We start from the raw sequence: 68,158 nt of genomic DNA, 5'->3' as shown, positions 1-68,158 counted from the left end.
CGCTACTCCTCTTCCCTAGCTACTGTATTTCTCTCTCTCTCTCTCTCCCTCTATCTAGATACTATCTACCTACTCTCTCTCTCCCTACCAACCTACTGTATTTCTCTCTATCCCTCTACCTACCTATCTACTCACTCTCTCCCTACCTACTGTATTTCTCTCTCTCCCGACTCACTGTATTCCTCTCCCCTTTCTATCCCTCTACCTATCTATCTACTCACTCTCTCCCTACCTACTGTATTTCTCTCGCCTCCGTCTACCTACTCACTCTCCCCCCTGTATTTCTCTCTATCCCGCTACCTACCTATCTACTCTCTCCCTATCTACTGTATTTCTCTCTCTCTCCTCGCCCTACTCTCTCTCTCCCTTACTCACTGTAGTCCTCTCTTTCTATCCCCTCTACCTACCTATCTACTCACTCTCTCCCTATCTACTGTATTTCTCTCTCGCTCCATCTACCTATCTACTCCTTCCCTCCCTCCTACTGTATTTCTCTCTATTCCTCTACCTACCTATCTACTCACTCTCTCCCTATCTACTGTATTTCTCTCTCTCCCTACTCTCTCTCCCTACTCACTGTATTCCTCTCTCTTTCTATCCCTCTACCTATCTACCTACATACTCTCTCTCTCCCTACCTACCTACTGTATTTCTCTCTATCCCTCTACCTACCTATCTACTCACTCTCTCCCTATCTACTGTATTTCTCTCTCTCCTCCCCTACTCTCTCTCTCCCGACTCACTGTATTCCTCTCTTTCTACCCCTCTACCTACCTATCTACTCACTCTCTTCCTACGTATTGTATTTTTCTCTTGCTCCGTCTACCTACCTACCTACTCACTCTCTCCCTACCTACTGTATTTCTCTCTATCCCTCTACCTACCTATCTACTCACTCTCTCCCTATCTACTCTATTTCTCTCTCTCTCTCCTCTCCCTACTCTCTCTCTCCCTACTCACTGTATTCCTCTCTCTTTCTATCCCTCTACCTATCTACCTACCTACTCTCTCTCCCTACCTACCTACCTACTGTATTTCTCTCTATCCCTCTACCTATCTACTCACTCTCTCCCTATATACTGTATTTTTCTCTCTCCTCTCCCTACTCTCTCTCCCTACTCACTGTATTCCTCTCTCTTTCTATCCCTCTACCTACCTATCTACTCATTCTCTCCCTACCTACTGTATTTCTCTCTCGCTCCATCTACCTACCTACATACTCCCTCCCTCCCTACTGTTTCTCTCTATCCCTCTACCTACCTATCTACTCACTCTCTCCCTATCTACTGTATTTCTCTCTCTCTCTCTCTCCCTCTATCTAGATACCTATCTACCTACTCTCTCTCTCCCTACCAACCTACTGTATTTCTCTCTATCCCTCTACCTACCTATCTACTCACTCTCTCCCTATCTACTGTATTTTTCTCTCTCCCGACTCACTGTATTCCTCTCCCTTTCTATCCCTCTACCTATCTATCTACTCACTCTCTCCCTACCTACTGTATTTCTCTCGCACTCCGTCTACCTACTCCCTCCCTCCCTCCTGTATTTCTCTCTATCCCGCTACCTACCTATCTACTAACTCCCTATCTACTGTATTTCTCTCTCTCTCCTCGCCCTACTCTCTCTCTCCCTACTCACTGTATTCCTCTCTTTCTATCCCTCTACCTACCTATCTACTCACTGTCTCCCTATCTACTGTATTTCTCTCTCGCTCCATCTACCTACCTATCTACTCCTTCCCTCCCTCCCTACTGTATTTCTCTCTCTCTATCCCTCTACCTACCTATCTACTCAGTCTCTCCCTATCTACTGTATTTCTCTCTCTCCCTACTCTCTCTCTCCCTACTCACTGTATTCCTCTTTCTATCCCTCTACCTATCTACCTACATACTCTCTCTATCCCTACCTACCTACTGTATTTCTATCCTTCTACCTACCTATCTACTCACTCTCTCCCTATCTACTGTATTTCTCTCTCTCCTCCCCTACTCTCTCTCTCCCGACTCACTGTATTCCTCTCTTTCTACCCCTCTACCTACCTATCTACTCACTCTCTTCCTACGTATTGTATTTTTCTCTCGCTCCGTCTACCTACCTACCTACTCACTCTCTCCCTACCTACTGTATTTCTCTCTATCCCTCTACCTACCTATCTACTCACTCTCTCCCTATCTACTCTATTTCTCTCTCTCTCCTCTCCCTACTCTCTCTCTCCCTACTCACTGTATTCCTCTCTCTTTCTATCCCTCTACCTATCTACCTACCTACTCTCTCTCCCTACCTCCCTACCTACTGTATTTCTCTCTATCCCTCTACCTATCTACTCACTCTCTCCCTATATACTGTATTTTTCTCTCTCCTCTCCCTACTCTCTCTCCCTACTCACTATATTCCTCTCTCTTTCTATCCCTCTACCTACCTATCTACTCATTCTCTCCCTACCTACTGTATTTCTCTCTATTCCTCTACCTACCTATCTACTCACTCTCTCTCACTCTCTCCCTACCTATCTACTCACTCTCTCTATCCCTCCACCTACCTATTTACTCACTCTCTACTGTATTTCTCTCTCTCCTCTCCCTACTCTCTCTCTCCCTACTCACTGTATTCCTCTCTCTTTCTATCCCTCTACCTATCTACCTACATACTCTCTCTTTCACTACCTACTGTATTTCTCTCTATCCTTCTACCTACCTATCTACTCACTCTCTTCCTACCTACTGTATTTCTCTCTCCTCTCCCTACTCTCTCTCTCCCTACTCACTGTATTCCTCTCTCTTTCTATCCCTCTACCTCTCTACCTACATACTCTCTCTCTCCCTACCTACCTACTGTATTTCTCTCTATCCTTCTACCTAGCTATCTACTCACTCTCTCCCTACCTACTGTATTTCTCTCTCGCACCATCTACCTACTACTCTCTCTCCCTACCTACATACTGTATTTCTCTCTCTATCTCTCTACCTATCTACCTACATACTTACTCTCCCTCCTACTGTATTTCTCTCTCTCCTCTCCCTACTCACTGTATTTCCCCCTCTCTCCCTCTCTCTCCCTCCCTCCCTATCTATTGTATTTCTCTCTATCCCTCTACACACTCCCTCCCTACCTACTGTATTTCCCTCTCTCTACCTACATACTCTCTCTTTCACTACCTACTGTATTTCTCTCTCTCTATTCCTCTATCTACCTACCTACTCTCTCTCCCTACTTACCTACTGTATTTCTCTCTCTCTATGCCTCTATCTACCTACTCACTCTCTCTCTCTACCTATCTACTGTATTTCTCTCTCCCTCTATCTACCTACTCACTCTCTCCCTCTATCTACCTACATACTCTCTCTCCCTACCTACTGTATTTCTCTCTCTCTATTCCTCTATCTACCTACCGACCTACTCACTCTCTCCCTCTATCTACCTACATACTCTCTCTCCCTACCTACTGTATTTCTCTCTCTCTATGCCTCTATCTACCTACTCACTCTCCCTACCTACCTACTGTATTTCTCTATCCCACTCCCTACCTACCTACTCACTCTCTCTCCCTACCTATCTACTGTATTTCTCTGTCTCCCTCTATCTACCTACATACTCTCTCTCTCCCTACCTACTATATTTCTCTCTCTCTATTCCTCTATCTACCTACCTACCTACTCACTCTCTCCCTACCTACTGTATTTTTCTCTCTATTTATCTACCTACCTACCTACTCACTCTCTCCCTACCTACTGTATTTCTCTCTCTCTATCCCTCTCCCTACCTACCTATTCACACTCTCTCCCTACCTATCTACTGTATTTCTCTCTCTCTTCTCTCTATCCCTCTATCTACCTACCTACCTACTCACTCTCTCCCTACCTACTGTATTTCTCTCTCTTTAGCCCTCTGCCTACCTATCTACTCACTCTCTCCCTACCTACTGTATTTCTCTCTCTCTATCCCTCTATCTACCTACCTACCTACTCACTCTCCCTACCTACCTACTGTATTTCTCTCTTTCTCTATCCCTCTCCCTACCTACCTACTTTTTTTTTAAAAAAAGCCTCTTCAAAATCTTGGTGCAACTTATATTCCAAAAATACGGTATTATAATTAATAATTAATATGAATCGGTTCCCCAAGATCCAGTGGAGATTATGGTTAGTTGCATGAAAGTATGAACACCGGGGATCCCTAAATAATCAATTCCTTCTGTTCTCATGGAAGGGCCAACTAACATTTTTCCTCCCTTCCATGGAGACAGATGGAAAGATTTTAACCAAGTTTACTAAGTGTGAAAAGTAAAAAAGAAATTCTCAGACATGTAAGAGATTCCAAAGAAAGACTTTGCGAGCAAAACTCTTGTCACGCAGCCAAATGGAGTGGGGGAAAAAACAAAACTTCCCACGGTTTATGAGAACAATTTTGGAAAAAGGACAAAAATAAATAAATTCCCCAACCTTTTATTGTTCCCTTGCATTAAAAAAAAAGATGATGTGGAGAGAGCACAAAACGTCCCTTTGCTTTCATCCTTTTCTCTTTCTCTCAGTGTATGCATTGGGTGTGGTTTCAGACTGCAAGTAGTTGTTGAGTTAGGATGTAATGGAGTCTGCCCATTGTGGGAGATGTGAGGGTTGTAAAAAGTTTGTTTGTTTGTTTGCTTATTTATTTATTTATCTTTCTTTCTTTCCCTCCTTCCTTCCTTTCTTCTTTTCCTTTCCTTCCTTCTTTCCTATCCTTCCTTTATCTCCCTCCCTCCCTCCCTCCATATCACTGGCAAGCAACTCCATTTTCTGATTTCATTTGTGAGAGTTGTTAAGAGAACACCATGGTCATTAAGTGAACCCATGGTTTGCTCTCGGGCCAATTTTGCCAAAACTCAGAAAATAGCAGCCAGATAGTTTTTTTTTACAAAAAGGCAATAGTCACATGGCCATGGGATGCTGCAAACAGCCCAGGTATCAAGCATCTGAAATGTGACCACATGAGCATGATATGTTTATGTGTGCACAATTGTTGGAACTTCAAATCTGGGATGTAAGTAACTCTCCCCCCTCCTCCCCACGCAGGTTGGTCATTAAGTGAACCACTTGTTCACAATGGGCCAGTTTTGCCCAAAAACGCAAATAAAATGTCACTCTTCTGCAAAAACATCTTAAAATTTGGTGACATGACTGTGATAAACTAGAAATGGCCATAAACATAGAATCAGTTGCCAAGCACCTGACCAATGGTCATGTAAGAAGAGGAAAAGAATAGAATAACAGATTTGGAAAGGACCTTGGAGGTCTTCTAGTCCAACCTCCTGCCTAGACAGTAAACTCTATACCATTTCAGACAAATGGCTGTCCAATCTCTTCTTTAAAACCTCCAGTGTTGGAGCCTTCACAACTTCTGGAGGCAATTTCTGTTCCACTGATTAATTGTTTCAAATGTCAGGAAATTTCTCCTTAGTTTTAGGTTGCTTCTCTCCTTGATTAGTTTCCACCCATTGCTTCTTGTCCTGCCCTCAGGGGCCTTGGAAAATAGTTTGACTCCCTCTTCTTTGTGGCAACCCCTGAGATATTGGAAGGCTGCTATCATATCTCCCCTGGTCCTTCTTTCTATTAAACTAGACATCCCCAGTTCCTGCAACCGTTCTTCATATGTTTTAGCCTCCAGTCCCCTAATCCTCTTTCTTGCTCTTCTCTGCACTCTTTCCAGAGTCTCCACATCTTTTCTACATCGTGGTGACCAAAACTGAATGCAGAATTCCAAGTGTGGCCTTACCAAGGCCTTGTAAAGTGGTATTAACACTTCACTTGAATGGCCACTGGGACTTCAGACGTAAGTGACCTCCCAGGTAAGTCTATCAGAACTTGACAGGTAGGTAAGCAATTGGTTTTAAGTCAAGGACTGCCTGGATTGGTAGCATAAAGCCAGATGTTGGATTTTTCTATTTTTGTTTTTCTTTTGGTTCAGGTTTCAACAGATTCAGTGAGAAGCAGAGAGCAGGAATCAGTTCAGCTCAGTCACCCAAAATGCGAAGGAAGGGATACAGGCAGTCCTCAACGTTTGGCCACAACGGAGCCCAAAATTTCTGCTGCTAAGTGAGACAGTGGTTTTGACACATTTTACGACCCTTCTTACCACAGTTGTTAAGTGAACCACAGCATTTGTGAAGTTAGCCACACAATTGCTAAGGGAAGCCGGCTTCCCCATTGAAGGGAACGACCAGGGAATTTGCCTCGCCTTGTCAGAAGGTGGCAAAAGGGGATCTGGTGACACCCTTCCCCCTGGGATGCTGCAGCGATCATAATAAATATGAATCAGTTGCCAAGTGTTTGAATTTTGATCACGGGACCATGGGGACACTCCAACCGTCGTAAATATGAGTCAGTTGCCACTGCAACGGTTGCAAGTGTGAAAAACTCTTTCTAGCAATGTGGTAACTTTAAACAGTCACTAAATGAACTGTTATAAGTCGAGGGCTACTTGTAATTCCCTTTTTATGCCATTGTTCTGAGGCTTCCCAAGAGCATGAAGCAAAAACCCCTTTTATTAATTGACTGTGAATTCTGCTCCTTCCCATCCAGCAAAGTCTTTCAAGGGAGGATTTACGGTCCCAGACCTTATCTGGCTTGGAGAGCTGCCAGGCCGATCTCTGCAGAATTTGGCAAGGAGTCTCAGAGAGTCAGGAACCGATGAAGGGAACTAATTGTCTCCTGCAAACTCCACTCCCCTTTCGCTCCTCTTTTATGTCCTCTGGGAGGGGCCATTCACCATCCACCTGTGGCCTTACTCCCAAGTCGACCCCTGTTCTTTAGCTGTTCCTTTCGTCTGGCCGCTCTGCACATGCACACATTGGGAACAGGCTCCAGCTGTTCCTCTGCCTCACTGCTGTCTTGACTCCGAAGGCAGCTGAGAACTGCCAGACGGCCTCGGCTCCATATCTGCCTCCGACACAGAGCCTTCCCCAGACTCCAGGACTGGCCCATCTTCCTCCCCAACCTCCCCACTGTCCGAATCTGCTGCCAGCCCTGTTGACCGCTGGCGGGCCACAACAGCCACCCTGAACTACTTCTTGTTGGGCGACAGGACGGACCCTATATATTTACCCTTGATGCCATCAAGAAAGAGCATCAGTAATTAGGGTTCCCCCCTGTAACTTCTGTTCTGGGGCGACAGTATCTGCACCCTAAGAATAAAGATCATCCTTGACTTACAACCATTCATTTAGTGACCGCCTGAAGTTATGACGGCACGCACACAAACATGGGATTTATGCTTTCTCCTCTCACTTATGAGCCCTCCAACATAGGACCAAAATTCAGGTACTGGGAAACTGGTATGTATTTATGTTGGTTCAAACGTCCTTGGGGTCAAGTGACTCCCTTCTGCGACCGTCCCAGCCAGCTTCCAACAAAGAAAGTCAAGGGGGGGGGGGGAGTCTGATTTGCTTAAAGACCGTGTGATTCACTTAATAACTGCAGAGATTCCCATAACCATTGTGGCACAAGAGAGTATAAAATCGGCCCCAACTTGCTTAACAAGTGTTTGCTTAGCCACAGAAATTCTACTCTCAATTGCGGCAGTAAGTCGAGGACCACCTATTATCTATATAAACTTCCAATTATGGGGAAAATGCTAAAAGTTTAGAGGTTTAATACGCCTTGAAATTGAAAAACGGTCCACATTTTTTCCACTAGCAGAGTTAAGGTCTTAATCATGAGACCGTATACCTGCACGCTGCAGAGAAATTTAATTGTGACATGGGCGTCTTCCAATATGGAAGGTTACATATCTGGTGCTTACTAAGGATAAATCTTAAGGCATGCTGGCTGAGGGATTATGGGAGCTGAATCCTTCCCCTCTAGAAGCAGGTTGTTCTAAGCTTCCCAAGAGCACGAAGCAAACCCTTGGTCCTGACAAAAAATATTTTTATTAATTGACTGTGAATTCTGCTCCTTCCCATCCAGCAAAGTCTTTCAAGGGAGGATTTACGGTCACAGACCTTATCTAGCTTGGAAAGCTGCCAGGCTGAGATCTGCAGAACTTGGCCAGGAGTCTCGGAGAGTCACGAACCAATTAAGCGAACTAATTGTCTCCTGCAAACTCCACTCCCCTTTCGCTCCTCTTTTATTTCCTCTGGGAGGGGCCATTCACCATCCACCTGTAGCCTTACTCCCAAGTCAACCCCTGCTCCTTAGCTGTTTCCTTCATCTGGCAACTCTGCGCATGCGTACACTGGGAACAGGCTCCAGCTGTTCATCTGCTTCACTGATGTCTGACTCCAAAGGCAGCTGAGAATTGTCAGACGGCCCTGGCCCCATCTCTGCCTCCGACACAGAGCCCTCATCAGAGCCTTCCCCAGACTCCAGGACTGGCCCATCTTCCTCCCCAACCCTCCTCACTGTCCAAATCTGCTGCCAGCTCTGCTGGTGGGCCACAACACATGCCGGCTAGGGGATTCTGGGAGCTGAAGGCCATCACTCTTAAAGCTTGCTGATTGGGGAATTATGGGAGGGCAAGTCCTCCCCTCTTAAGGTACACCGGCTGGGAAATTCTGGGAGTTGAAGTCCTCCCCTCTTAAGGCATGCTGGCTGGGGGATTATGGGAGTTGAAGCCCACTCCTCTAGAAGGATGCCGGCTGGGGGATTATGGGAGTTAAAGTCCTCCCCTCTTAAAGCATGCCGGATATGGGATTAGAGGAAGTCAACAGACCTTAAATTTCCTGAGATTGAGAAGCAGTGCTTAAGGCATCTGCCTAGAAACTGGGAGTTCTAGACTTGCCTTATCCACAAAACCAATGAGGGATGATCTTGGGCCAGTTCACTCACCTCAGCCCTAGGAAGCAGACAATAGCCAACCCCTTGTCAAATGCCCTCTACCTCCACCTCCACGGAAACTGTCCACCACTGACTCACAAGTCGCAGCCACAAAATAAACCCAACACAAACAGCATGAAACTAGCCTGAAGATAATGACTAAAGGATGCTCAGCTGATCTACATTTAACTAGGAGCTTGTGGGTAATGGAAGCAAATATTTATAGAGGACCTACTGGCTCTTGGGCTTCGGGATGGTGGGACGGCTGGTGGTGAAGAATTTCCAACCTGGATGATGTTCAAGGCAAGACATCATGTTTGGTTTTGCCAATTTGGAGAGGTGGGCAGCACTGGAACCATTACTCACCCTCCCGTAAAGACGTTGGGCGCTTTCCTGCAGGGCTAACTTCGTCCGTCTTTATGCAAGACTTACCTGTCAATCATTCGTCCCCAGTTCCGGCTCTTGGTGCGAGCCCACGGAAACAAAGGCAATGACGGTTCGTTAGCGCAACGGTGTCCGTTTTCAGCACGGGGAGAGCCATGCACCTTTTCCCATCATGGGCGGGGGGAAAGGGTGCATAAAACCCGTGCTGAAAACGTACAGGGGTTTCATTTCGGGTCTGTGTGTGTGTGTGTTGTGCCGGTTTGCAAGGTGGATTCTATGTCGGATGGACCCTGGCTTGGGGTCGAGGCCTTCCCGCCAGCGAAGCCCTCGACACGCCAAGGCCAGGGCGACAGGTGTGTGCAAAGAAGTGCGCGTGGTGTGTAAAATAAAACGAATAGCTCACACGATCCGGCTCTCCTGCCAGGAATAAGGGAGTGGTTCCCCGAGCGTCGTTGCCGGACGCCCCCAAATTTACGTCAGCCTCAAAGAGTTTAGCCACCTCTGTGCTTTTCATTTTTCCGACCTGAATTCAGCCTATCCCTCATACATCACGCAGCTTGCCAGCCATCTCGCTGGGATATTTTGTCTCTTCCACGGGTTTTTCCATTCTTCGGGAGGACGGAGTTGAAAATGGGAGTTGTGGGCCAGCTGGGGACGTTAAGGAGCTCCGTGCTGCCCTGAGAAGCTGCATGGAAATGGTTGCAATTACTACGAGGGGCTCAGGGTGAAGAGGTCGAGGGGGGTTTGGGGTGGAGGACGCAGCTTTCAAGTCCCACCCGCCCACACGAGGAGGCTTCCGAGGGACGGCTTGGAAGGGTATGACTGGCACGTTGCTTCCAAGACCCTCGGACTCAACACCCTCTGGTCCCCGAAACTTGGAAATTTCTTTCTTTTTTTTTTTTTTTTTGCTTTTCTCCTTGAAAACGTTTCGCTTCTCACCCAAGAAGATTCTTCGGTTCTTTGATAAGAAGCAAAAGGTTTGCAAGAAAAAAGAAAGCGAGAAAGTCCAGTTGTCTTTTGGGAAGAAAAGCACCTTTGGGGACAACCCAGGACCTCCTGGACGATGATGGAGAGACGCTCCATACACAACTCCACCCGTTTTTGTTTTTTTCCATTGCCGTTGTGGCTTTGAACAGTCACTAAATGAACGGTCGCAAATTGAGGACTACCTATATCCTAGCTTTTCATCTGGGCTGGAAGGGACCTTGGAGGTCTTCTAGTCCGACCTCTTGGCCAAAGCGGGAGTCCTTATACCAGCAATTCATTTTCCCCAGGAAAAACTGTGACTGTTGTGTAGGGCTGTGAAGGTGCGTAAGTGCGCACGCACAAACGTAAACAAAAACAACAAAAAAAACGAAAAGGCATTGCCCTTTATTTAAAAACTACCTACGCAGGCCGGACAAGGACAGTGAAATGCCCAGGTCTGCCTCGTGTCATTCAGGATGAGTGGCTGTCCAATGTTTTAGAACATGGAATCAAGGACTGGAAGGGACCTTGGAGGTCATCTAGTCCAACCCTCCTGCTCGAGCAGGAGACCCTATCTTATTGCAGACAAACGCCCATCCATTCTCCACAATTTCTGGAGGCGAGCTGATTTAATTGATTAATAGTTCTCGCTGTTGGGAAATTGCTCTAATTCTAGGTTGGATTTCTCTTGAACGATCTCACATCAAACTCTTGGAAACGTCAGACAGAAGCAGCTAACTCTTAATGCCATGGCAACGGGTAGGAGAAACCTGAGATCAGCCTACCCGTGGGAACATTAGAGATTTCGGATACATGGCTGGCAATGCATGGAGATCCTGCACTGGAGATCTCGTTCATCCATATATCCAAAATCAGCCCTTAAAAACCTTTCTGAGTGCAGCTACGTGATCACCAAAAGAGCTAGGTGGATTTAGCTTTCATGCCTGAAATGGTAACCTTGGGTAGAGAATGATTCCAGAGCTGGCCAAAATTAGAACCAAGAGCCAGAGGTAGCCCGAAAAGGAAACAAAAAAAAAAGGGATCTTAGCAAATATATATATATGTATTTTTCTCTCCTTGACTTCATGCCGAACTTAAATTCTGTCAATTCTCAAGCTTCAACATCATTAAACTGCTTTTAGAAATTTATTTTTCAGATCTAGCTCCCCCTCCCCCAATCTTCCTGGCCTAGCTCTCAGGGCGTAGACTGACGCATCAAAATCTGGGACACGAACTAAACACGCATGGGCGACTGTTAGGCGCACACAAAGCCCTTCTAGTTCGACAAACGGTACTTTAAGCAGCGAGGTTTTCTCCCTAAGGCACTTAATGTCAGAAAGCAGCCTGTCACAAACTCACAATAATTTCTACTTCAATCAGAGCTACAGGGGAGCCCTGAATACAGAATAACCAATAAGGAATAGTGAATTACACCAAGATGTCACCCCCTCTTCACTTACTACATAGAGCAGCGCTGCTCAACCTTTAAGAGGGCTTTAACTGCCAGAATTCCCAATAATTCGACTCATCTTAAAGCATAGCTGCCTGGGGGATTCTTGGAATTAAAAGTCCTCCTCTCTTAAAGCATAGCTGGCTGGGGGATTCTGGGGTTTGAAGTCCAACCCTTCTTAAACTTGTCAAAGGTTTAGAATTACTGCTGTGGAGATTTGTAACTTCTGAAAAATAATAATTGAAAGACAGGATCCAATCTCCCTACGTATTTCTCTTCTTCTATAGGACGGTTTTTCCCTTTGTTGGTCTTTCAAGAACTCCGTTTCTTTCCTGTGCTGTTACTAACAACTCAGTAACAATAACATCGCCTGGGGAAGCCGAACCTTTCTAAACTATTTGCTATTCTTGAAAATGCAGAATAGGTTTCTAATGCCTTTCAAATGCTTTGCAGGAGACCGTGTTCAATGTCCCAGGGAGAAGAATTTGATCACATGAGTGATAAAATTCACTTTGCAGGTAGTCCTCGACTTACGACCATAAAGGAGCCCAACACTTCTGTCGCAAAGCCTGGCCATCGTTAAGTGAGCTTTTGCCCCATTTTACGACCTTTCTGGCCATGGCTGCTGAGTGAATCACTGCGGTTGTTAAATTAGTCACATGGCTGTTAAGTGAATCTGGCTTCCTGCTTGTCAGAAGGTTGCAAAAAGGGATTACATGACCCTCCCCAGGACACTGCGACCGTCATAAATATGAGGCAGTGGCCAACCTTCTGAATTTTGATCGGGCAGCCCTGGGGAGGCTGCAAAGGTAAGCATGGAAAACGGCCCTGAGTCACTTTTTTTCAGTGCCGTTGTAGCTTTGAACTGTCGCTAAATGAATGGCCGTAAGTCGAGGAATGCCTGCACTGGTCAGAAAATCCACAGCTGCTTTGGCATTTTTAAAAAAAAACCCACTTTGTAGTAGAAGGGCTTCCATTCTGTTGGAAATCAACCCGCTAGAAGTCCAGTTTACTCAAATTTGAATTATTAATTTCACTAATTAAGCTGTTATCAATTAATTATACTATGCAGGGCCCCCTATCGAGAGAGGGTCTGACTTTTCATTTCTGCTCTATGGCTGAGCCAAATGGGAGCTTTCTGTGGTATAAAATCACACAGCAAAAAAAATAAAACGGGTCAAAATGGGAAGTAGACATGCTGGCCATCATTAAACCTCCAAGCACATCTAAGACTTAAGTTTATCCCATTCTGTTACTCCTTCCTTCCTTCCTTCCTTCCTTCTCCTCTCGAAAGGGAACTTGCACGTGAGAACGTGACCAAACAAACGAACAAACAAATAGGCTTTAAAAAAAAATCTTTCAAGCCCACACGACCAACTTTAACCAAAGAATCCAACTTACTTTGAGTTCTTTCCAGCCATCCAGAAGTTTAGTAGCCAAGTCGCTGAGATCCATCAACTTGTCAGTCGGTTCTTGGCTCCTCTCGCTCTCCACATCGGAGACGCCCTCCTCTTCGTCTTGGGAAGGGGTTTCGGCAGCCACGGGGTCCTCCAGCTTGGGGGTGTGGGTCTCCTTGCTCTCCCCCTCGGGCTCCGCCTCCTGGTCGGCCGCAGCGGGAGCCTTGGCGGTGTCCAGCGAGGCCTCCGTGGTGGCTTCCTTGCTGGCTTCCTGCTCCGAGGGCTGCTCGTCCGCCGCTTCGGCCGGCAGGTCGTCGGGAGGGTCGAGGTCCTCCTTGTTCTCCTTCAGCTCCATCTCGCTGGCCGTGTCCGAGAGGGCGCTGTCCATGCTGTTCTCGCTGATGATCTTCAGCCTCCGGAAGGCCACCTTCTTCGGGGTGTCCATCTCGGCCTCCAGGACAGGCTTGCAGGATGGGTCGGGCGTGTTGAGGGGCGTGTGAGCGCGGGACGTGTTCTCGCTGGAATAGCCGTCTCCTTCGCTCAGCTGTGGGATGGCGGATTTGGTCCGGGCCCAACGCTGGATGATGGGAAGGATTTTGCTCTCTTCCAGCATGTTCTTGTTGGGGATGGGCAGGAGCTCCAACGTCTTGATGATCTGTCAGCGGACACAACACGAGGGCGGTCAGTTCTCCATTAACCGGGCTTGGGTTATGGATCAATTGTAGTTCAGGTTTCAACAGTGGGGTGCTTGGTGGTCTCTCAGCCTGGTGGCACTGATGCGGTCATCTAGTTTGGTAAGGAAATGTCTGCAAGGAAACGACCCAGCTGAGAGAGCACCAAGGACCCCACAGTCCTTCCTTTCTTCCCTCCCTCCCTCCTTTCGTTCCTTCCCTTCTTCTTTCTGCCTTTCCTTTTCCTTCCTTCCTTCCTTCTAGGACTGATGCTGTTCCCTAGTTTGGTCCTGACCACCTAGCTCAGAGAGCACTTCCACTATTCTAGATATTGGCCACCCACTCTAGAAGGTTCATCAGAAGACCAAACACCTGCTCCTTCCAACAGAGGAACAAGAGACATGTCTACATCAGCAAAGGGGGTTTAGAACATGCCAGAGAACGTTAAAGGAGTGGCAGTGCATCATAGGTTGTGTTCTCCCTTCCGGCTGCCCAGAAAAGCAAATCTCACCACTCACGTTTTCTGGCAACCGGGAGCTCTCTAATTACAAAATCCAACACCGATCTTCTAGAGGAAAGATCTCCAACCTTGGCAACTAAGATTTGTGAACTTCAACTCCCAGAACTCCCCTTAAGTATGCTGCTTGCTTGGGGAATTCTGTGAATTGAAGCTGCCCTGTCAACTCTGAATTGAAGCTGGCTGAAGCTATCTTGTGCTGCTTCACAGTTGCCACAGACTACAGGGGGAGGGTGAAGGGAAAATAGCTAGAGCTCCTCAAGGACAAAATAAAGACCAGGTCATCCCAACAGGTGGCAGGAGGAGGAGCAAAAGGGATGGGGGAGCCCACCAACTGCTTTGATTGAACAATGTGACCTGTGAAACCTGGGGAAGGAAATCTTTGCTCTGTTAATTACATGGGAGCCACGGGGAAACATTCAGAGTTGATTTTCACTGGCTGTGTCGATATGTGCCCCATAAACATGTTCTGACGAATGTTCCTGCCATGTGGTTCTGATTTCTTTGGATGTGTTACTCAGAACCCTCCTCTTAAAAGCATGCTGACTTGAGGATTCTGGGAGTTGGGGGGGGCATCCCTCTCAAAGCATAGCTAGCTAGGAAATTCTGGGAGTTGAAGCCCCTCTTAAAGCACGCTCCCTGGGGAATTCTGGGACTTGAAGTCCACCTATTTTAAAGCCTTCTGGCTGGGGAATTCTGGGAGTGGACCCCTCTTAAAGGATAATGGCTGGGGGATTCTGGGAATTGGCCCTCCCCTTTTAAAGAACGCTGTCTGGGGAATGCTGGGAGTTGTTGTGCACCTATTTTAATGCCTTCTGGCTGGAGAATTCTGAGACTTGTGGGCCACTCAAGGTTGAAAACGAAGCATATAATTGATTCCCAATTCCCAAAATCTGGAAATAATCTGCTTTAGTGCCAGTTATTCCCATATAATTTGTGATGTTGTTTGAAATTAATGTATGGAAGCCAAACCAGGAAATGCCTTCTGCAGTTTGTATGCATATAAAACCTTAAATGAAGGCCTCCCATTTGAGAATAATTCTCAGCTTGAAGCTACTCAAGAGTCAAATCCAACTGTTTTTCTGCTTTCAAACTGGCAATGTGCCCTCAGAGGGAGATTTAAAAATGGCATCCAGTTTATGAAAAGGGTTCTGCAGTGTTTCCCCCCCCACCACCACCGCCCTTCCTTAAAAACGTTGTTGACCAACTTCCTTTGCTGATCAGCAGCATAATTGTGAGCAAAGAAAACAATGCTCAGATGGAACAAGGTGATGATGCCACGGGGGGAAATAGGAAAGGGATTCGTGCCCAAGCTGAGGAAAGCTTCTTCTCTCCACTGGGTCTCTTCAGTTAGCACTGATGTTGTTACTCAGCTCGGTCATGATGAAGGCATTTTTCCCCCCCCTTTTCCTCCTCCTCTGCATAACACTCCCCCCTCCCATCTAGCACTGATGATGTTCCCTAGTTTGGTTATGAAACGTCTGCAAGAAAATTACTCAGCTCAGAGAGCATCAAAGACCCCATAGTCCTTTCCTTTCTCCTCCTCCTTCCCTCTGCAAACCCCCTTCCCTTTTAACACTGATGACGCTCCCTAGTTGGCTCACGAAACGTCTGTAAGGAAACCTAGCTCAGAGAGCACCACAGGATCCCACGGTCCTCGTCCTCCTCCTCTTCCACCCTTTCTCCTTCTCCTCTCCACTTGCAAACTCCCTTCTAGCCAGAGGTGGCATTCAGCTGGCAGTGGAAATTTTGGGCCCACCCCGCCCAGCCTCTATCCCGTCCTATTTAGGCACGTTTTCAAGCTGTGTGCATGCATGCAAGCCGCGTGCACGATCGAAGCACATGCGCAGAAGGACGAGCGCATGCATGGCCGGGGCACGTGTGAGCATTGCAAGCGCTCGCATTGGAGCACCGGTAGGGAAAAGTGAGTGAGTCCCACCCCTGCTTTTAGCCCCCAGTCGTGTTCCCGAGTTGGGCCATGCGTATAAGGAAGCCCCCACAAGCTCAGAGACTACTCAGGTCTCTCCTCTTCGGCTCATTGGTTCATCTCAACGGGTGCCCTTCCAGGCGCAACCACGTCAACTCCAGCCACGGACCTCCAGCTGCAGCTTCAAACTGTTGGCTGTGTTTCCTCTGCTGTCCCCAAGTTCCGCCATCCAGATCCAGAGGAGGGACAGGCCGTGGCACTCCAGGAAGGACTTCAGGCAGGCCTGAGAATGGGTGTTCTTCAAAGGGAAATAAATAAAAGGGAAGGGAAGGAGAAGTTGACCAAACCATTTCGGAACCTCGAGTTAAAAAAGAAAAGATGAGATCACGTGGATCAGCCAGGTTAGATTTATCACTTGTAAGGCCCAGCCAGATGTGGATGTGTGTATTTATCTCTCTCTCCTGACCCAGTTTCTCAACCGATCTGTAGCACTGATGTTGGTCCCTCGGTGGATTGATCTTCTCAGAGAGGGTAAGGGCAGGGTGGCCCTCTCATGTTCTCGTTCTGTACTACACAATGTATGTGTGATGGAGCCTAGGTGGACTACAGGACAACTTACAAGAGTTCGTTTAGTGACTGTTCAAAGTTACAACGGCACTGAAAAGTGTGACTTAGGACCATTTGACTTACAACTGTTGGGGCAATCCCCAGCCACGTAATCAAAGTTCAGAAACCTGGCCACTGGTTCGTACTGACGACTGCAGTGTCCTGAGCACACGTGATCCCCTTTTGGGACCTTCTGACTAGCAAAGTCAATGGGGAAGATGGATTCACTTAACAACCATGTTCTATAATTGCAGTGAGTCTCTAAAAAATGCTAATTAATGACCTTAATTAGTTACATTGATCCTTCCAGTGGCAGGCCATGTTTAGTGTATTCCTTTCAATGTATATTCCCCACTGTGTGCTTGTTTACTCTCTTATAATCCCTTTCTCTCCAATGAATGCAAATACAGGGAGTCCTCAACTTACAAGCGCTTGTTTAGTGATTGTTGAAAGTTACAAGTTGCAAAAAGTGACTTATGATATAACCTTTCACACTTATGACTGTGGCAGCATCCCCATAGCCGTGTGATCAAGATTCAGACGCTTGATGACTGACTCATAGTTATGACGGTTGCAATCTCCCAGGGGGGGGGTCACATGATCTCCTTTTGTGATCTTCTGACAAGCAAAGTCAACAGGGAAGGCGGATTCACTTAACAACCATGTTCCTAATGTAACAACTGTAGGCATTCACTTAACCACTATGGCAAGAAAAGCTGTAACATGGGACAAAACTCACTTAACAAATGCCTCGCTTAATTACAGAAATTTTGGGCTCAATTTTAGTTGTAAATCAAGAACCATGTATATAAAATCCAATCAAATTGGTTCTACTTGGAGTACAGAATCAAATCCAAATAGAAACTCGGCTTGTCCTCCAGAAACAGTTTTTGAAGTTGCCAACCAAGCTATGTTCTCCTGGGACATATATTGCAGGGGTCTCCAAATGGGGCAACTTTAAGATATGGCCGATTGTGGAATTCTGACCGTTGAAGTCCACATGTCTTAAAGTTGCCCCATTTGGAGAGCCCTGTTCTATCAGACATTACCACCAAAAGAAACCTATGTTTGATTTAGATGGAGGAATGTCCAGCTTAGCCCAAGATGTAACTTAGCTTGAATGCAATGTGTGTTTGGGCAGTTCAAGGGTGAAGTGGAAACCAACCACTTCTTCACATAGACTATTGCTGTTAAGTGAACACGGTAACCATGATTTGTTCGCCCAAGTTCAAGAACCAGTGTGCTATATAGAAACTGGACGGAGGAGAGTTTCAATTCACTTCTGAAGAGGGCAATGCATTGGATGAAGGTCAAAAGAGAGTCAGATCAGGAGGAATTTAGGTATTCTTAGTCAGTGACCTGCTTGACTGGAGGGGAATTTTAACCTTCAGGATCAGGTGTGGTGGCTGCCCTTCAATCCTACATTGCCAGGGCTCCGGCATGGTGCAAGAACCTTTTATTAGCTTATTTTATTTCATTTAGAACCCCATAAGAAAAAAGATTTAATGACCAAGTTATTAAAATATATACTGTATTTTTCAGAGTATAAGACGCACCAAGATTTTGAAGAGGCAAATTTTAAGAAAGTTTTTGCACTCTGCAGACCTCCCAAAAAACAGCCTGTTTTTTTGTGAAAATGAGCCCATTCCCCCCCCCCCCCAAAAAAAAAGGGCATGAATAGCCTTTAGGAGGCTTGTAGAGTGTTCTGGAGGGCGGAGGGACCCGAAAACAAGCAAAAATTGGCCTGTTTTTCGCTCATTTCTGCACTCCCCAGCTCCCAGGAGCACTCTGGAAGTCTCCTAAAGGCTCTGCACAGCCATTTTGGTGAAGGGGGTGTGTGTGTTTCTGGAGGCCAAAAATGCTGTATTCAGTATATAAGGCACACCCAGACTTTCACCCTTTTTTTTAAAGGGAAAAAGGTGTGTCTTATACTCCAAAAACTACGGTAGTCTAGTTCTCTGCTTTGGGTAGAGACGGGTTGTGGCTACAGTTATGACCATCACTCCATCTGTCATGTGTTTGCCATTAGAGCTAATTAGCAGGCATTGTCTTCTGCCTGACTTTTCTCCTCTTCACAATCCAGGGTGGGAATGTTACCTAAAGAATGTATTTTCCTGAGCTGTTTTATAGTTGCAGTGAGTCTCTAAAAATGCTATCCAGGTAGTTGACAAGGTCAGTTCCCTGACTTTAATTAGTTACATTGATCCTTCCAGTGTCTGGCCGTGTTTAGCGTATTCCTTTCAATGTGTATTCCCTGCTGTGTGCGTGCTTACTCTCTTATAATCCCTTTCTCTCCAATGAATGCAAATACAGAGAGTCCTCAGCTTACAAGCGTTCGTTTAGCGACTGTTCAAAGTCACAACGGTTGTGAAAAAACGGAGCTTATGATCATCTTTCACACTTAGGTCTGTTGCAGCATCCCAATAGCCAAGTGACCAAAACTCAGACGCTTTGACAACTGATTCCTATTAATGGCTGTTATCGCGCCACATGATCCGCTTTTGAGACCTTCTGACAAGCAAAGTCAATGGGGTAGCATTTAACAACTGTGTTACTAACTTAACGGCAGTGATTTGCTTAACAATTGTAACAAGAAAGGTCGTAAAATAGGGCTAAAACTCACTTAAATGTCTCACTTAGCAACAGAAATGTTGGGCTCAACCGTGGTCTTAAGTCAAGGACTACCTCTACACATTTCAATCATCTTCTTGCTTTTAAGGTGTTAAGAGGGCTGTTAAGATTTGTCCTTCTACCCCACTTTTGTGAAAACTCTGAAAACGCTCCCTGCCACTTGAGCCTTTAGGGTCACGACCTTCCATCGCTGCAGATGACAGGGAAGTTGAAGAAAAAACTGTAATTTTTAGCAATAGCAATAGCAGTTAGACTTATATACCGCTTCATAGGGCTTTCAGCCCTCTCTAAGCGGTTTACAGAATCAGTCTCTTGCCCCCAACAATCCGGGTCCTCATTTCACCCACCTCGGAAGGATGGAAGGCTGAGTCAACCTTGAGCCGGTGAGATTTGAACCGCCGAACTGCAGCTTAGCAGTCAGCTGAAGTGGCTGCAGTGCTGCACTCTAACCACTGCGCCACCTTGGCTCTCTTTCAAAACCTCTTTTGATTTTCACTTATCGATCGCTTCCTTTAATGACCAAGCTGCTGAAACCAAGGGCAATCCTTTAACGAGGACTTCCTGCAAGTTCTTCAGAAACCAACGGGACCATCTCCGACGTTAAGCAACACAGAACTACGGGCATTGCTTGCTCACTCACTGACGGCAACTGGGATTGGTCACTAAAGGGAAGCATGCTGTTAAGTGAAACGCGACGTTGCTGCAAACGAATTACAATAACAGTAACGGTGCTCATGATGCAGACATCGCATGATTGCAATTTGAAAATTCCTGCTAGATCGCCGAGGGGTCGTATTACTTGTCGGAATCTGGCAGGGGAGATCGCAAAACAATGGTCGCGGGGTGAGGGGACGATGTGACCATCGTAAATGTGTGCTAACCGGCCAAATGGCAACCGCGTGACTGCAGAGACACTCTGACGGCAGCAAGTCCAAAGACCAGGCACGAAACTCATTCTGCAGTGATGTCATAATTTCGAACGGTCGTTGAATGATGAAGTTGGTAAGCAAACACTACCAACACAGATAAATGTCTTTATTTCTTCTAAGAACGAAAGACCAGCTAGAAATGTGATTAAGGGCTGCTTGGATGATATTATAGAACATGGGATAATAGGGCTGGAAGGGATCCTGGAGGTCTTCTAGTCGGACCCCACCCACCCACCACCCACCCCGTTCAAGCAGGGAACCCTGTCTACCTGGGATCTGAGCTTTTGAGTAAGTTTCAGTTTTATCCAAGAAAAGGATCGTTTGGTAAATAACCCATCATTATTATTGTGTATTATGTAAAAGGCCAGTTTAAAAAATAACTAGTTGGGCTTGGCATATAAATATATATTTAATTCCGTTGAGGTCTCTGAAGGCTGAAGTCTGTTTAATGTAAACAGGTAGGTCCTCATTTAGTGAGTGCAACTCATGTGAAATTGTCACTAATTGAAAATTGCAGCAACCTAGGCGCGACCATTGTACTTATGACTTGACTACGGGATTTCTGTATTCAATTTTTTTTTATTTTTCATAAAGTGGACATTTTTAACAACCTTTTAAACATTCCACTTCAAAGAGCTCTTCGATTCCAACATACTTTTGCCATAAAAAATACACTGTAATAATTTACTACCTTTCAAAAACTTTGCATATCTTTATGACAATCTAAGACACCATTTTTAAAGCTGTTGAAACTGTAGCTGTATGTTTGTACAGGACTATCCTACATAGAAAACAAAAAAGGGTTAAACTGAATCCCAATGTACGAAAAGTTGGTTTATTACACAAGTACAAAACTGGCCATTGTAATGTTGCTTTATAAAAATAAAACATTTGATATCTGATTTTTGCAGTTAGAGGATCGGCAAAGATCAAACCGTTCAGAAATAAACCGCAAAATTAGTGTTTTTTGAATGAAGGCAAATTAAGTCTTTTTTTGTGCGTTTTTGAAAATTCCGGATACACGGGCACAGCTGAGGGTTGACAATTGTCTGGGTGTTTTATTCCAAGCCCCGGAAAGAAACTAACTTTCTTAAAGAATTCACTAATTTTAGTTGGCATTCTGTTTTCTCTTTTTGTCTTCGTATATTTCGTGGTAACCCTGCAGGATTTCGTGGATTCTCTCACGTACCCTTTCGAAGCGTTCTCCATCCGGATCCATCATTTTTAACTCTGATAAGATTTTGTCAACCTCCGTGAAAACACGAGCCAATCTTCCCATGGTGAATTTTTTTGCCTTAATGTCTACCCGTTCTTCTTCCCCTTCTCCTTCTTTCTCTTCCTCCACAACCTCCTGGGCTGACAATTCTTCTCCCAGCTCGATTAAATCTTCACTGGAAAGCTCTCCCTCCATAGACGCTATCCACTTTCCCACGGCTTCAGCATCTACCTGTAAACCGAGGGTTTGCGAGAGAGTCAAAATGTTCTGGGTTGTTTTGTCCAAATCTTTGTCAGGGTCGAATCCTTCGAAGTTCTTGACGAGGTCTGCGAAACATTTTAAGCACTTTTCCCAAATGCCTCGCATACACGTCGCACCGACACCCTGCCACGCAGCGATGACTTTTTCCAGGCAATGGCGGATATCGTACTGTCTCCAAAACTGGTTAAAGTTCACCTTGCCCTTTTCTGTTGCAGCTACCGCTTCGGTCAAGACCTCCCGTAAATAATAAGCCTTGAATACGGCGATGGCCCCCTGATCCATGGGATGCAGGAGAGGGCTGGTGTTTCTGGGCAGGTAAACAACCTTCACATCTGCCTGGAGATCGTCCAGATGCGAGGGATGTCCCGGTGCACTGTCGAAGATCAAGAGAATCTTAAAAGGAATCCTCGCTTGCGAGCAGTAGTCCTTGACCTGGGGTACGAAATAAGTCATCAACCAGTACTTGAAGAGCGCATGGGTCATCCAAATATTCCGATTGGATTGATAATGCACAGGAAGGGTGTCCTTTTGGAACGCACACGGATCCTCCGATTTGTGGATCAGAAAAGGCTTCAGCTTGAACCCGGCGACATTTCCACCCATCAGCAAGGTGATTCGGTCGGGAAAGGTTTCTCGGCGCAGGTAGATGCCCTCTGGCAATTTTTTCCAGGATAACCTGGTTGAATTCACGCTGAATATCTGTTCAGGGAGATATTCCCCTTCCTGTAAGACATTATCAAGCTCATCGCGGAACCTTAGGGCACCTTCTTGGTCAAGGCCTGTGGTTTTCCCCTTGGTGGGTATGTTTCGGTAATTAAATCTTCGCTGAAACCGCAGAAACCAACCACGGCTGGCATCAAAGGTTTTGCCACACGCCTCCCCAGCTCTCTCCTTCAGCAGGGAGAAAATGCTGCGCGTCTTCTCCTGAATGCGAAGGAAGCTGATAGGGTCTCTCTTGCGGACCTGATCCTCAATCCAAAGCACCATCAGTTGTTCTGTCTGGTGGATGAGGCCCGCTCGGTGTCTTGTTATGGTGGTGTCTGCTCCTGTGGATCCTTTGATCACCGCTCGGATCTTCTTTCTATCCTTCAAAATCGTCCAGACGGTGGTGCGGGCTAGGCCTTCTTCTCGGGCAATAACATTCGCCTTCTTCCCGGCTTCGTGCGCTTTGATGATCTTCAACTTCAAGTTGAGATCAATGGACCTCCTCTGCTTTTTGATGTTCCCTTTCGCTGAAGTGGGGGACTCTGGGTTTGTGGACACTTTGTTTTGGGGTGTGACCGGGTGGACGACGGATTTCCGTCGACTTGTTATCATTTTTCTTGTGCCTGGCAATTCCTTGGAGGCTTCTTTGATCCTTCTTGAATCCTTCAAAATCGTAAAGATGGTGGTATGTCCCAGGCCTTCTTCTCGGGCGATAGCAGACACTTTCTTCCCACCCTCGTACGCTTCGATGATCTTTAGCTTCCGATCAAGATTGATGGATGTCCTACGCTTCTTGCCACTTCCAGCACCTGAACTGGGGGTGGTAGGCTTTGTAGACACGCTGGTTGAGATTTGGGTTTGCGAGCAACTTGGTCTGGGGGGAGATGGGATGGGATTTGGGTCTGCAGAGACATTGGTGTGGGCGGCGGGTGGGTGGACAGGGCCCTTTCGTGGTTTTGTGATAACTGTTCTTGTCCCTGGTAATTCTTTCATAGCTTCTTTGATCCTTTTCTGATCTTTCAAAATCGTGATGACGGTGGTACGGGCCAGACCTTCTTCTTGAGCGATAACTTGCGCCTTCGCCCCGGCTTCGTATGCTTTGATGATCTTCATCTTCAGATCAAGACTGATAGTTTTCCTAGACTTCTTGCTATGCTCTCCCGTTGAAGTGGGGGTCTTCCGCTTTGCGGGAGTCTTGATGTGGGGTGTGAGCGGACGCAGGAGGCGTTTCCGTGCTTTTGTGATAATTTTTCTCGTCCCTGGTAATACCTTGAGGGCTTCTCGGATCCTTTTCTTATCCTTCAAGATGGTGAAGATGGTGGAATAGGACAGACCTTCCTCTTTCGCTATGATCTTCATTTTCTTCCTGGTACGGTATGCTTTGATGATCTTCATCTTCAGATCAAGACTGATGGACCTCCTTCGCCTCTTGTTCCCTCCTTCCACTGAAAGGAGGGTCTTGTGCTTTGAAGACACCTTGATAAGGGATCCAGATGTTTGAGGGAGGTCCTTTGCCTCTCCTGTCCTTGGTGAACCACTCATGGCTTCCCGGACCCTTTCCTTATTCTTCAAATTGGGACTGGCCAGATCTTCTTCTGCTGCTATCGGACCCACCTTCTTCTCGGCATTGTGGACAATGTCGGTCATCACTGTCTCACTGAGATCGATTCTAGTCTCTTTGATGCTATTTTCATTTGAAGCGGGGCCCTCTGGCTTCGAAGATGTCTTGGTATTGGGTGCAATTGTGTGGGTGAGACCTTCCTGCTGTCTTCCTGTCCTTGTCTTCATCCCTGGTGTTCTTTTATTCTCCTTCCTCATCCTCTTCGTGTTCTTCAAATTGGCCAGGGTGCTGGAACAGGCCAACCCTCCTCCTCCCTTTCCTTCTATCGCGTCCGTCTTCTTCCCGGCATCATGGGCACCGAGGTCTTTCATCTTCGAACTGAGGTCAAGGCTTTGCTCCCCGCTAGTTCCTTCATCTGAAGTGAGGTTCTTGGCCTTTGAAGACATCTTGGTATGGGGTATAAAGGCGCGTAAATAGTAAATAAGCAAGTGAAAATTTAAGAGCAGGTTATACGCGAAAGCGGTTTAACTAACTGCAATGACTAACTCAGGACTGGAATGGTACAGGGTTGGACTAGAAGACCTCCAAGACCCCCTCCACCTCTGTTATTCAGAAATCTTATAGGGTTCTCCTGCTTGAGCAGGGGGAGGGGGGGATTAGAAGGCCTCCAGGGTCCCTTCCAATTCTGTTAATCATCCTCATAGAGAGTGAGATACTACAGAGGCCGTAAAAGCATTGGTCGCAAAGCTACTTTATTTTACGGGGAGTCCTCAACTTACGACCAAATTGGGACCAGAAATTCTGTTGCTAATAGTTGTTTTAAGGGAGTTGCATCCTATATTATGACCTTTTTTTTGCCATGCTGTTAGGCAAATCACTGCAGTGGTTAAACTGGCCACGTGACCATCAATTCTGGATCCCCCCACGGATTGTGCTCGTCGGACACCAGCTGGGAAGGCCACACATGGCGATCACGTGATCCCAGGATGCTGTGACTGCCGTAAGGTACATGCCAAGTGCCCGAATTTTAATCGTGGTGATTGTGGGGATGCTGCAACAAGAGTCATAACCGAGAGGACCCGTTTTGTTTTGTTTTGTTCAGGTCACTTTTTTCAGTGCTGTTGTAACTCCGAAACAAATGGTTGGAAGCCGAGAACCACCCATATGGTCAACGTGTTTGCGATAGGTGGCTATCTGAGGCATTTGCTAAACAGGGAGAGCCTTAGAAGAGGTTGAAATTATTATTATTATTATTATTATTTTTCCTACCGTAATTGAGAAGGGAAGGAAGAGGAGCTGCTAAAATAATGTTGCATCAGCTTGTGAGGAAATCAACGACGGGAACCCTTCCTGTATTTAGGCAACAGCACCGATGTGCTTAGCCCAATTCAGCAACGACTATCCAAAGGCAGAATTTACATTCTGGCACAAAATCCAGGAGATTTGATCTAAGAAGGGAGCCAAAAGCCCTACGACGAATCCTTGGATGCTTTCCCGAAAAATTATCGGAAGTACAGGTAGTCCTCGGCTTACGACCACAATTGAGTCCAAAATTTATGTGGCTAAGTGAGACATTGGTTAAGTGCGTTTTGCTCAATTTTATGGTTTTTTTCTTGCCACAGTTGTTAACAACTTAACAACTGCAGTGATTCATTTAAGTGAATCTGGCTTGCCCATAGCCTTTGCTTGACAGAAGGTCGCAAGAGGGGATCGCGTGACCTGGGACACACAAGAGGATCACATGACCTGGGATACGCAAAATGGGATCACGTGACCTGGGACACGTCATAAATACGAGCCAGTTGCCAAGCATCTAGATTTTCATCACATGACCAAGGGGATGCTGCAATGGTTGTCGTAAGTGTGAAAAAATGGTCATGTCACTTTTTTTTTACTGCTGCTGTTAACTTTGAATGATCACTAAACGAATTGTTGTAAGTCGAGGACTGCCTGTAATTATGCAAGGGCCAACTGTTTCATACTTCTTCATGAAAGAATTCCCCATTCAGTCAGATAGAATTCTAGATTCAGTGTTTCTCAACTTTGATCCCCTTGAAGAAATCCCAGAATTCCCCAACCAGAAAACTGAGATGGAGCCCACCCCTCTTATAAAGCTGGGGGATTCTGGGAGTGGAAGTCCTCCCCTCTTAAAGCATCCTGGCTGGGGGATTCTGGGAGTTGAAGTCCTCCCCTCTTAAAGCATCCTGGATGGGGGATTCTGGGAGTTGAAGTCCTCCCCTCTTAAAGCATAGCTGACTGGGGGATTCTGGGAGTTGAAGTCCTCCCCTCTTAAAGCATCCTGGCTGGGGGATTCTGGGAGTGGAAGTCCTCCCCTCTTAAAGCATCCTGGATGGGGAATTCTGGGAGTGGAAGTCCTCCCCTCTTAAAACCTGCTGGCTGGGGGATTCTGGGAGTTGGAGTCCCCCCCTCTTAAAGCATCCTGGCTGGGGGATTCTGGGAATGGGAGTCCTCCCCTCTTAAAGCATGACTGGCTGGGGGATTCTGGGAGTGGAAGTCCTCCCCTCTTAAAGCATGCTGAATGGGGGATTCTGGGAGTTGGAGTCCCCCCCTCTTAAAGCATGCTGGATGGGGGATTCTGGGAGTGGAAGTCCTCCCCTCTTAAAAGCATTCTGGCTGGGGGATTCTGGGAGTGGAAGTCCTCCCCTCTTAAAACCTGCTGGATGGGGGATTCTGGGAATGGGAGTCCTCCCCTCTTAAAGCATGCTGGATGTGGGATTCTGGGAGTGGGAGTCCGCCCCTCTTAAAGCATTGCTGGCTGGGGGATTCTGGGAGTGGAAGTCCTCCATACTTAAAGGATCCTGGCTCCTGGATTCTGGGAGTGGCAGTCCTCCCCTCTTAAAGCATGATGAGTGGGGGATTCTGGGAGTGGAAATCCTCCCCTCTTAAAGCATGCTGGCTGGGGGATTCTGGGAGTGGAAGTTCAACCCTCTTAAAGCATCCTGGCTGGGGGATTCTGGGAGTTGAAGTCCTTCCCTCTTAAAGTATCCTGGCTGGGGGATTCTGGGAGTGGAAGTCCTTCCCTCTTAAAGCATTGCTGGCTGGGGGATTCTGGGAGTGGAAGTTCAACCCTCTTAAAGCATTGCTGGCTGGGGGATTCTGGGAGTGGAAGTTCAACCCTCTTAAAGCATCCTGGCTGGGGGATTCTGGGAGTTGAAGTCCTTCCCTCTTAAAGTATCCTGGCTGGGGGATTCTGGGAGTGGAAGTCCTTCCCTCTTAAAGCATTGCTGGCTGGGGGATTCTGGGAGTGGAAGTTCAACCCTCTTAAAGCATGCTGGCTGGGGGATTCTGGGAGTGGAAGTTCAACCCTCTTAAAGCATTGCTGGCTGGGGGATTCTGGGAGTGGAAGTTCAACCCTCTTAAAGCATGCTGGCTGGGGGATTCTGGGAGTGGAAGTCCTCCCCTCTTAAAGCATGATGAGTGGGGGATTCTGGGAGTGGAAGTCCTCCCCTCTTAAAGCATGATGAGTGGGGGATTCTGGGAGTGGAAGTCCTCCCCTCTTAAAGCATTTCCACCCATCTTCAAAAAGTCACGGTTGAGAAACCCTGTTCTAAACAACACAGGTAAAAATTGATTGACTGGTTTGAAAGAATGACAATAGCATCTAATTCACTTTTACTGAAAATCTCTTCCCCATTTTAAATAAAGAATGAGAATCCCAAACACCAATAACTCCCAACCCACAGGCCATTAAAAATCTTATTTTTCCTTGCCTCCAAATTTCCAATGAGCACCTCTTGATTAATCAAGTCACCCAGCAAAAGACTCACCTGGATGAGTTTGAGACACGTGAGCTTTTGTTCCGGTGTCTCAATTCGCACCATCAGGCGGGACAAACTGAGGACTTGATTCTTATCGGAGAGCCCTTCACCGTTCTCTAGGAGCGCTTCTAATTCTCCATCCACCTACGAAAAGCCAAAAGAGAGATTCTAGACAAGGTGCACAACCACAGAATACTTGCAGCTCAGGGCTGAGTTAGGGGGAGGAGGGGGTGTCCTTGGTGCTTTCTGGTTTTCATGCAGACATTTCATTTTCCTGCAGACGTTTCATTACCCAACTAAGTGACACAATCAGTGTTAGAAGGGAGAGGGCGGCGTTGAAGCCCACCCCTCTGAAAGCAATACTGGCCAGGGGATTCTAAGAGTCAAAATCCATCCATCTGAAAGCATCTCGCTTGGGAAATTGAAGTCCTCCCCTCTTAAAGCATGCTGACTGGGGAATTCTGGGAGTTCAACTGTACCCATCTTAAAGCATGCCAGTTAGGGGATTCTGGGTGTCGAAGTCTACCCTTCTTAAAGAATGCCGGCTGGGGAGTTGGGAGTTTGGGCTCTGTTCAAGTGACCAAGTTTGAGAACCATGGGTCTAAAGCTGCACAACATTGCTGTTTGCAGTAGTGGGCAGAGAGATGCAGATCTACACTTACACGAGGAAGTGCACGGGAGAAAGCATCACAGTGAACTAACAGGGCTACACTATTCCAATGTAACCATTAGGCTTTAGGGCTCTTGTGCAAATAAAGGGCAGCAGCACAAAATGACTCCAAAGCCACCCAATAGGACTGAGACCTTAAGTGTTACAACAAACACCCCAGTCCTCTCTTGGGCCAGAGAGGGTGACGATGCCCTTTGCAGCTTTGGGGGGATTGCGGGAGATCCAGGGGCTTCCAAAGCGATCGCCCAAGCGGCCCGTTCTTTTAAAAGAGCCACCCTGCCCCACCCATAGCTTAAATGCTTACCGGATCTTTTTTACGCGACCGCTCCTTTTTCATTTTGCCTCCGGCGGCACGAATGCTGACCCTGTTCTCTCCGCCCAGGTAGCCCCGACAGTTGGTGGAGCCACAGAAACATTTCTGTGCTTCTTTGCTGTTGGAAACACACATCACAGCAAGTGAGGGACTGAAGGAGGCTTCATCTCTTCTTTATTTCTCTCTCTATCCATCCATCCATCCATCATGGATACAATTCTACCTATCTATATCCATCCATCCAACATGTATACGTGTCTGTCCACCTACCCACAAATCAATCTTTCTCTCTCTCCCTCCCTCCCTACTTCCATCCACAATTGTTAAATGAATCCCTGCAGTTGTTAAGTTAGTCACACAATTGTGAAGTGAATCTGGCTTCCCCATTGACTTTGTATTTATGACAACCGTCATAAAACCACGTGGCCATGGGGATGCTGCAATGGTCATAAATGTTCATAAAAAGTCCACGTCACTTTTTTCAGCGGTGTTCTAAATTTGAAAGGTCAATAACCAAATAGTTATGAGTCGAGGAGTCCCCGTTCTTACTCTAAAAATTAAACCTATGTCTGTTTTTGTAGATATTAAAACAAGCCTTAGCTAACAAAAAATTAAAAGAAGTGTCTTATGAAGCAATCATTTGAAAGAAAAGTGTTCACAACAGCTTGTCATATAAATATCAAAGAACTAATGCTAATCAATCCTGAATTAAATCATTTTCAGTATCATTTAGACAACACCATGTGCCACGCAAGTTTCTTATAAGTCACCCTAGCTACATCATCTACTCAAATTTTAAGAAGGCAACTTGACCTCCATTTCCTTCCTCCTTCTCTTATCCCTCCCTCCCTTCCACCTTCCTTCATTTCTTCCTCCCATCTCCCCTCCCTTCTTCCCTCCTTTCCTTGTCTCTCTCCTCTTTCTCTTCTTCCTTCCTTTCCTCCGTCCAGTCTCCCTCTTCTTCCTTCCTTCCTTCCTGCCATCCATCCAACTCCTTCTCCCTCCCCTACTTCACTTCCTTCTCCTCTCTCCTCTCCTCACTCCCTCCTCACTCTCAATTGAAAAGAGATTTGACAAGAAGATGGAAAGATCAGATCCTCCAAACTAATTAGCTGCACTGCACCAATTTCTTCTCTGCAAGAATACTGGAATAATTTCACAATGATGACCTGGAACTACAGCTCTTCCTGATCCGAGAGAGAGAAAGAGAAAAACAGCAAAGGAATGTGATAAAACAAGAAAGTAACACCTACCCGTATCGCTGGAACTGGTAGTCGAAGGTTAGCTCCGAGCCAGAAGTTACTAGCTTGGTGGTGAAAAAGCCCACTCTCAACTGGCCATTCACCGTCCACTATAACAGAAGGGGGATAGGGACAAAAGAGGACAATAGGATTAAATTGCAACTCTATAACTGCAGCATCTTAATTTTTAAGTGTGTTAGACATCATAGATGCTTTGAAATAGCAAACCATGTTGATTGGTTTCAGACTGCCAAAAGATATATGTTTTTATGAATATATATACAGCTAAGGAACTTTCACACCCCAAAAAGGGGGAGCATTGGAAGTTAAAATCCAGGTTGCAAGTTGCCCCCAGGTTGGTCATCTGCTTTCATTTAAAAATACTTCTCTTGAAAACGTCGGTCTGTAGGTGGGGAGAAAAGCAAAGTTGTGCCCACATCACTTGTTCCACGACTCACCTTCTGTGTCTCACAATTTGGTTCGCAGCTGTGGTTCATGAAACGAGAGCAGTTCCCTTTTTGCGTGGCGTCGATGATCTGAAAAGGGAAAGGAAATCGCTACAGAGCCAATGCTCGTTTTAACGAACGGCCAGTTCAAAGTTACGATGGAGGAGACGAAGAAGATGGCTGATTTGTGGCCTTTCCTGCTGGTTTCCTTCAAGCAAAGTCAGTGGGGAAGCCAACGGGAAATCACAAGCCTCAGTCACGAGATGTCCTCGCTCGAGAACCATGCAGGTTTTGTTTAACAACGGCAACTGGAAGTCCTGGAACTCCTGCCACGAGTCATCACATTTTTATGACCAGCGTCGCTTGGTGAGGAGTATCTCCAAATTATTGTGGTTAAACAAGGGCTGCCTGTACCTCTTTAAAAAAAGGGGAGGGGGATAAAAAATGAACAAAACATACAAAAACACACACAGGTATGTGAGCTACTACGCCGATGCCATTGTAAAAAAAAAAACAACAGCAGCAGCAGCTGCTACTGTCCAGAAGTTCTCTATAAATGCAGGCCTCGATTTACGACCATAATAGAATTTCCAATTGCTAAGCAAGGTTGCTTGATTTTATGACCTTTCTAAAGGCCACGGCTGTTAACCACCGCAGTGAAGTGTATCACTTAGTCCTTAAGACGCTTGTCCCGGATTTAAATCTCGGAAAAACATTTGGAAAGGTCGCAAATGGCGATCACGTGACCCACAGACACTGCAAGTCATAGATAACACGCCGGGTGCCAAGTGCCATGGGGGCAACGGTCGTAAATATGAGCCAGTTGCCAAGCAATCAAATTTTGATCGCGTGACAGTGTGTGAATGTGGAGGCGGTTTTTGGGAGCTGTTGTAACTTTGAACAGTTGCTAAGGTGTGGTAAAGCGAGGGGCAACCTGTACCAAATTAACTAAAGCGAAACATAAACAAGAGCCATTGTGACTTCAAACAGTCACTAAATGAATGGTCGTAAGTCAAGGCTGACTTATAGCGAGTTATCCACTATAATTTTTTTAAGACGAACGCTCACCTCATCGTTCTTCAAGGCCATGAAATAATAATGGATGTTCTTGCTTCGGGCATATTCTTTCACTCGAGTTTTGAATTCTTTGTGATCCAAGACTTCTCCACAGTATTCGAGGACAAAGGTGTTACTAAGCACAACAAAAGGAAGACAAGAAGATGGGAAAAAGGTAAACGCATAACTAAAACACAGCAATGTTAGTATGTTTGCATGCATCTATCACAGGAATAGAATAGAGTAGCTTTATTGGTCAAGTGAAATGGGATACACAAGGAATTCGTCTTTGATGCATATGCTCTCAGTATACATAAAGAAAAATAAAATACGTTCATCAAGAATCACAAGATACAACACTTAGCGATAGTCATAGGATATTGAATAATCAATCAACTCATACTAGGAAACAATTAAAACAATATAAATTATAAAATATATAAATAAATATAAATATATAAAATTTATAAAATATAAACTTAGACGCTGGCGCTGGCTAGGCCATACATTGAGAATGCCAGAAAATCGAATCCCAAAAATTTCCCTGCTTGCAGAGCCTGGTCCGACCTGGAAACGGCCAAAAGGAGGTGTTCGTCTAACCACTCTGCGTCACTTCAAACGGAAAGCGGAAGATATAGTCATGCGCCCATTCAATCTTAGCCGAAAATCATATAATAGCGACTGGCTGCACCACCTGACAACCCCAGCCCAGGACCGAAAACAGTGGCGTCAAATTTCCATGGAAGTCACCTATACCCACGATGGGTGAAGAGGCGTCAAGTACAAGTACAAGTACAATATAAATTGTAAAGATACAAGCAATGTGGTTATAGTCTTAAGTGGGAAGAGAGAGGTACTAGGAAGGATGAGAATAGTAATACAGTCAATGAATAATTTAACAGTGGGAATTAGTTGATAAGCAGAGTGATGGCATTCGAGAAACATTTGTCCTTGTGTCTAGTTGTTCTGGTGTGCAGTGCTCTATAGCGTCGTTTTGAGGGAAGAAGTTGAAACAATTTATGTCCAAGATGTGAGGGGGTCTGTCAATATTTTCAAAGCCCTCTTTTTGACTCGTGCAGTGTACAGGTCAACGGAAGGCAGGTTGGCAATAATTCTTTTGCCTGCAGTTCTAATTATCCTTCGAAGTCTGTATCTGTCTGGTTGGGTTGCAGAGCCAAACCAGACAGTGATGGAGGTGCAGATGACAGACTCAGTAATTCCTCTGCAGAACAGAATCAACAGCTCTTGGGGCAGTTTGAGCTTCCTGTGTTGGCGCAGAAAGAATATTCTTTGTTGCGTTTTTTTGATATTTTTGATGTTAGGTGTCCATTTTAAGTCTTGAGATGTGATAGAAGTTAGACATTTGAAGGTCTCAACTGTTGATACTGTGTTGCCTAGTATTGTAAGAGATGGCAGTACAGAAGGTTTTCTCCTAAAATCTAACACCATTTCTACGGTTTTGAATGTGTTTACTTCAAGATTGTTCCAGTTGCATCACAAGTCTAGTTGTTCAACCTCCCGTCTGTATGCAGATTTGTCGGAGACCAATCACTGTTGTATCATCTGCAAACTTCCGTACTTAACAGAGGGATCTTTTGAAATGCAGTTGTTGGTATAGAGAGAAGTGAAGAGAGCACACAGCCCTGTAGGGCTCCTGTGCTAATTGTGCAAAATCTTGATATGATTTTGCCTAGCTTCATCTATCTATCTATCATCTATCTATCTATCTATCTATCTATCTATCTATCTATCTATCTATCATCTATCTATCTATCTATCTTCCATTCATCCATCAATATCAATCCATCAATATCAATCCATCCGTCTATCACTCTAATCTATCATCTGTCCATCTCTAATCTACCTATCTATCTCTAATCCATCTCTATCCTAACTACTTATCTCTGTCTATGTACCTACCTATCTTTTGAGAGCAGGCATCAAAATTTCAATGCGTGCGATTGTGTACATAGAAAAATGACAATAAAATTTATCTTGCTAGTACCTTGGCCTTGACTCACAACTAAATTTAGGTAGTCATGGGGTGTTCCGTAGCAAATTTGCTGCCTTCAAGTGAATCACAGCTCCACCTTTCTCCTAGTAGATAGTCCTCACCGTATGACCACAATTGAGCCCCAAATTTCTGTTGCTAAGCAAGGCAGTTGTGAAGTGAGTTTTGCTTCATTTTATGATCTTTTTGCTACCATTGTTAAGTGAACCACTGTAGTTGGTGTATGGTTGTTAAGTGAACCTGGTTTCCCCATTGACTGTGCTTGTCAGACGGTCGCAAAAGGGGATCACATTGCCCTGGGACACTGCAACCGTCATAAATACGAGTTAGTTGCCAAGCGCCCAAATTTTGATCACATGACCATGCAATGGTCCTTAAGTGCGAAAAACGGTCATGTCCTTTTTTCAGTGCTGCTGTAACCTCAATCACTGAGTGAAGGGTTGTATAGGTTGAGGACTATCTGTACCCACTTACCATCTTCCTTCTTGAGAAGAAGATGGGAGGAGAAGGAAGGTTTGGAGATTATTCTTATTAATGCCTGGTTTTAATAATTGACTGGGATGGGGAGGAGACCCTTCATCAGATTCTGGAGCCATGGAACGGTTGCAGAGGACGGTTAAAAGTCTCATCATGGTGTCTTCTTCGTGTTTGGTCTAGGGCGGGTGTGGTTCTTCCATCCCTCTGCTGCGGCTCCGTTGGATGATCCCACCACTGGCTACCCTCACCCTCCCCTCCCAGTGACTCCTCACCTGGCCTGAGAAGGTAAAGGTTAGAGTTATCCCCCGACAGCAGGGGATGGAGACTCATTCCAGAGCGGGATCGAAGGCACGGATGTCCTCTGCTGCTATCTGCATTCCCATCGCCCGCTAAAGCAAACCAAAGGGGCCGGGGTCTTCCTCCACGCTGTGCCCTCACTGGGCCTGCTTGCAAACTCCGCTGAACGCATCTCCAAATGTTCGGCATGCGCATCCCTCCCGGCTCCATCCCACCTACCATGGCACCTGCCTCCACCCGAATGGCTGAGCCCTCCCTCTCGGAACACAGGGGAGCACCCGCCCGCTGCCCTCTTCCTGATGCTGCAGCCTGGCCTCCCTCCACCTGAGAGGTGCTGCATCGTCTTGCCAGCTGACAGGGAACGCAATGATGCTGGCCCTGGAGGCTTCCTGGGGCTGGGTGAGGAGACCTTGCCGCGGCTCCCCGCAAGGTGCAGAGGCCACAGGAGCCCCTTGGCAGCACCTCTGCTTCCTACCTACATACAGAGGTCGGCCAGCGCCATCATGGTGCCAGCAGGGTAGATGCATGCCCTGCCTGCTCCGCTCTCACCAGCCAGAGATGGCGCTCTGTACCACCGCCTCCCAGCAGGAGCACCACATCTGTTTGCTTGCTGGCCCCCTCTGAGGAGGGAGCACCCCTTGGGCCTCCCGGACCCCTACCACGGGGGGGAAGAGAACGAGAGGGATGTCTCCCTGACAGGATTTGAGTTGGAGTTGCCTGGATCTCCAAGACTTGGCTTTGCCTGCCAGCCTCCACTCCCCCTCCACAGCCCAAGTTTTTGGATTCACACAAGATAGATAGATAGATACTGTTTCCCACAGAAAAGAAATCAGCGGGAGCCAAAAAACCTGGGGTGTGTGTGTCATGTGACTGGGCTGGAGTGACTTTTGAGTTGCCGATGCCCACCCGTGTTTTGGGGCTCCCGCTGTTTTCTTTTCTGTGGGAAACGGGTCCAAATGGCTCTTTTGAGTATTTAAAATTGCAGACCCCTGGTCTAGTGGTGAAGGCACCAGGCTATCAAGCAGGAGACGCTGAGTTCTAGTCCCGCCTCAGGCATGAAAAGACTGCTGGGTTAACTGGTGAATCACTAGGAGACAGTAAGTTCCAGTACAGCCTTAAGCATGAAAAGCCAGCTGGATGATTTTGGGCCAATGACCAGGTGACCGCGAGTTCTAGTACCAACTTAGGTAACTTTGGGCCCCGTCCCTTCTCTCAGCGAACCCACTTCACAGAGTTGATGTTACGGGGAAAATAGGAAGAGGAAATTGTGTTCACCCGCATTTGTAAAAATAATGACGGTATGATACAAGACACCCATAAAAGCGTAAAACCCCCACGATTCATAGAACCACGAAGACATATGTGTGGCTAAGGATCCACCCCTCCAGGACCTCAGAGCAGGCGCAGCTTCCTTTGTGCAAGATTTCTGTGCTTCTCAAAAGCGAGCGCAGTTGGTGGAGACTTACGAAGGAAGGTCCTTGGCTGCTCTGAGCCCCCAGCCCTTCTTCTCCGTCAGGATGACTTCCACGTCTGCGTGCTGCTTCCTCTGAAACCGCCGATTCGAACAATGCTCTCCGTTGGGACACCTTGAGGAACTGAGGACAACAGAGAGCAAGTTGACCCACGTGCAGAGTGGCTCTGTGGCATATATTCCCAGCCGTACCCATCCAACCCAACTGAACAGAGAGGGGCAGGAGATGTTATAATCCCTTTTTTAAAAGAGCGCCATCTGGTGGGGCCCAGAAGAAAGAACTTCTCCATGGTGGCTCCCTCCTTTGTTGCTTGAAGGACCCTATTTTTTAAGATTCATTTGACCCACCGGAGCAGGAAGGAAGGGGATGTGATGGGTCAACTCTTTTAAGGAAGCCCATCTGGTGAGGCCCAGAAGAGTCTTTTCCATGGGGGCTCCTTCTATTATTTACCCTCTTTCCCCAGAATGGGGAGTCAGGAGATATTATGGGCCTCCTCTCTTAAGAAAGTCCATCTGGTGGGACATAGAATGAGGACCTTCTCTGTGTTGGATCCCTCCCTGTTATTTGAAGGACCATCATTTCCACCCAACACACCAGAGCTGGGAGGAGGCAGAAGATGTTACGGGTCTCCTCTCTTAAGAAAGCCCCTATGGGGGACCCAGAAGAAAGATCTGGCCTCTATTTTGACACTCTCAACAACAAGATCCTATTTTTCTTAGGAAGCTGTTGCTGAACATAAAGGAGAGAGAGAAAAACGCAAGAGCCAAATGAATAAAAACTGAAGAAAAAGGTTTAATCCTATCAATACAGGTAGTCCTTGGCTTATGACCAATTGCTTAGTGACAGACTTCCCCAGGTCTGCTTATGGCCCTGATTTAAAGCTTTGACACCTGTCCTCCTACTGGTCACGACTGCATGACACTCAACAACTGGACCATGTTTACAGCTGTTTGCACCGAAACTACAATTCATGATAATGATAGTTTCGGGTTGTTGATTTTTTTTACTAAAACAGTATTTACTTTTCTTTTTTTGCCAAAAAAAAAAACAACCCCAAAAAACATTGTAGGTAAAGGATTCACTTAACGACCTCCGCAAAAAGGTCATAAGATCAAGCATGGGCATATGGTGGCCCAATTAATGTCCAGCATTATTTATGACCATAGTTTTGGGCTCGACTGCAGTCGTAAGTCGAGGACTACTTGCAAGAGGGAACTACACTTGTTTTAAGCAAAAGTTAGCAAACAATATAAACCTCACGACTGCCAGCTAAGGAAAAAAGAGGGAGGAAAGCCGTATATTCCTCATCCACCAATGTCGACTATTAAAATAAAAATGATGAGCTTATGCAAATTTTAACCATGGGAAAACGGGTCCCGTTTTTCTCCCTGCATGGCGTTGAAAAGGGCGGCAAAAGGGGTTTCTTACCATTCGATCATCAGCAGACGATTCAGGCAATCCTCTCCGCACGCGGCTTCTCCCTGGGCCAGCTCTTCTTTGGAAACAGTTGGACATTCACACAGCATCCGTTTGATGTCTCGGTGCGACTTATTCTTTTTTCTAAGGAGATGATGTTACATGGACACCCCCCCCCAAAAAAAAAATTAGGAAAATTTCCTATTGAATAGGATAAATAAATCTGGCCTAATTATTTTGCTACCTCTTAACTTTAATGTCTTTAAGGCTAAGGCCAAACAGTTCCAGAACCTCCATAAGTCCTTTATTTATATCTGTTTTTGGTGGGCATGCTGTTTTGTCTTCACAACTATGTGAAGTCACAGCTGCCATTGTGTTGGCCATTCCCCCTCCCATACAAGTTGTTAGCCGCCCTGAGTCCCCTCAGGGAAAAGGGCGGCCTATAAATAAACTCAACTACAACTACTACTACTTCCTACGTATCCAGAGCTGTCTAAATTCTGCTGCCACATGAACCCCTATAAAAAGACGTAGCTACTTTAATGAGCCTTCAGACCTGAGTAAATTCACACCCAATTTGAATGCTGCAGCCAGATGAACCCACAAAAAAGATGTAGCTACTTTAATGAGCTACAAGTAAATTCACAACCGATCCAAAGCATTTTCTCCTCACTGGGTATGAATGGAGTACCACTTAAGCTGTTCCTCCCTCCCCCCCACCCCCGAGATCCCCAAGCAAGTCAAAAGTACAGGATGGAATCGTAGTGATCCCCCTCGTTCTCACACTCTTAGGTGCAACATTTTAGATTCCGTGGGATAGTCAAATCCTGCAACCATTGGTCCACCAGAAGGGGTATACTCAGGAAACCGTCAGCCAAAGAATTCTTGCTGGCAGGATCCAAGAGAAGAACATTTTTTACTCATGCCCTTGCTTTTTGGAATTTCATGCCCCTTGCAAGAGAGTGGCAGAATTGTGGGGAGGAGTGAAAAGTGGCATTAGCCTAGCATCCTTATGTAGCCACAAAGGAGTTAAGTCCAACTCTCCTTGAATTCTGTTAATCCTTATCTAACTCTTAGCAGGAGCTACCCGGTAGTTGAAAAGATTCCTGCGGACAAGTTTTTAACAATAAATCAGGACACTGTGAGTTCTAGTCTCACTTTAGGCATAAAAACCACCAGATGGGTGACTTTGAGCCAATCACCAGATCGGGAGTTCTAGTCCTGCCTTAGGCATGAAAACCACCTGGGTAACTTTGGGCTAACCACCAGGAGGAGATGGTGTGTTTTAGTTTCACCTTAGCCATGAAAGCTGGCTGGGTGACTTTGGGACAATGAGTTCTAGTTTCACCTTAGGCACAAAAAGTGACTGGGCAAATTTTCTGTAGAGTAATCTCTCTCAGCCCAATCCACTTCACGGGTTGTTAAAACATGAGAAGAAAGTTGTGATGGACACAAGTTATTTGTAGAAATAATGAAGATGGGATACAAATAAATAAATGTTACCTTTCTGTCAGATACACGTTTTCTTCAATGAGGTCGAAGTAGCAGGGCATTTTCCCTTCCTTCGCATACTCCTTCCAACGCTGGGGGTCCCGGAAGTCTTCCATAAAACACAACGGACGACCCGTCGGGGAACCCTGGGGCAGGATGGCCAACGGCTCACTCTCTGTTTTGATTTTCTTCCTCTCCTGGGAACCCCCGTCACTCTCCGAATCGCTCCCCAAGTCGGTTATTCTTTTCTTTAATGGGCCCCGTTCCTTCATGTCGTTTCTTTCCATCGCCTTCGCCCCTTGCTCTTTTCTCTCTCTCACCGTCAGGAAGTCCTTAGCCGAGTTGCTGCTGATCTCATGGGCCTGCACTGACCCCTTTTCCCTGGGGTCCCGTGACTGGAACTTCACCGACTGGTCAGGGAAATAGAGCTGGCTTTCGTCCACCCATCGGTCCACTTCTTCGTACTCCTCGTGATCCTCAGTGAGCGAATCGGGGACCTGTCCTTGGAGACGCTCGTAACTAATGGCAGAAGGTCGGCTGGTCAGTCTTGGATCCCAGTAGCCATTGTCAGGCCAGTAGTTGTTAGACCCCATGTACGGGACTGGGGGCGGGGGATAAATATATCCTGGGAAAACTCCATAGCTACTATCAGGTTGTTGGTACGTGGTGCTGGGCTTCTCTGGTTGGGAGAAATCCCACCCCAAACTCCCCAAGTCCTCCGTCGAATGAAAGCCATCCTCCCGCGAGAAATCGGCAGGATGGGAAGGTCCCGCAAAAGTAGACCTCCCCTGCCTACGGTCCAATTTGGAGACGCCAGCCATTGCGTTGGTCATTTCAAAACTGGAAAGGTAGTGCAGATCTTCTCCCTGGGACACGCCGACCGACCGAGTGACCGAGGTCGTCTCGTTGTAGACGATTCTCTCGTCTGGCTTGTGGAAAGAATCAGTAGCTGGTTCGGAGTGGCTGGTGCTGTCCACATCGTCGCTCTGAGGCTGGGAGGCCTCCGGCTGAGGGCCCCCGGACCCGTCACTTCTCTTGAGCTCTGTCGACGTTGCTAAGCTTCTCTCTGACTCTCTAGAAGGCAAAGTTCTGGTTTCGATTGGCAGGTTGTTATTCAGTTCCAAGCTATCCGGCACATCTTCACAGAACGGCTTGGTGGACTCGGGGCGGCTTTCTTCCCACGAGTCCACGTAACGCCGATTACTCTGGCTATTCCGTGAGGAACAGGAGCTGCTCTCTTCCAGGGTTAGGGTGGAATTCTTCGGAATGACCACCACAGATTGAAGGCGGTTTCTGGGAACGCTGCTATCGTCCGAATCGGAGTCCTCAGTATCGCTCTCGTCACTCGGATGCTCGCTTGCGCTTTCAGCCGTATCAGAGTAATCTTCGTTGTGGACGGAAGAGATTTCTGGAGTATTGCAGCTGCTGCCATATCTGGCCTCTTCTTCTATGGTCTCTGTTTCTTCTACGGTGACAACAATGTGACAAGAAGGAGACAACACTTCCGAAAAGGCGGGTTCCATCAGAGACTCCTCTTTGTCTTTCATCACCAAAACTCCAGGAGTTGGTCTGTCTAAGTCGGACATCATCCCTTCATCAAAGACCGCTTCCTCTTTCTCCTCAAGTTCTTCCTTCTCAGGAACCTCCTCGGGTTCCTTCACTGGCATCTCTAAATAATAGCAATGCTCATTTTTCAAAGGAGATTTTGCTTCTTCAACAACAGAATCTGCAGGCAGGACATCTAACTCAAGGGCAACTTCAGGGCATGTTAAGACTTCTTTAGCCGTCTGCTGGACGGGTGTCTCCAGATGGAGCGCATTTTCAGAAGCCGGTTGTTGCTGATTGTCTACTTCCACAATATACTCGTCTGTTGTCAGACCTCTGACTGGCGTGGGCTCCGCTGAACTGAAACCTGTGTACTCCTCATTTTCCTGAGCCAACTCGGATGGGTTTTGATTCTCTACAGTAGCCGATGCGAATGTTTGAGCGGGGATCTCTGCATGAGTGCCCACATAAGGTTCTTGAGCAGCTTCTGTGTCCACTGAAGGCTCCACTTCAATTTCAATTTCTGAATAAGACAAAGAAACAGAGGTGTCACCTGGCGAGTAGCAAGGGGCGGGATCTTTGGTTTTACAAGAGGAATCTGTTGGATCGCTCCCTTCTTTAGACAAGGTTTTACAGTGACTGACCTGCTTGGTGAAAGAAGATACACATTCAGGTGAAGAAGGATTTGAAACCTCCATTTTTACTTCCAGCAACTGGACGTTGGGTTCACCAGAAAAAGTGAGAGACTCGTCTGGATTGTGTCCTTTGGGTGGGGATAGGGTTTGGAGGCCGTTTGATGACAGCTTAGGACTTTTGGCTCGAGGGGGTAGCTCAGACCCATCTAAATCATCATCAGAAGACAGGTCGATCTCTTCTACTTCTTCAAAGGAAGAGGACAACCTCTTCCGGGTCCCCCTGTCTGGGGACCCATTTACATCCAGTTCTACTGGAGAAGATGTTCTTAATTGCTCATGTCTACCTAAAGATCCCGTGTCCTTAATACTGATATGGCTATCGATTCCTGCAAGTTCATTTACCATAGAAAGAGGAGAACCCGTTTTTGATTCATCTAGTTTTCTGAACGTCAGTGAGTCACTGAACTGGCTTACTGGAGAGACAGTCCTCTCCGTTTCTGGCTTCTGGGTAGGAGCGGTTTTCATTTCACAGCCTGATACACCAGAAGTCTCCGAGTCTACACAATTAGACTGATCTTTGACGTCCTCAGATTCTGTACAACAGAAAGAACTCTTAAATTTATCTGACTTCGGCGCAGATGTCTTGGAAGAGGTGGACTTGGATCGGGACGAATTCCCGCCACCTTCTGCTTTAGAATGGGAAGCTTCCCGCCGATGTCGTGGCTCGTTGACGGGCGAGGACCTTTTCGATACGTCACTTTCTGAAATCCTCCGTGTTTCTCTTTCTGACCTGGCCTGCTTTCCTCTTCTCTCCATGTCAGGATAAGTGGAATCTGTCTTGCTGCTTTCCCTCTCCGACTTTGAGTAAGAGGACGAGGTCCTAGAATCTCTGTAAGATGAGGAATGAGAAGACGCATGCCTTGAATCTGTAGACAATCTAGAATGCACCCTCCGATACTCTTCTTCCGAATCAGAACTCTCTCTCACCCGGCTGTCCACGTAAGAACGGGAGTACCGTGTCTTCTCTCTGTACGGTGAGCTTCTGGGGTATCTCCGATCAGAATCATAGTAATGGGACCGCTCAGATCTAGAATAAGACGAGCTGGTTCTAGAACCCCTTTCAGATCTAGAACGGGAGCGGGAGCGGCTTCGCCTCCTCTCCCTCTCTGATCTGGACCGTGAGGAGTATCTCGAATCTCTCTCCGATCGGGAATAGCTGGAATATTTGTCATCCCTTTCCGATCTAGACCGCGAAGAGACCTTTGGTGGCTCTTCCATTTTTGAAGCCACAGAGCTTTTCCGTGAATCCTTTTCCTTCTCCGAACTGGCTGCTGCTTTGATTTCGTGGGACCGCTGACTTGAGGAGGTCCTCACCGAGTCTTCATCTGATTCAGATCCTGGCAACGCCCCCTCTGACAATGAGAACTTCCTCCTCGGCTTCTTTGAACTTGGCGTACCTTTGGAGTTGTCTGCAATTTCTTCTTCCTTCCCAATGTGGGAATGCCTTTTCACCAATGCTGGTTCGGCTTCCTCGGAAACACACGGAGCCAGATGTTCTTCAGAGTCCCCCAGCACAGTGTTTTGTAGTTCCAAAGCCTGCTGCGGTGGGCTGGGTGATGGTTCTCTTATCATTCGGATGATGGTTTCTACAGGGGATGTCAACGGAGGGGCAACAGGGTCTGGTATTGCAATTTGGGGTGCACCTACTGGAATCAGCATTGGTGTGGGAGTTGATTTTATCTGTGGAGGGGGAGGCAGTGGGGGGAAAGGGGGAGGAGGGGGAGGAGGCGGGGATGACGGCATCTCCCCCAATTCTGCTACAGCAACTGGCAGTGGAGCTACTGGGACCGGTGGCAATGCAGAAACCGGGAAAGGTTTCGTGGTCACATTTAGCAAATGTTTCTTGAAATGAATCTTGCCTAGTTCCGCCTTCGGCTTCGGGGGAGAAAATTCCTCGGGGGTTCCCAAGGGATCGCCGAGTTCTGGTTTCAGCTTAGAAATGAAGTCACTTGGAAGGGGCGAAAGCGACGTGCCTGGGCTTTCGCTGGACTTCTCGTTCCCCAAGGCAGCCAGAAACCGGTTGGGCAACGTCTTCTTGGTAAGGCTGAAGCTGAAGGACACTTTCTGCCTCCCTTGTTCCTCCAGGTTCACTTTTGTCCGGGTGCCTTTTGGTAAGAAACGGCTCGACACCACTCCTTTGAAGACGGGGCCCTTGAGAAAGCCGGCCTTCTGGGCATTTTCGCTCTTGCCCTGAAAGGCAAAACAGCAGCCAGTTAGAGCTGTTCAGTTTTGGAAAAAAAAGAGGAGTGAATAAAAGAAATACCATGACCCCAAGAAAAGCAAAATCTCCCAGATAAGATGGCAGGCCAAGTTGGTTGACTAATAATAGATTTTCGTATCTGTGATTTTTCTTTTAAGGTTATTTGGCTAGTAATTAATTTGGCTAGCAGAGGTAGTCCCCGATGTACAACAGTTTGTTTACCAACCGTTCAAACTAACAATGGCACTGAAAAGAGTGACTTATGACTGTTTTTCACACTTACAGCCATTCTAGCATTCTTCAGGGTCACGTGATCAAAATCCAGACGCCCCGCCTCCCCGGGGTCACATGATCCTCTTGGGCAAAAAGTCAAAGGGAAGCCAGATTCACTTAATAACCGTGTTACTGACTTAAGCAGTGAACCACTTAGCAACTGTGGCAAGGAATCTCACAAAATGGCACAAAAACGCACTTCACAATTGCCTTGCTTAGCAACGGGAACTTTGGCCTCAACTGTGGCCACCTATTAGGAGAGGATATCTCAAGCATCCTACTGAGGGACATGGAAGGAAGGGTAAAAGTTTGTTTGTGTTTTTTTTTACTTTTGACCCATTCTTTTGGCACTTTTCCTCTGATGGCTGACTCCTGGCACATGTCAAATCTTTCTTTCCAGACACCCGAAACAGAACAAAAATCCCCCTCACGTTCCCACCAAAACAGAAGTGGAGTAAGTTAGTGCTTACATCACTGTCTTCTTCCCTGTTGTGATCCCGATGAAAACCGTACAAAGGGGGAGGGGAGAGAGAGGGAGGAGAAAAAAAAAAAAGAGAAAGCATGAAAACTTTAAAAGTGGTGGTGGGCGACCAAAATGCCTGCTTTAACAGATTTAACAACTTTCACTTGTGACGAATGCTGATTTGCAATGAGGACAGGCAGTAACCTGGCTCACGTACAAACTCTCAACATGATGCTCTTTCCCCAGCCCTGTTGTGTGTCACTCCAAAACGAAAACAAAAAACAGTACTCTAGGACAGTGTTTCTCAACCTTGTCAACTTGAAGATGTCTGGACTTCAACTCCCAGCATTCCCCAGCCAGCTATCGCTGGCTGGGGAATGCTGGGAGTTGAAGTCCAGACATCTTTAAGTTGACAAGGTTGAGAAACACTGCTCTAGGACCTCCCTTCAGTAAATCCTTGTTTTTTCCCCAGCAAAACTATCCATTTTCAAGGACGTGTGCGGTCATACCAAGAGTCCAGCAGAGCAGCACCTCTCCTTCCCAAACTATTTTATTTATTTAGGGGGATTTATACAGCTGCCCACTCACAGCGATTCCAGGTGGCTTACAAATAATAAAAGCCTAACATAAAAAGAATAAAAGCGAAACACAAAGTTATCTCGAGGGCCTTCCACTGTAACAATTCTTCCGATATCAGAAATGTGAGCCACCTCCAAGGAGGAAGAGGGTCTGGAAATGCCATTTTCCAGGAACTTTTACATGCGTTGATAGGGTAAACCTTGTTACAGCAAATTGTGGCACAAGTCTTGCAAAACAATTTTTCTCCTGGTTCCTCATTCCGGAATCCCAATGCAATCCAAAGAATTCAGCTTCTAGTTTTACTAAGAGAAAGCAGTGGAAAAGGAAAATATTGGGGAAAATAAAACAGGAAAAGAATGGTCTCATGCAGGCAGTCATTGATTTACAACCACAACTGGGAACTTCCGTCACTTAATAAGGCAGTTGTATATACAGATAGTCCTTGACTTACAACCATTTCTTGAGTGTCCATTTGAAGTTATAATGGCACTGAAAAAAGTGACGATAGTTTTTCACACTTATGACCCCTGCAGCATCTCCATAGTCACGTGATCAAAATTCAGATGTTTGGCAGCTGACTTGTATTTATGACGGTCGCAGAATCGTGATCCCCTTTTGCAACCTTCTGACAAGCAAAATCAATGGGGAAGCCAAATTTGCTTAACAACTGTGTGACTAAACAACTGAAGTGATTCACATAACAGTTGTGGCAAGAAAGCTCAGAAAATGGGGGAAAACTCACTTAACTGCCTTGCTTAGCAACCTAAATTGTGGGCTCAACTGCAGTCATAAGTTGAGGAATACCTGTACGGCAGGAAGGCCACAACAGCAGCAAAACTGACCTCAGCTGAGATCATTCACATTGGGTGTCATCCTCAAAATTACCCCAAGTTTCAAAGAATACACTTCCACCATCATTAAATCCAGCTTTTAAACCGGGATTGCTATTACACAGATGCTGTTGGTTGCTGTTGAAGAAGGGTTTGTTTTTTTTAAAGGAAAATGGCTTTCAAATTTTCATCAAGGATAAATGACCTGCTAAGCTAAATGGCATGTTTATTTGTTTTCAAACTTTTTTTTATTTTTTTGCAGATGGTTACAGACAAAAGAGCTTTTAGTTTGTATGAATTGTTTGTAATTTTAACCTGGTTTTAGGATATTTTACTATTTGCATATTTTATGATATTGTAAGCAGCTCAACTCACATGGCTAGATAAGATCATGAGTGCTAAAATAGGTTTGATGCAAATGCCCCTTCTGGCACTGATGATGTTCCCTACTTGGGTCATGAAAGGTCTGTAAGAAAAACCACCAGCTCAGAGAGCACCGAGGACCCTCCTCCCCCTCCTTGCAATCCCCCTCCCCCTTCCTTCTAGCACTGATGATGTTCCCTAGGTGGATCATGAAATGTCTGCAAGAAAAACCACCAAGCTTGGAAAGCACCAAGGACCTCACTAGGAGGAAAAAATGAAACTCCAGGTTCTTGAGATATGACTTAAAATTACACTTTATGCAAGCAAATAATCTCTTTCTATGCCATAAAACATGGTGAAACCCAGAGATGTCCTCAGTCCCAACGTCACCCACCAGCTTGAGGCAAAAGCTGAATAATCAAAAAAACTTCTTTGAATTTGAAAGAAACCTCCTTTGAGGAATGAAAAATATTACCGCTACTAAAATCATCAGCTGGTATTCTCTTCCTCCTAATTCCTTTTCACTACGAGTCCTCAGATCTATTTTCCTTCTTACTTCTTGGAGGATATCTGCTGACTTGCTAATTTTAATATTCTAAACCATCCTCAAATCAATTTCGTTGGTCAAATTTCTTCCTGGCTGACTGGGTAATTCTGGGAGTTAAAAGTTCACACATCTTAAAGTTGCCAAATTTGTGAAACACTGTTTTGGAGGAATTGATAAGTTACACAAATCATACTATGTACTATTGTTAATACAGTTGTCCTTTAAAATACATTCTATTTATTTATAACGCCCAGTTTTAACAGGAAAGATGGTATCGCTGTAAAGTTGCTTACTCTGCATAGAAGTGATAATCCAGCATACTGGATCAAAACTCACTCAAAAATTGTCTTGCTCAACGATCGAAATTTTTGGACCAATTATGGTCATAACTGGAGGACTAAATGTAATTTAATTTTTTTCCTTATGCACAAAGTCACGGAAAAAATTTTTTGGGAGGGGGGGGGAAGAGGCGGGATAGGCAAAATGTTACCTGGAAAACGGCTGGTGACAATTCTGCAAAACATGGAATCGTTCTGATTAGAAAATGACAGCTAAAATAAAATCGCCCAGCCCTGTAGATTATTTATGAAAGGGGAATTCCCTTGATCTGAACAGGTCACCTGGGCTGAAAAAGAAGCTTCTGAATCCCGTGTGTGTGTGTGTGTATCTGTGTGTGTGTGTGTCTCCAAGGAAGCATGAAAAAGATGGCCAGCTACATCACCGTGGTGCATTCGAGCTGGTTGCTGTGGACACAGCAAACAGCATTATTTGCTTGAGAAAACCGACAATGTGGCCAGGAGAGGCCGGTTTGCCAGCAGATCAGAATCGCCACTAAACCTGGAATCGGTGGGACACAAGTGATGTGGAGGAAAATACAGAATTCTAAAGGTTCAATAAAGTCCGATTTGCAGGCTGTATGAAAAGTTCCGATTTTCCAGAATCAAAAAAAAAAAAAAAAAAAAAAAAAACCAGGGATATACAAGCAGTCCTCAATTTACAATACTCAGTGACTGTTTTGACGTTACCACGGCACTGGGAAAAAGGGAGTTATGACCCTTTCTTTTTCACGCTTATGACTGCAGCATCCCTCCCCATGGCCACGTGATCAAAATTCACGTGCTCGACTCATATTTATGAGGGTTTTGCGGCATCCTTGGGTTCACGTGATCCCCTTTAGCAACCTTCTGCCAAGCAAAGTTGATGGAGAAGCCAGATTGGCTTCACAACCTTGTTCCTAGCTTAACAATGGCAGGGATTCACTTAAAAACCATCGCAGGAAAGTTCGTAAAATGGGGCACAGCTCACTTAACCAATGCTTCGCTCAGAAACAGAAATTTTGGGCTCAGTTGTGGTCCTAAATCAAGGACTATCCATACCTCCCAAGTCTCGACTGTATAGACCCGTGATGGCAAACCTATGGCACAGGTGGCACGCGTAGCCATTTGTTAGGGCAGGCAAGGCGTTGCCCTGTCAGCTGACCAGTGCGCATGGGCCAGCTAACTTTGGCCTTCTTTTGAGGCCGTTTTTCACCCTCCGGAGGCTTCCCTGAAGGCTTCGGAGGGCAAAAAACCTGCCTTACAGAGAAACGAGAAGTTACCGTTCCTGAACGTCCGGTTTGCCCGTGGAGCCGGATTATCGCCCTCCGGAGGATTCAAGGAAGCTCCTGAAGCCTCCAGGGGGAGGCTGTTTTTGCCCTCCCCAGGCTCTGAGAAAGCCTCTGGAGCCTGGGGAGGGCAAAAAAAGTGTGCCGAAAGCATATTTGCGTGTGTGTGTGTGTTTCGCACTGTCATTCAGGCAGAGTGTCGCACGCATAGAATTATAGGTCTGGCACGCCCGTGCACGACCCCCCCCCTGTGCTCCCCCTGCTTTTGGCACGCGATCTAAAAAAGGGTTAGCCATCACTGGTATAGACAATCCAGGTGTTGAGAGGGCGCTAATTCTCCATGGCTTGGGCCAAATTCCATATGTTGCATTCCACCCATAAAAACCAGACCCATCATGTAAAAATAAGGCTTCCAAACTTTCTCCTTAAAGCAGGGGTCTCCAACCTTGGCAACTTTAAGCCTGGTGGACTTCAACTCCCAGAATTCCCCGGCCAGCAAAGCTGGGGAATTCTGGGAGTTGAAGTCCACCAGGCTTAAAGTTGCCAAGGTTGGAGACCCCTGCCTTAAATGATACTTTACTACTACCTCTTTGTTCCAACATCTTGCAAAATCTTTGCAAGTCAGAGTGCGCGATGCAAGACACATTGCAGAGAGTCCTCGACTTACGACCGCAACAGAGCTCCGAAATTCTGCTTCAAAGCAAGGCGGGGTGGTGGTGGTTCAGTGAATTGCACCTCGTTTTACAACATTTTGGCCACACCGGCTAAGTGAATCATGCAATCGTTAAGCGAATCTAGCTTCCCTGTTGGCTTGTCAGAACGTCGCAGAAGAGGATGTTCATGTCACTCTGGGACCGTCACAAAGACGGATCAGCTACCACGTGACCGAATCTTGATCATGTGACCACAGAGACGCTGCAGCAGCTGTTAAGTGTGAAAAATGGTCGCGTCAACTTTTTTCAGTAATGTTGTAACTTCAAATGGCCACTAAATAAATGGTTGTAAGTCGAGGACTACCTAAGGTGTCATTAAGAGGGAGGGGGGCAGGAAATGAAAAAGTGCAGATGTCAAACGTTCTCCCTGATGCACTATAATCACTACCACATAATTGCAGCAATGGCTGGGCTCTGTTTAACTCACTTTGCCAATTGTGTTTTGCAACTAGCAAACGGTTGGGCTGAAAGCTGAAATTACCAATTAATACACCCTCCAGGGGAGGGGGTGGAAGGAAGCAAGAGATAAGAGGAGCCAAGGGAGGATTGGAAAAAAGAAACAACACAAAATTTTGTCCATCCGCTCACACACCCAAGGCTGAAATCGCAAGAAAATGCTGCAAAGATGGGAGCTAAGCAGGGAAATTAAAATTTAAATCGTATTTCTGATTCTTCCAGCATTGGGTTCCGCAGTCCTCCTAATGTTACCCAGTCTCTGAAAAATCCTCTTGCCCATTAGGACTTATCATAGTGACTGAAGTTACAGTGCCACAGAAAAAAGGGAACGTCATGAGCGTTTTCCACACTTACGACTGTTGCAGCATCCCTGTAATCATGCAATCCCAAATTTGGACCCCTGGCAACTGACTCCTATTTATGACAGCCAGTGTCCCGGAGCGAGTCCCGCGATCCTCTTTTGCGACGTTCTGATGAGCAAAGTCAACAGGGAAGCTGGATTCGCTTCACAACCATGGGACCATCTTAACAACTGCAGGGATTCCTGTAACAACCGTGTCAAGAATGATCGCAAAATGGGGTGGAACTCAATCAACGGCTGTCTTACTTAGCAACAGAAATGCCTGGCTCCATTGTGGTCGTAAGTCGAGGAGTGCCTGTAATCCAAATGCAAGCTCTCCATCATGGAGCTCTTAAGTCTCTGGCAGCCCAGCGAGCCTTGTGACTCCAGTGTCTGAACCGTGAGATCCAAGCAGTCCTTGATTTATGACCACAACGGTGTCCAAAATTTCCATCGCTAAGAAGGCAGTTGTTAAATGAGGTGCGCGCCACTGTATGACCTTTTTTGGTCACAGTTGCTAAGCGAATCACTGAAGTTATTAAGTGATTCACGTGGCTTGTTTAAAGTGAACCTGCTGGGTAGAAACTTGCAAACTTGCAAATGGTGATCATGTGACCCCGGAGGGGGGGGGCACATATACATGCCAGTTGTCATGCACCCGAAGTTCGAACCCGTGACTGTGGGCGTGTGGCAATGGCCATAAAGGTGAAAAACACTCACTAGGGCAACTTTTTTCAGTGCTGTGGTAACTTTGAATGGTCCTTAAATGAATGGTTGTAAGTCGAGGACTTTGAATGGTCCTTAAATGAATGGTTGTAAGTCGAGGACTACCTGTATGTCATCAAGCAGCACCAAAAGACCTCCCTGCTCCAAGCACAACCAGTTTGTTAGGCCACAACTGGAAAAAAACCGGACCCACAAGAGTCCATGAGAAAAGGCCACCTCACAAAATGGGGTTGCCAGGCTGCAGGTGGGAAGGTTCCTATTTTTCGAAAGGCAAAATGGTAGCTGGCAGACACCTATAAATTCTAGAAACAGAATACAGAATTAACAGGGTTGGAAGGGACCCTGGAGGTCTTCTAGTCCAACCCCCTCCCCGCTCAAGCAGGAGACCCCGTCTTCATTTATTCCGGATTAACACAAGCCTGGGTTTGCACAAGGTGTTCAACTGGCTGAAGTGGGCCATGATTTTTATTGCTTAAACTCTTGGGATCCACTATCTGTCCAAGGAGTAAAATATTAACCAAGGACATTTCTGATCTGAGGGCTTGGTGAAACTGACCTGGAAATGAAAACCAACAATTCTGAAGACAAAAAGAAATGCTCTTCAGTACTAAAAACGAACTCATTTTTTATAGAATAATTTATAAATATGTAAAAGGTGGGGTGCTAATAAAGAAAACAAAAATAAATTTATTTTGATTCATTTGTATGCCGCCTTTTATTATTTTTACATATAACTCGTGGCAGCAAACACATCCAACTCATCCTCTTCCAATTCCCCCCCCCCCAACAACGACCATGTGAGGTGGGTTGGGCTGAGAGGGAGGGGCTGACCCCAAGTCACCCAGTTGGTTTTCATGCCTAAGGCAGGACTAGAATTCACCATTTCCTGGTGACGGGCTAGTCACTCAGCCAGCTTTCATGCTTAAGGCGAGATTGGAACTTATCTCAAATTGGGATGTACTGTGTGTGTCTGTGTACGTATTTGCTGGCCTCCCGCCATGAATTGTGAAGGAGGGAGGGAAGGAATTTGGGGCAGCACATCCTGAGGGCCTGGCGATGAGGAGGCAAAGGGCCGGAGGGGAGGCATGTTGACAAAACAAGGCAGCCACCAAGGACACCTGGCTTGGGAACCGAATGGGAGAGTGCCGTCAGAGGCGCCAAAGGACCCAGCCGTCCCCAAAACATCCCAAAGGCATCCGATTAGACCCTGAGAGACCGGCCAAGGGAGGGGGGGGGAAGAAGGAGGGGGAGGAAGATACTTACAGTTGGGGCAGGTCTTGCTTCTTCTCTTACAGCGTTACTCACAACCGAGACCAAGTGAAATAAGCTCGTTTCCATTTGAAAATGGAGCATGTGCCACAGCAGCCATCCGATAATAACTGAATAGTTTCACCTGTTTCCCACCTGCCTTTAAAAAACGAACCCCTTAAATGCAGTTGACCTTGCCTGCTTATAAAACACCGGAGCTGATTGCAGAACACTTTAGTTCCTCTGCCAGCCACCATTCAAAACTGCTTTCCGCAGCAATTATCCCAGTGAAGGGGGAAATATGTATGTATGTATGTATGTATGCAGTTTTGCACTGCAGGCATGGCAGATTTGTCAGGTTTCAGCTAAAAAAGATTAAGACAAATACCCATTTCTGGATTTGCAAGAGAGCCCTTCACGCTTTTGGGGTTTTAGCTATCCACGTTCAGCAAAAGGAGGAAATAAGTATTGAACCTCTTTCTCCCTGCCAAGAAAATCTAAAGAAGTCAATCTGTGACTGCAGGAACTCCTTGACTTATGACTATAATTTAGACCAGGATTTCTTTTGCTAAGCCAAGCGGCCCTTAAGCTGAATTGCATCCGGTTTTCTCACAGGGGGGTTAAGCAAATCGTGCAGCCATTACACAAATCCAGCTTTTTCTCCTCGTTGACTTTTGCTTGACGGAAGCCAGATGGGAGGTCACAAATGAGGATCACATGACCCCAGGACACTGCAACTGTCGCTAAGTGTGAGTCTGAAACCAAACGCCCAAATTCTGATCACGTGACTGGCGGGACACTGCAAGGGTCATTAAAGTGCCGATGTAGCTTCAGTCACTGCAGGAATGGTTTTAACTCGAAGACTAACTGCAGTATCATTCATTTAGGCGTTATAGCGGCATTGAAAAATGTGACTTACGACCGTTTTTCACACTTACAACCGTTGCAGCATCCCTATGATTGACATTCGGAAACTTGGCAACTGGCTCGTATTTATGACGGTTGTAGTGTCCCGGAGTCACGTGATCCCCTTTTGCGACCTTCTGACATGCAAAGTCAATGGGGAAGCCGGATTCACTTTACAACCAGGTTACTAAGTTTAACTGAAGCAATTTGCTTAGCAACTGTGGCAAGAAAGGTTGTAAAATAGGGCAAAAGTCACTTAACAATTGTCTTGTTTAGAAAAGGAAAATTTGTGCTCAACTGTGGTGGTAAGTTGAGGACTACCTGAAATTTGCCTGTTAACTGTAACTTCCTGTAACGATCAACCATACGCTAATAATTTCCCCTATTTAAGTTCCCTCTGTGCTGGAAGCCATCTTCTCCAGCAAGCAAAAAGCATCTCCAAGACATAATGGGTTTTATTTCCGAATCGTTCTCTGCCTTTTTCCTGCCTTAAGATTGACACTCAGATCTCGCAGGCCCGCACCTCTTAAAAAATTTATGGAACTTGGAGAGCGAGGCCCGGAGGGAACAAATATTGCTCAAGATGCAATTCAGAGAGCAACTTAAAAATTCAAACACCAAACCATGTCCAGCTCCGTTTCACCTAAGCCAAAAAAAGTTACGATCATCTGGTTTTAAAAGAACGGCGGACGCCTTATAGCCCATGAAAGTGTGGAGCAGAAGTCGTTCCCCCAAATGCAACACATTTCAGTGGCCCTGTCTTTGCAAGACGCTACTTGCAATTTTGGAATTTATTTAAGCACCCACCACCCCACCCTGGCAAAAGATAAAGGGGAGGGATATGTTAAAAAAGGCAAAATTTATCTATCCCCTGCCAATCTGGTCAAAATACTTAACATTTTAAAGTACAGGAAGGAGGAGAGAACAGAAGAAGATAAGAGAAATAAGGAAGGGGAAGGGAAAAAGGAAGGGGGAAAGAAAGGAAAAAAGGAAAGGGAGAGGGGAAGACAAGAACAGAGAAGGAAGAAAGGAAGGGAAGGACTAGATGAGAAAAAAAATAAGACAAGAGAAGAAGAAGGGAAAGAATGGGAAAGGTGGGGAGGGGAGCGACTTCCTGCCAGTAATTCTACCCCAAAGAATTGTTGAATGTTGCCCGTTTCGACACCTGCTAAGCAAAGACATCCATTTGGGGAGGGGGGGGGGAGGGCTTGGAATGTTGAATTTAGGTTAGCAAAACAGAAGCTGAATTCCTCTTTTTTTTTTTTGTACGATTAATTTCTGGAATTGAACAATGTTGCTCAGGCATCCACAAAAACAAGGAGAGAGTCATTTGCAAAAACAAAGGTTTACCCTACTGCCTTGGTCCAAGTTTTTACCTTTCTACCTCTTCAGACCCATCCATATTCTTTTCAAAGATACACCTGTGGTCCCTTTCCACCTCAGAGGTGTCTGCAATTTCAGCGCTGCTAGATGCATTAGCTTTTTGGTGTCCACTGGGATCCTTCAGTATGAAAGCCGTGCTATGAAAAATAAAACAGGATTCAAGAGAAACAGTTGAGGTTATATGTGCAGGTGAGCAAGGGGAGAGAGAGAGAAAGGAAGGCTGAGCTGCTAAAACCCATTTTTGCCAGGCAGCCCAGTTCCCCTCAGTGCAGGGATTAACAGAACGACAAGAGTTGGAAGGGACCTTGGAGGTCCTCTAGACCAGTGTTTCTCAACCTTGGCCACTTGAAGATGTCCGGACTTCAACTCCCAGAATTCCCCAGCCAGCATTCGCTGGCTGGGGAATTCTGGGAGTTGAAGTCCAGACATCTTCAAGTGGCCAAGGTTGAGAAACACTGCTCTAGACCAACCCCCTTGCTCGAGCAGGAGGCTCTGTACCGTTTCAGACAAGGGGTTGTCCAACCTCTTCTTGGAAACCTGCAGTGATGGAGCACCCACAACTCCTGGAAGCAAACCGATTCATTGTTCTCCCTGTTGGGAAATTTCTCTTTCATTTCTAGGCTGGCTCTCTCCTTGATCGGAATTAATGCACTGGGCCCAAAGGACTATCAATAATGCATTCTTTAAATATCAAAAAAGATGTGGGTGCTTTTGTCCTCTACTCAGGGTATTTATCTTTTAAAATTGTCTGTAAGCCACCCAGAATTGCCATTATCAGTGAGGGGTGGCACATATATTGAATAAATAATACTGATGAAGTCCCACAAATTCACAACTAACTCTCTCCTTCATACAGGCATGTATTAAAGTCTAATTTCTGAATGCCATTAGTTCAACCATGCCTCGAGACAATATAAAGCATCCCTTTGTGTAATAAAAATGAAAGAAAATTGGGTACAAGCTATCAAGAATATAGGTAGTCCTTGACTTACAGCAAGCAGTTCATTTAGTGAACATTCAAATTTACGCCACTTAAAAAGTGACTTATGACCGTTTTTCACACTTACAACCACTCCCATTGCCACGTAATGAAAATTCAGACCCTTGGCAACTGACTCATACTTATGACGGTTGCGGTCCCCTGGGGTCAGGTGATCCCCTTTTGCAACCTTCTGACAAGCAAAGTCAATGAGGAAGCCATGTAATTTACAACCGTGTTAGTAACTTAACATCTCCAGTGATTCACATTTTTAAAATGGGATAAAATTCACTTAACAAATGTTTCACTTAGCAACAGAAATTTTGGGCTCAAATGTGGTCATAAGTCAAAGACTACCTGTATTTTCCTTTCCTATTTGCTTGCTCTCTGGGACTAAAGACCTACGGATGTTTTTTTTTTTTTAATATGGGGAAAAGGTAGGGGAAGCCCTACATATATATGAAAGGAGGAGGTTTTAGAGAAAAATTCCTAATAGGCTTATAAAAAAAATCAAGTGCTTCCAAGCAGGTGCTCTCCCCTAGAGCTGGATTCAAATCCTTATCAAACAATAGCAACCCTTTGTCCTTTTCAAGTTTGCTTCTGAAGAATTAAAAAAAAAAAAGCTGCAGAGCCTGTTGTTACAGACGAGTTTCCCAATTTCCAATCTTCCATGTTTGAGGCTTGCTGATTCAAACTTACCCCCCCACACACACACAAAGACCTGGATTTAAAGAGAAAATTTGAATTACAGCTTGCACAGATACACCTGTGGAGGGGGAGGGGGGCTTTTATCAATCAAAACACTCTTTCTCTTCCACAAGCAAGCAGGTGCTTTAAAAGATTCCCCCACATGTGCTAGCCATGCTCTGACTCACATAGTGACCTTTGGATCCAGGTCAAGGCTCAACTTATTTAATGTTGGGCATTTGCAGCCATCATGCAGAAACTTCAGTTTAATGCATTATTTGCCCAGGGGGGGGGGGGCTACATGAGAAACTGGGGCTGTGGTGAAGGGCCAAACCAATGGGGTTGTGAAGATGCACAGGCACCATACGCAAACTGGGGGGCGGGGGGAATAGCAGTTACCTAAAAAATAAATGCAACCCACACGGACGGACCAGACAGGGAGAATCAAAGGGCCAGCACAATGACCAGGTCTGACCTAGAATCATAGGGCTGGAAGGGACGTCGGAGGTCTTCTAATCCAGCCTCGTGCCTCAGCAGGAGAGCTTAATCTTCCCCCCTCCAGCTAAGATACCATGGTGGTTTTCTACTCCCACCCTTCCTTCCCAAGGCAGGAAATCTTATCTTTGCTCTCCTTCGCCTAAGAGACCTTGGCGGTTTTCTTAACTCATCCTCCTGCTTGAGCAGGAGACCTTGGTTTTGCCTCCTCTGTGGAAGGGACTTGGAGATCTTTCTTGTCCAAAGCCCCCCCCCCCCACCTACCCAACCTCCCCCCCCCCCTTCATGGCAGGAGGCATCAGCCCGTTTCTTCTCCACCTGAGGGACCTTGGAGGCCTTCTAGTCTGACCTCCTGGCCAGAGCAGGACACCTCAGCCTTTCCTCGGTGCAACTTTTCGGCTCTGGAAGGTAACTAACCGAACAGCATTTGTAGAAATATTCTCCCATCTCTTCCGAGCACGTAAAGCCAACACAAAATAGGAAACACAAAATACAGAATTGACGGGAGGGAGGGAGGGACGTTGTTATTCTGGGAGGCAGGTTCCACAAAGCAGCAACCACTCTCTTCAGGAAAGGATCTCCCCTCTCTCCCCCTCCCCACAAAATCCAGTTCAAACAGGTCCCAAATCCAAAGGATTTATTCGGGGGGGGGGGAGGGTCTCCCCTTGTCCACACTGCGACACCCACCCCCCAAAAACCAGTCTCGGCTGCTTCAGGGAGGGGGGGGGAGAAGCCTAGGGAAAAAAGGGGGAGGGAGGAAAGCAGACAAATAAAGCTCTTCGGGTAAACCCCCCCCCCCCAATTTCATCCCTCCCCCCCCCCCGCCCCAATGGTTTCGGGGGGGGGTGGTGGTGCTCGTCCACATGGCAGAAGGGGAATTGTGGGTGTGGGGGGGGGATGTGTGTCAAAACTCTCCCGCCCTCGAGTCCCTCCCCCGCACAAAGACCCCCCCCCCAAGTGAAGAAACTGCTCCCCCCCCCAAATGCTTTCCAGGGTGGGAGAAGGAAGGGGAAAGGGAGGACGGGGGGGGGGGGCGCCCTCCTCAATGGTGGTGGTGGGGGGGGGGGGGAACGGGACGGGAAACACCAACCTCCGTTTCCTAGACGATCCGGGGCCAGAAAAAAAGCCGAAATCCCGCCCGCTTTGTTTGCCCCCCGGGCTGAAGGTGGCCGGGGCCGGTCGCGGCTCTCACGCGAGGCCGGGGATGCGCGGCCTAGCCAGGCCCGGCTCCTGCTTCTCCCTCGGCCGCCTCAGAGAGGCTCGCGGGGGTCGGGGGGGGGGGGCGGGGCGTCGTGAGGGGGGGGGGCCCTGGGCGACCGTTGCTCCTCTGCTTTGCGGGGGGGGGGAGGCGCGCGAGGCCTCCTGAGGAGACTTTTCTCCTCCCCCCCTCAGGATCCCCCTCCCTCCCCCCCCCTCACCTCATTCCCCCCCCCCACCACAGCCCCCCCACTTACTCCGGGGTGGGGTGCTCGGGGTCGTAGAAGTCCCCCATGGCGGCGGCTCCTCCTGCCCCCCCCCCCCGCACGAAGCGCCGATCCGCCCCGCCGCCGGGAGCACGGACGGGATGCTCCGCGCCCTCTGCACCGCCGCCTCCCGCTCACATCCTTTTTCTAACTCCGCCGAACGCCCGAGCCCAGCCGAGTACGCCCGAGCCCCTCGCGTGGACGCGCCCGAACCCCTCACGACCTCACCCGAGAGGCCGAGCTAGCCCCGCCCCGAGAGCCGACAACGAGCTCAGCCGAGTGCCAGCCAGCAGAGGCCGAGCGGTGGCTCTTGCCCACCCGGCCACGCCTCCCCAGCAATCCGGGCCACGCCCACACACCCTACCCGGCCACGCCCCGCCGCCGCCGCCGCCGAGCGAGCGCTCCTGCCGCCGCCCCGCCCCTCGCTCACGTGTGTATAACCTCCTCGTTGGGAAGTGTTCCTCCTCCCATTGTCCACAGCCGCCGCGCCTCATAGGAGTTGGAGTCCCCCCCCGAGGGAGGCAGAGACTGAATTGTGCCATGGAGTGGAAGGGAGAAGGAGAGGGGGGGGGGGGCTGGTCTGGCTCCCGGGCTTAGCCCATGGTTCTCCAGTGGACGTGCCCCATGGGACTTGGAGTTCCCGGCTATGCAGTGACTCCCTGCTCGAGCCTAGAGGGTGGTTTGGAAAAACGTGCCCGTGGAGGGTTCGGTAGCCCGCGAGCGCTTTGCACCGCCTAGCCCAACGTCCCCCGGCCGGCGCGCATCATGGGAGTTGGAGTCCCCGACTTAAAAGAGTTTTTCCTCGCCGGAATGTGGGGTGATGGATTGCAGTGTGGGCTCAGCCTGCAATGGAGCTTGCATGCTAAGTTCATCGTCCCCGGCCGGCGCCTCCCCCGCAAGAGTTCTCTCTTGCATCCCATCGTCCCCAACAGGCGCGCCCCATGGGACTTAAGAGTCTCCGACTGAGTTTCTCCCAGTCCGAGCGTGGTCATAGATCATTGCATTGTGCCGAGGGGACCGCGTGGGTTGCACTGCTCAGCCCATGGTCCCCGGCCAACGCGCCCCATGGGAGTTGGAGTCCCCGGCTGAGAGTTTCTTCCCGCCGGACGCGCGTTGGTAGATTGCACCGTGGTATGGGGGCTTCTTCCAGATGGGGGGCTTGCAGCCGGTATGACCCACGGGAGACCCTTGACCTTGTGTGGGAGCCCACCCTGCCCCCGAAAAGCAATTCAACAGATGGGAAATTGAGGCTGACCTCTTGACTTTTCAACTGCCTACCCGGCTACAGTATCAGACCCTGTGAGGACATGGGCAGTGACGTCACTCCCCCTGTCTCACCCCCCACCCCACCCCCAGGTTGGGACCTTCTCCCTGTTTTGAAATAGGTAAGATAGGTGGCCAATAAGGCTTGGAGGGGACAAGAAGGGTAATTTTTGTTTTTAATTTACCTGGCCTTCTGGGCACCTGCGGTATAAAAATGAATACACATTCATTCGTGTTTTAATTCTGTTTTGTACCGTTATGTACAGATCATACGTGTCAATTTTCCCTGGTTCATTTCAAAGTTTCTGCTAACATTTCTTTGGCTTTGCTGCTTTTTGCACAGTGATTAACAACCCCAGAAAGAGGCATGCAATTTTATGTACATACATGTATGTATGTACACACACACACACACACACACACACAGCTTGACCTACCTTGCAGAGTAGTTGTTGGCTGAAAAAAAAAAGAGGGGAGAGGGCCAGGTATGATTGCTGCCCTGAGTTTGTTTCATAGTTTATCAAATTTATTGGCCACCTATCTTACCCACGTGGTAACTCTGTAAATAATGAAGTTATTTGTAAAATAAAGGGATACAAATAAACAAACAAATAAACACCGGGCCCTATCTAACAAAATGAAATTCAGTGTAGAGAAAAGTAAAGTCTTAACTCTTAGGCAAGAAAAACCCCAAAGGACAGATATAGACTGGGTGAAACTAGGTTTAATAGCAGTGACTGTGAAAGGGATCTTGGAGTCTTAGTGGACAACCGGCTAAATAGGAGCCAGCCGTGTGCAGCAGCTGCCAAAAAAGCCAACGCAATCCTAAATTGCATTAACAGAGGGATACAATCATGATCACATGAGGTACTAATACCACTCTCTAAAGCAGTGTTTCTCAACCTTGGCAACTTGAAGATGTCCGGACTTCAACTCCCAGGATTCCCCAGCCAGCGAATGCTGGCTGGGGAATCCTGGGAGTTGAAGTCCGGACATCTTCAAGTTGCCAAGGTTGAGAAACACTGCTCTAAAGCCTTAGTAAGGCCATGCCTAGAATTCTGCATCCAGTTTTGGTCACCACAATATCAGAAAGATGTGGAGACTCTAGAAAGAGTGCAGAGAAGAGCAACCAGGATGATGAGGGGACTGGAGGCTAAAACGTACCATGAACGGTTGCAGGAACTGGGCCTGGCTACTCTAGGGAAGAGAAGGACCAGGGGAAACTTGAGAGCATCTTCCAATATTTGAGGGGCTGCCACAGAGAGGAGGGTTTCAAGCTATTCTCCAAAGCACCCGAAGGCCAGACAAGGAAGAATGGATGGAAACCAAGGAGAGATTCGATCTGGAAATAAGGAGGAACTTTCTGATAGAACAATCAACCAATGGAACAGAAGTTGCCTTCAGACGTTGTGGGAGCTTCATCACTGAAGGCTTTCAAGAAGAAATTGGATTGCCCTTTGTTGAAAAGGGAGTAGGGTCTCCTGCTTGGATGGAGGGTTGGCCTAGATGACCTACAAGGTCCCTTCCAACTCTGTTATTCTGTTAAATCTGTTCAATATGCAGGTCCTTATCCTTCTTTAAAATTCAAGCTTAGATTTCACCTTTAATCTACAATTTTTGTGGATACTATTTGGGGTTTATAAAAATATGTAACCAAGTCTTGTAGGTGAGCTCCCATAGAGGATGGAGGGATAGAGAGATAAGGAAGAGGGGTGGATGGATGGATGAATAAGGGAGATGGATGGGTGGATAAGAAAGAAGAATGGATTGATGGATGGATCGATTGATGGATAAGAAAGAAGGATGGATTAATTGATGAATGGATAAGGGAGATGAGTGGATGGATGGAAGGATCGATGGATAAGAAAGACGGTTGCATTAATTGATGGATGGATGGATGGATGGATGGATAAGGGAGATGGATGGATGGATGGATGGATGGATCAATGGATAAGAAAGGTTGGATTAATGGATGGGTGGATGGATGGATGGAAGGATGGATAGATAAGGGAGCTGGATGGATTGATTGATGGATGGATAAGAAAGAGGGATAGGTGGATGGATGGATAAGAAAGGATGGATGGAAGGATTGATGGATAAGAAAGGTTGGATTGATGGATGGATGGATGGATAAGGGAGATGGATGGTATGATTGATGGATGGATAAGAAAAAGAGGGATAGATGGATGGATGGATAAGAAAGAAAGAAGGATGGATGGGTGGGTGGATGGAAGGATCGATGGATAAGAAAGATTGGATTAATGGATGGATAGATGGATGGATGGAAGGATGGATAGATAAGGGAGCTGGATGGATTGATTGATGGATGGATAAGAAAGAGGGATAGGTGGATGGATGGATAAGAAAGGATGGATGGAAGGATTGATGGATAAGAAAGGTTGGATTAATGGATGGATGGATGGATGGATAAGGGAGATGGATGGATTGATTGATGGATGGATAAGAAAAAGAGGGATAGGTGGATGGATAGATAAGAAAGAAGGATGGATGGGTGGGTGGGTGGATGGATGGATGGAAGGATCGATGGATATGAAAGGTTGGATTAATGAATGGGTGGATGGATGGATGGATGGATGGATAAGGGAGATGGATGGATAAGAAAGAAGGATGGATGGATGGATGGATGGATGGATGGATGGATGGATGGATAATGTCAGGCTGATTCCCAGTCAGCTGTTTAGGAAAGAAAGATGTCGATTCAATTTGTTTGATGTTAAAGGTTTTTTTACTGAAGTCAAGCAGTTACAGCAGAAGTAAAATTAATGTGAGTATCCCCCCTTCCTTGCCCTCCCCACTTGGCCGGTCCCTCGGGGTCTAATCGGATGCCTTTGGGATGTTTTGGGGACGGCTGGGTCCTTGGCGCCTCTGACGGCAAACTCCCATTCGGTTCCCAAGCCAGGTGTCCTTGGTGGCTGCCTTGTTTTGTCAACATGCCTCCCCTCCGGCCCTTCGCCTCCTCATTCCCAGGCCCACAGGATGTGCTGCCCCAAATTCCTCCCCTCCCTCCTTCACAATTCATGGCGGGAAGCCAGCAATGCCGTGAAGCTGGAGGTGGAAGGCCTGAGAGACAAGATGGATGGATGGATAGATGGATGGACAAGGGAGATGAAAGGGTGGATGGATGAGATGGGTGGATGGGTGGAGGCATGGATAAAATAGAGAGATGGATGATTGATGGATGAATAGATAAGTAGGATGGATGGATAGGGGGGGAGAGAGGGAGAAATATCCTCCACTGTCTCTGGAATTCACCCAAAATCATGTTCATTGCATCGATCACACTCTACCCATCTCATCTTCTGCCATCCCCTTCTCCTTTTGCCTTCCATCTTTCCCAACATCTGGACCTTCTCCAATGAGTCCTCTCTTCTTTGGGGGCCAATGAGCTTCAGCTTCACTAGTTGTCCTTCCGTAGAACCCCCCCCCCCAGTAGAGCTGGTGAAGTTAACTAGCTGGGTCCCGAAATGCCTGCAGGAAAGACACCAAGAGAGCATCAAGGATCCCACAATCCTCCCTCCCTCCCTCCCTCCCTCCCTCCCTCCCTCCTCCTCCTCCTCCTCCTCCTCCTCCTCCTCTCTGCAATCCTCCTCCTCATCACCTCCTTCTAGCACGGATGACGTTCCCTAGTTGGGTCATGAAACGCCTGAAAGAAAGCCACCCAGCTCAGAGAGCACCAAGAATCTCTCGTGTCATCCGTGAGCTACAAATATTCTCCATTATTGGTTCCAAAGAACAGCCAGAGTTCCTTTCTTTGAGGATCGACTGATCCTAAAGCCCCCAGGGACTATCAAGAGTCTTCTCCAGCACCACAATTCGAAAGCACCAATTCTTCGGCGACCAACCTTCCTTAGGGACCAACTAACCATAGTTAACTAACTCACCAACCAGCCAGCCATGCGTTTATTACTGTGAAAACCGTAACTTTGGCTGTAGATCAGGGGTGTCAAACTCAACGCTTGGGGGATGGATCCAGCCCACGGAGTGCTTAGATCTGGCCCACGGGGCTGCCTGGAAACAGCGAAGGTCTATCCCACGGTGCCTCTGCCAGTGAAATGGATTTTGGGGTGGGGGGCACCTCCTGCAGCCCTCTGCCAGCGAAAACGGGGTGCAGGGGACTGTGGCACCCCCAAACTCGGTTTTCGCTTGGCAGAGGGCTATGAAAACAAACTAAAAACAAAGGAAAAGGAGAAATGTTTTCCCCTTTTGCATTTGGGTATACAAGAAGGAAAGGAGAAAGAGAAAGAGGAAAGGAAAGGGAAAAGAAGGGAAGATAGGAGGGAAGAAGAAAGAATGAAGAGGGAAGAAAAAAGAAGAGAAGGAAGGCAGATTATAATGAGAGGGAGGGGTTTCAGGGAAATCCTGCATTAGCACGTGATCACCACAGGTGCCCCCCCCCCCATCACGAGCCACAGTCGTTATGTGAATCAGTGCAGTTGTCAAGTCAGGAACACAGTTATTAAATGAATCGTCTTCCCCGTTGAACTCTGCTCGTTTGAATGTTGCAAGCGGGGAATCACGTGACCCCAGGATATTGTGACCGTCATAAATATGAGTCAGTTGCCACACGTGTGAATTCTGATCACGTGGTCATGGGGGTGGGAGGCTGCAAATTGTCATAAGTGTGAAAAACAGTAAGTTGGAATTAAGGAGAAACTTCCTAACAGTGACAACCATGAGCCAATGGAACAACTTGCCACCAGAAGTTGTGGGTGCTCCATCACTGGAGGTTTTCAAGAAGAGACTGTGCAGCTGTTTGTCTGAAATGGTACAGGGTCTCTCTCTCCTGCTTGAGCAGGGCAGGGGGGGGGTTGGACTAGATGACCTCCCTTCCCACTCTTGTTATCCTATGATTGTGTAAGGGGTCTCCTGCTTGAGCGGGAGGGGGTTGGACTGGATGACCTCCGAGGGCCCCCTTTCCAACTCTGCTCTGCTGCTAATAAATTACCCTGTGGTTCTGCTATTCTTTTAAGTGGAAGCGGCCAAAAAAAGTGTTTCCATAACAATCGCTGCCTCCTTCTCAAAGATAATCAGTGCTTAATTTCCTTTCCTGGCAGAACTTCTGAGGAAGGTGACGCAGACAACACAAGTTTTCGGGTTTTATTTTTTCCCTCTCCTTCCTTTGTTCCTCTAACCTCCCCTCTCAGTGTGAGGGGCTGAGTGGGGGAGCCAGCCGAGCAAAGGCCCACCTTTTGTGATGCGTTGTGAGCTCCCTTGGTGGTGGTGGGGCTTCTTATTTCCCCCATATTTGGTTGTGGGAGGGGGGTGCGCATGAGATAAGGCAAGAGGGGCTCTTAGCCACCACTGTCATTTTGCCCCCCCCCCCCCCCCGAAACATTCCAAGCAGCTTCTTCAGTGCACCTTTGAGGCCCATGGGACTGCAGTGGGAACGGCACCAGGACCAAGAGCAGGGAGGAAGAGGATGGGGAAACGTGGAATTCTTGGGGGGTTCTCTGAGCTGGGTTGTTTCCTTGCAGACGGTGCATGACCCAACTAGGGAACATCCTCAAGAATTGTAGAAGGAAGGAAGAGGGTGGAGGGAGGGAGGAGGAAGGAAAGGAAGGAACGAAGGGGAAGGAAGGAGGAGGAAGGGAAGGAATAAAGGAGGAGGAAGGAAGGAGGGAAGGAAGGAAAGAAGGAAGGAAGGAGGAGGAAGGAAAGGAAGGAGGGAAGGAAGAAATTAAGAAGGAAGGAAAGGAAGGAAGGAACAAAGGAGGAAAGGAGGAGGAAGGAAAGGAAGGAGGGAAGGAAGGGAAGAAAGAAGGAGGAGGAAGGAAAGGAATGAGGGAAGGAAAGAAAGAAGGAAAGGAGGAAGGAAAGGAAGGAGGGAAGGAAGGTGGTGGAAGGAAAGAAAGGAAGGAAGGAGGAGGCAGGAAAGGAAGGAGGGAAGGAAGGAAGGAAGGAAAAGAAGGAGGAAGGAAAGAAAGAAAGGAAAGGAAGGAAGGAAGGGGTCTCCCTCACCAGCAATGACAATGCAAACCTGTATACAAAGCACTCCCTTCTACCACTGATGATGTTACCCAGCTGGGTAATGAAATGTCTGCAAGGGAACCAGAAACCTCAAGAGAGCACAAGGGACATCACCCTCTTCCTCCTCTCTTCTTCCTCCTCTGTCGTAAAGTGAACCTGGCTTTCCCATGGACTATCGCCTGTCAGAAACCCAGCAAAGGGAATCTCATGACCCCCAGGGGTTGCAGCCACCGCCATAGATACGAATCAGGTGCCAAAGCCTTCGAATAGGATTCATGTGTGAGCGTGGGAATCCCACAATAGTTGTTAAGTATGAAAAAAACGGTCCTGAGCCACATTTTTCGGTGCTGTTGTAACTTTGAAGAGCCGTTAAACAAACGTTTGTAAGTTGAGGGCCAACTCTAAACCTTCTGCCAGGGACTTTCCGATGTCCTGAGGAATCCTTCCAGATCCCTGGAAACAGATCTCTCTTCTAGATCCCTAGTGATCCTGTTGCAATGGGGTGTCGCCACCAGGGGTCGCCCTAAGGCCAAGAAATGAGTCGGGAATCCTGCCTGGGAGAAGGTTTGCTTCTGGGGGCTTCTTTCATTGAGAGGAAGTCCTCGACTTACGACCGGAAGCTGAGCCAAGTGCTTCCGTTGCTAGGCAAGACAGATGTGTAAATGAGGTTTTGGCCCATTTATGCAACCTCGCCAGAGTTGCTAGGTTAATCCCTGCAGATGCTAAGTGAGTAACATGGTTGCTAAGTGAATTTGATTTTGGTTGTCAGAAGGTCGCAAAAAGGGGAATCATGTGACCCCCCCCCCAACAGCCTCCCCGGGACACTTGAACCATTATTACATACGAGCCAGTTGCCAATGGTCCGAATTTTGATCACGTGACCATGAGGACGCTGCGATGGTCGTTGAGTGTGGAAAATGGTCATAAGGCACTTTTTTCAGTGCCGTCGTAACTTTCAATGGTCACTAAATGAATTGCTAAGCGTCCGAATTCTGAGCATGTGACCATCTTAGCACTGATGGCGATCCCCAGTTGGGTCATGAGGCATTTGCAAGAAAACCACCTGACAGGCCATTTTGACAGCACCAAGCACAAGGATCCCGCAGTCCTTCCTCTTCCTCCTCTCCCTGCAAACCCTCCCCCCCTACTAGCACTGATGATGTTCCCTAGTTGGGTCAGGAAAGGTCTGCAAGAAAACAAGTAAGCTCAGAGAGCATCAAGGACCCCACAGTCATCGTTCTCCTCCTCCTCCTCCTCCTCCTCCTCCTCCTCCTCCTCCTCCTCCTCCTCTCTGCACACCCCATCCCTTCTAGCACTGATGAGATTCCCTTATTGGGTCATGAAAAGTCTCCAAGAAACCACCAAGATCAGAGAGCTCCAGGGACTCCACAGTTCTCCTACTCTTTCCTTCCTTCCTTCTAGCACTGATGACATTCCCGAGTTAGGTCATGAAACGTCTGCAAGGAAACCACCAAGCTCAGAGAGCAACAAGGACCCCCACAGTCCTCCATCCCTTCCTTCCTTCTCTCCTTCCCTCCTTCTTCCCTTATTCTTTCCATCCTTCCTTTTCCTTCTTTGCTTTCTTTCTTCCCTTCCCTTCCCTCCATCTTTCTTTCTTTCTTTCCTTCCTTCCTTCCTTCCTTCCTTCCTTCCTTCCTTCCTTCCTTCTAGCACCAATGATGTTCCCTAGTTGGGTCATGAAATGCCTGCAAGGAAACCACCAAGATCAGAAAGCACCAAGGACCCCACAGTCCTCCATCCCTTCCTTCCTTCTTCCCTTATTCTTTCCATCTTTCCTTTTCCTTCTTTGCTTTCTTTCTTCCCTCCCTCCTTCTTTCCTTCCTTCCTTCTAGCACCAATGACGTTCCCTAGGTGGGTCGTGAAACCGCCTGCAAGGAAACCACCAAAATCAGAGAGCACCAAGGACCCCACAGTCCTCCATCCCTTCCTTCCTTCTTCCCTTATTCTTTCCATCTTTCCTTTTCCTTCTTTGCTTTCTTTCTTCCCTCCCTCCTTCTTTCCTTCCTTCCTTCTAGCACCAATGACGTTCCCTAGCTGGGTCGTGAAACCGCCTGCAAGGAAACCACCAAGGGAGCATCGGACCCCCCACAGTTCAACCCTGAGCTACGAATATTGTATGGATAACCTTCCTCGTGGAGTGGGCCACCTGAGTGTGCAAATCGCAGTGAGAGAGAATCACAGTCTACCTGAGCGATTGCCACCTTTCAGGTAGCTCTGACATCATTCTCCTCCCCCCTCCCTCTCCCAGAGGCACCTGAGATATTTCAGAGTTATACCTGCCCCACCTTAGAGCTCAGGTCCTTTCCCCATGACTCCTAAATCAGCCTCACTTTTGACCCGAATTCCTCCTAATCCTAGCAAAGGGCCTGGATTTATTGTGCAATTGTGCTCTGGAGCCTTTTTTTATTTTATTTTCAAAACTGACTCAACCTTATCTCTCTCTCTCTTTTTTTTGCTTTCCCGTATCCGCTTCATTCTCCCTGCTTTTTATCTCTTGCCCTCCTATCTTCCGTTTGTTTTGCATTCTTTGCGGGCCCCCGTTTCGCTTCCTTCATCTCTCTCGGCTGTCGTATCTCGGGCTTTACGCAGCTCAAAGGAAGATAGTGCAAATTCCTTTTCCACTCCCCTTTCTTCCGAGTGTGGGAAAGGAGTTTTCTGTTCTTAAGCCAGCAGCCGGAGGTGGGAGGCGGAGGTTTTGGCCTCCAGGCAAATATTTAGGAACTGACCACAGAGCCCAGAGCTGAGAATTAAAAATGACCTTTTTTTTCCTTATCTCTTTAAGATCAGTTTTACTTTGAAGGTTGGGGTAGGGGTGGGTGGGGGGAGAATAAGTTGAAGAAAGAATATCAAATTTATCCAGAAAGATGGCTAGGGTTTTCGTAAAACCACAACAGCTTTAACCGTAGTTTATTTGGAAAAGGGGTCTGGGGGTTGTGGGGGGGTGAGAAGTGCCACTTAAGCTTTTTAACACAGGGGGTCCTCGATTTGGTTCCACCACAAAACCGCGGAGGACAAAATCGCGCTCGACGAAAGCGCGCATTTGACGTCATCACAGCGCGACAAAAACATCGCGCTGTGATCGAAAAATGTAAAAATAAAGCGAAAACCTTACCCTAACCCCCCCAAACCTAACCCTAACCCTAACCCTAAACCTAACCTTTAACCTAAGCCTAAATCTAACCCTAAACCTAACCGTTAACGTAACGCTAAACCTAACGCTAACCCTTAACCTAACGCTAAACGTAACCCTAACGCTCTAAACCTAACCCTAACCCTTAACCTAACCCTTACCTTTATGTGAATCGGCTTGCTTTAATTTTAATTTTATTTCAATTTTTAATTTTTTTCGTCGCGCTGTGATGATGTCACATGCGCGCTTTCGTCGAGCGCGATTTTGTCCTCCGCGGTTTTGACGGGTCACGCTCGATTTAAGGACACCACTGGGAACTGAGTTTCTGTTGTAGAGCAAAGTGGATGTTAAATAAGTCACCCCTGATTTTTATGACTTTTTTTTTTTGGCATTGGTATAAAGTGAACCACTGCAGTCATTGAGCGAATCAGGCAGTCGTTAAGCGAATCAGGCTTCCCCCATTGACTCTGCTTTTCGGAAGCCGGATGGGAAGGTTGGAAATGGAGACCCCGGGACCACAAAACCCTCATAAATACACCCCCAGTGGCCCAAGCGCCTGAATTTTGAAAACCTCCAGTCTCTT

At 47.1% G+C, this 68,158-nt stretch overlaps 1 protein-coding gene across 3 annotated transcripts; it reads right to left on the bottom strand.

Annotated features, from left to right (window-relative positions):
- Positions 1-8,606: 8,606 nt before the first annotated feature.
- On the bottom strand, positions 8,607-57,350 carry SETD2 (SET domain containing 2, histone lysine methyltransferase). 3 transcript variants are annotated; one of them, XM_032235004.1, is made up of 14 exons: positions 57,165-57,336; positions 53,543-53,686; positions 43,863-43,878; positions 38,692-43,109; positions 37,201-37,332; positions 35,767-35,895; positions 31,528-31,651; positions 30,472-30,549; positions 30,026-30,123; positions 28,764-28,890; positions 27,799-27,933; positions 16,271-16,399; positions 12,991-13,641; positions 8,607-9,858 (listed from the first exon to the last, which is right to left on the bottom strand). In XM_032235004.1, the coding sequence occupies exons 1-14, from the start codon at positions 57,200-57,202 to the stop codon at positions 9,715-9,717; spliced, it is 6,363 nt and encodes a 2,120-aa protein (XP_032090895.1). In that variant the 5' UTR covers positions 57,203-57,336; the 3' UTR covers positions 8,607-9,714. The 3 variants fall into 3 exon arrangements, with proteins under 3 accessions (XP_032090895.1, XP_032090893.1, XP_032090894.1); XM_032235002.1 differs by lacking the exons at positions 8,607-9,858; positions 12,991-13,641; positions 16,271-16,399 and adding an exon at positions 20,986-24,456 and having other exon boundaries at positions 57,165-57,350; XM_032235003.1 differs by lacking the exons at positions 8,607-9,858; positions 12,991-13,641; positions 16,271-16,399; positions 53,543-53,686 and adding an exon at positions 20,986-24,456 and having other exon boundaries at positions 57,165-57,350.
- Positions 57,351-68,158: the final 10,808 nt, after the last annotated feature.

This window comes from Thamnophis elegans, chromosome Z (genome assembly GCF_009769535.1).
Source record: "Thamnophis elegans isolate rThaEle1 chromosome Z, rThaEle1.pri, whole genome shotgun sequence".
Taxonomy (NCBI): domain Eukaryota; kingdom Metazoa; phylum Chordata; class Lepidosauria; order Squamata; family Colubridae; genus Thamnophis; species Thamnophis elegans.
This window is presented reverse-complemented; position numbering and strand designations above follow the sequence as displayed.

What these genes read in the sequence shown, in the direction of transcription:
- SETD2 (XM_032235002.1), bottom strand. Translation starts at nt 57,202, where the DNA reads ATGGGGGACTTCTACGACCCCGAGCACCCCACCCCGGA. An exon ending in CCCGAGCACCCCACCCCGGA is followed by an intron (nt 53,687 to 57,164) that starts GTAAGTGGGGGG and finishes TATTTTTCATAG; the next exon opens with CACGGCTTTCATACTGAAGG. An exon ending in CAAATTGTGAGACACAGAAG is followed by an intron (nt 30,124 to 30,471) that starts GTGAGTCGTGGA and finishes CTTCTGTTATAG; the next exon opens with TGGACGGTGAATGGCCAGTT.